Source organism: Panthera uncia, assembly GCF_023721935.1.
Source record: "Panthera uncia isolate 11264 chromosome B3 unlocalized genomic scaffold, Puncia_PCG_1.0 HiC_scaffold_1, whole genome shotgun sequence".
NCBI lineage: Eukaryota > Metazoa > Chordata > Mammalia > Carnivora > Felidae > Panthera > Panthera uncia.
In genome coordinates, this window is record NW_026057582.1 from 77,528,045 (window position 1) to 77,600,133 (window position 72,089).

Sequence of the window (72,089 nt, forward strand, 5' to 3'; positions counted from 1 at the left end):
TCTCCAGAAAAACAAGACCAATGGGACACACACACACACACACACACACACACACACAAGATTTATTATAAGATATTGGTTCACATGATTATGGAGGCTGAGAAGTTCTAAGATCCGGAGTCAGCAAACTGGAGATCCAGGAGGGTGGTATAGTTCCAGTCCAAGTCTGAGTCTTCAAATTCTCCCTTAGTCTACATGTTTGTTCTACTTGCCCCCAAAAGATTGGATGAGGTCCACCCACAATGGAAAGGACAATATGGTTTACTCAGTCTACTGATTCCAGTGTTAAGCTTATTTAGCAACACCCACACAGGCACACCTAGAGTCATTTTAAACCAAATCTCTTGGCACCCTTGGCCCAGTCAGGTTGACACATAAAATAGAATCTCATAGTGGGGTGCCTGAGTGGCTTAGTTGGTTAAACGTCCAGCTCCTGATTTCAGTTCAGGTCATGATCTCAACAATCGTGGGATTTAGCCCCACATCAGGCTCCGTGCTAGTCATGGAGCCTGCTTAAGATTCTCTCTCTCCCTCTGCCCCTCTCCCCAGCTTGCACTCTCCCTCTCTCTTAAAAAAAAAATATTTTTTTGAATCTCATAGAAAGATGAATTGGGTCCAGCTCCACCATTTACCAGCGAGGATTGAGCAATTTGCAAATAGGCTGAAATTTAAGTATTATCTCAACCATCATCTTTAAATCTTTAAATGCTCTCCAGCAATTTCATAAAAACAGTGTTTGTTTAGTCTATTTACCCCTAATTTGCTCCAGCTTGTAATGCCAATATCAGAAAACCTCTGCTATAGCCAGTGCCCTTGTTCATGCTCTGTTTGTTTATTCCTTTGTTCACCTCTCCCCATTCTCCATCAAATCCTACCTGCCCTCCAAGGCCAGTTTATATTTTACACTGTTCATGAAGCATGTACTAGCCATCCCAGCTCACTATTCCCTGTGTTTCTTTGGACTTCATAGCTTTTATTACTTTCCATATGGCTTTCTTGGCAGTTTATTACATACTACCTGATCCTTCTTGTATTGAGGCAGTAACTCAGAACAGCTGAAGCATAGACATTGAAGTCATATATCCCTAGGTTCAAATCTGACACTACCACTTACTGGCTAAATGATTCTGGGCAGGTATTAACTTCTCTGACTTTCAGGCTGTGCATTAATAAAAGAAGAATGGCCTACCTTGCAGAGTAGTAGTAAAAGTGAAATTAATGAAAATAATGATAGTATAACTTTATCTGACTTTCATCGTCCTGTCTCCGAGTGTGACGGTTGAAGAATACAGTCCAGTTAAAAAATATCTACCTCAAAATAACTCCGCTTTTTTTTCCTCACATTTTTTTAATATCTGGAAGGAATGTATATTTGTGGCCAAAAAACCCCCTTGACAATCCCCTTTCTTTTCCTATATACTTCCCTCACACCCCATAACTGTTCAGAACCTTTCTTTTCATGATATTCAATTCCTCTCCCAGTTTGAGACCACAGAACCTTGCTGTGGTCTCAACCTTTCCTGTCCCCACTCTAGTCCTGTGTCTATTTCCCCATTCTTGTAAACCTGCATAACAATACAGCCAGGTCTTCAAGGGCCTACTGTCCCACACACACTTGGAAGATGAGAACGAGGGAAAGGCCAACGAGCACAGAGAAAAGACATATTATTTCTGTTCTGCCACATGTGTGAAGGATTTAGCAGGGCCTGGCACCTAGTACATGCCCCCAAAAGGGCAGCTCCTTTTATTTTATTGCTATGACATATTGCAAAATGAAACAAGAATCATACTCCTTTTCCTTACAAATATGCAACTAGATTGCAAACTCTTTTAAGGAAAAACCTTATATTTTACTTTTTTATACCCTGCACCAGGGCTGCCCGTTAGAACTTTCTGCGTTAATGGAAATGGTCTACCATCTGTGGTGTCCAATATAATAGCCATTATCTCCATGTAAGTGTTGAGTACTTGAGATGTGGCTAGAGAAACAAAGGAAGTGATTTTTTTACTTTATGAATTTATATTACAAAGGCCAACATGTCTATTGGCTACCATATTGGGCAGAGCAGGCAATGTCTACCACAATATCTTGCACAAAGTAGACACTCAGTAATATTTATTGGCTGGCTGGATGAAAAGTGATTAAATAAAGCAAACTATAAATTACATATGTTACAGTGCTGATATTTTTACAAATAGATAATTTTACAACCTACTTACCTAGGTGGAAAGTAGCTATTTTCTTGTTGCGTTATATTCTGGAGCAGTTTTCTTGCCACGGGAAAAATAGCAAATGCTAAAACAAATAAGATGCTATATTTAGGTCTCGTTTCTTTGTTCAGTATAAATTCCTTCTGACTCTGAGGTCAGCCTCTTTTGTTTTTCAGAAATTAAAAAAAAGCTGTGATGTACACGTTTTATTTAATGGTGGGTTCTTGTTATGACATTTCCCTTCAGGAATGAAAGAGGAAGAGATAAGTTATTGTCAATGCAGCCACAAGCAAATTCAACCATCTTCCTCGGCACTGAAGAGAAACGTCAAAAGGGATTAATCATGCATTAAAGATGCACAGACATGTTATCTCTTCCATATATTGAAGGACTAGGATATGTTTAAATATGTGTAGACCATTATTAGATAGTCAGGGGCTTAGGAACCTTGAAATAATATTTATATCAGTAGCTCTTCAACTTTCAACACAAAGATAGAAAAAATATTTTATTGATATTTCATCTGTGTAATAATTGTGTTTAAGATTATTTAGCCTTACAAAAGAATGTCTTTATGTTGAATTTATTTCTTCATCTCTTCATGTTTTTAAAACATCACATTTGAACAAGGCCCAATATATCTAGGTCTCTTTTCCCCTCCTAGAATGACAGTTAGGAAACCAAGATAAAGTGAAGTCATAAAAAGATTCCCAAAACAAGAGGGGAGGGGAACCTTATATTCAATCTGAACAGAAGAAGTCTGGGATCTTAAGATTAACATTACACTAAGTGAAATAAACCAGACACAAAATACACCAGGCATGTAGTGTATTATTTCACTTACATGAAATACCTAGAAGAGGCAAATTCATAGAAATACAAAGTGGATTCAAGGTTACCAGGGCTTGGGGAGAGGGAGGAATGGGAAGTATTGCTTGGTTGGAGAGCTTCTGTTTTGGGGGATGAAAAAGTTTTGGAACTAGATAGTCGTGATGGTTGTACAACATTGTGAGCGTCATCAATGTCATTAAATCGTACCATTAAAAATTGTTAAAATGGTCACTTTGAGGTTACACATATTCTACCACTATAAGAAAAAGAAGAGTTTGGTATCCCCAAAATAGGTGTCACATAGAAGAAAAATAGCACCGTTTAGAAGAGGTCAACAGGCAAGTTTAACCAGGTATTTAGGTCAACAAAATTATATAGAAAACATCTGACTTCAGGACTTTAGTTTTGACAGGAAACATTCTGTAGGGAAAACAAAGTGTCCTTCAAACAACAGCAAAGAAATAACTAATGGCATTCAATAGGAGGCAAAGGAAGTGATGTTAACAGGGTTTGGGAAAGCCTGCTGGAAGGCATCCTTCACATTTAGGTGATATACTGGAGTACAGCCATATCCTCACACAACCATCTCTTGGGGCCACTGGGAGAAAAAGAATGATGGGCTGGAACCAGTGAACTGACTTAATGTGGCATTTCTTGAGTCTTATGTGGCTATGGTATGACATTAGGACTAGAAAGGACTCTTAGAGCCATTTATTCATCCCTTTGAAGGACTGCAAGTAAGCCATCTGAAACTGAGAACTTATACTTTTTCTGAAGACTTCCAAAATCATGCCTTGGATGTTTAACTCACATCTCCTAAAGAAAGCTTAAACTGCTCTTTTTTTTTTTTTGCTGTCTAATTAGAAGTAGAGAAAGAACCATCATCTTGCTGTTACCTTCAAGTTTCTCATCTGCATTTCGTAACACAGAGCCTGGAAATGGATAAAGTATTTCAGGAAGGATATAACCAAGTGAGCCTTTCCTGTATGTAGCAGTCAGAGTCCAGGCAGAAAAGCAGAGCCAAAATCATTACGGTAAGAATATGAATACTCTACATAATACAAAGGTCTACAAGAAAGAGTCAGAGGATCAAAGTGGATAAAGTATTTCAGGAAGGATATAATCAAGTGAGCCTTTCCTGTATGTAGCAGTCAGGGTCCAGGCAGAAAAGCAGAGCCAAAATCATTACAGTAAGAATATGAATACTCTAGGATGGGAAAGGTCTACAAGAAAGAGTCAGAGAATCAAAGAAAGAATCATCAGCCGGTCCAGTTGAAGTACTGACATGGATGGACATGTCAGACCTTCCAGGGAAATCTGAAAAGCCAAGCATGTCTGACTGCTAGAGTAGAGCCATGAAGGAGGAACTCCTGGAAAGATCCAAGTATGGCTGTGGTTCTGTTCAGCTATAGGCAGCCAAGCCCCTGGAAGACTCGATGCCTCTGTTGGTCTAGAGAGCCAGAGGTTGCAATGATGACCCAGTAACAGAGCAGAGGACAGCAAGGACCAGCTGGAACCCACCCGATACCTCTGTTTCTGTCCCTCACCATATATGACCACATAATTTTCATGATTGTCTGCCACTTTGCTTCCATCTTGCAAATCTCACACAAATTTCTTCCTTGACCAGCTCTCACCCTGAAACAGGTTACCACCATAACCAGGTTGATATAGCATAATCTAGCCTATTATATCACCTTTCTGTGTCTTGTAATTAATGTCTAGACTTAAGCTTAAATAAATGTATCAAAAACGTTTAAGTTGGAATAGCGAAAGTGCTGTCCATCCTGTTCTTGCCCTGTACAGGTGAATAAAAGATTGAAAGTTGATTTAAAAATAATCAAGATTATTTCCCTTCTTCCTTCCTGATTCTGTTTATTTACTTCATGGTAATCGATGGTAGAAAAACATAGTGCTTTATTACTCCCCATCACATCAACCTGAGACATGAGACTGTCATTCCACATTTTCAGTTTCAACTGTAAAGCATGCTCTATCAACAAATTGAGCAACGTCTACATTGGCTGTCTTTACTAATGCCTAACATCCAGAAGTAGAGTATCGTTTGCAGTGACAAACCCTTGGAAACAACCAAAATGTTCATCATGAGGAGAGTGGTTAAATAGAAGATGCAATGGAACAACAGGCAAGGGAATACTATGCAGCCTTTGAAAAAAAAAGACATGGTAGTGATATGGAGCCATCTCATTGTTACTTTTACTTTGTGAAATAAAAAGGCATCGTAGAAATAATGCATATGGTACTGTTAAACAAGGATGCATAAAGTCAGGCAGAGAAAGACAGATACCATATGTTTTCACTCATATGTGGATCCTGAGAAACTTTACAGAAGACCAAGGGGGGAGGAAAAAAATAAAGTTAGAGAGGGAAGGAGCCAAATCATAAGAGACTCTTAAATACTGAGAACAAACTGAGGATTGATGGGGGCTGAGGGAGAGGGGAAAGTGAGTGATGGGCATTGAGGAGGGCACCTGTTGGGATGAGCACTGGGTGTTGTACGGAAACCAATTTGACAATAAATTATATTTAACATAAAAAAACAAAGGATGAATATAATGTCTCTTTTCTCTGGGGAAAGTGACTGGGGATGGAGTGGGGAAAAGAATATATAATCTTTGAATTTTGTGCCATTTATCTGTATTGTTTATTAGATAATGATAGATGATTAAATAGATGATTGATAGATGACAGATAGATAGATAATTGATAGATAAATAGATGATTGATAGTTGATAGATAGATGATAGATAAATTTAGACATGAAAAGGTAGGTAGATAGACCCACATTTTAATAATTATGTGCTCTGGGATATAGTGTGATTTAGCATATTTTACCCCCAAATTCTCTCCTCTTGGAATCAAAGATGACCAGGAGAAAGAGATGATAGTTATCATAATTCATTTCATGATAACAAAACCAAACTCACAGGTTGGGTCAATGTACCAAAGTGTACACATGTGAGAAAAAGGTGGAAAAATGTCTTACTTCCTTTGCCTTGCCTCATTTCATTCCTCCATGAAACCAGTATTTTTGCATATTTTTACACATTTTGCCACAAGTTTAAAAGATAGGTGCAAAGTACTTGTTAGAAAAGGTTCTTCTTGGAGACACCACCCATTCCAAACTACAGAAAGAAGTTCCCTGATCTGATCATCAGAATCAGTTATTAAAGGGGGAGAATATTGTTACTAATCTAGGTCAGTTAAGAGGCTTATTCTGCCCACCCTCCCTTTTCCTGGACCACCTGCTACAGGAGGATTGGATTTGCTGTGCTCCTCCTTTGTAATTCATTTCCTCTGTCCAAATTACATTTCCCTCTTTCATTCTGCCCAGATGTTTGACAGGTGCTTAACTTCTGGAATCCCTCACCCAATAACCACACGTTCTTTCTTACATGTAGTTGTCCAAGGCTCAGAACAAGCCGCGTTTTGCATGAGACTACAGACTGTTCTGGTACTAAACGAATCATGGCTTCTGGAGAAGAGCGGGATATTAGTGTGGACTTTGGATTGGTGCTGACTTTCTGGGACCATGAAATTCTTCTCTCTGGCTCTTCCTTTCCATTTTCTCCTGGTCCTTGATTAGCTAATATCCTTGCTCAAAATACTTAGCTGTGACCATTGCAAAAAGGGCTGAGGGACACGGTTACATAACATGCTTTTTAGTTTCTGGTACTACATGCATCATCTCTTGATTAATATGCAGAATTAGGGGTGCCTGGGTGGCTCAGTCGGTTGAGCAACCAACTTGGCTCAGGTCATGATCTCATGGTTTGTGAGTTCGAGCCCCGCGTCGGGCTCTGTGCTGACAGCTAGGAGCCTGGAGCCTGCTTTGGATTCTGTGCCTCCCTCTCTCTCTTCCCCTTCCCCACTCATGCTCTGTTTCTCTCTGTCTCAGAAATAAATGAACGTTAAAAAAATTTTTTTTTAAATATGTGGAATTAAGGACACTGGAAAAAAAACTATTTTTTTTTTAAAAGAAGTGGTTATTAGGGGCGCCTGGGTGGCGCAGTCGGTTAAGCGTCCGACTTCAGCCAGGTCACGATCTCGCGGTCCGTGAGTTCGAGCCCCGCGTCAGGCTCTGGGCTGATGGCTCGGAGCCTGGAGCCTGTTTCCGATTCTGTGTCTCCCTCTCTCTCTGCCCCTCCCCCGTTCATGCTATGTCTCTCTCTGTCCCAAAAATAAATAAAAAACGTTGAAAAAAAAAATTTAAAAAAAAAAAAAAAAAAGAAGTGGTTATTAGTTTTCTTTATTACAAGAAATCCTGGACTTTCAATTTCTTTCTTCAGTGGGCCATCTGTATGCAAAAAACCATGCAGCTTTCATGGAACCCTTGGTTGTCCCACCAGCACTGTGCACTTATTTTTAGTTGCTTTAGTTGTTTGTGGAGGTGAGGATTTTCCTGACGTTTCCATGCAGGTAGGCCTTCGGTTTGCAAGCTGTGTATAATTTCTTGTTATTCTTACAGTGTGAGAAGTTGACTTATAACAGGCTGATTCCATTAGAAGTTGTTTATACAAATCAAAGTCACAATGAGATACCACCTCACACCTGTCAGAATGGCTAACATTAACAACTCAGGCAACAATAGATGTTGGCAAGGATGCAGAGAAAGAGGATCTCTTTTGTATGCTGGTGGGAATGCAGACTGGTGCAGCCACTCTGGAAAACAGTATGGAGGTTCCTCAAAAAATTAAAAATAGAACTAGCCTACGACCTAGCAATTGCACTATTAGGTATTTATCCAAGGGATACAGGTGTGCTGTTTCGAAGGGGCACATGCACCCCAGTGTTTATAGCAGCACTATCAACAATAGCCAAAGTATGGAAAGAGCCCAAATGTCTACTGACAGATGAATGGATAAAGAAGATGTGGTATATATATATATATACCACATATATATATATATATATATATATATATATATATATATACAATGGAGTACTACTCGACAATCAAAAAGAATGAAATCTTGCCATTTGCAACTACATGGATGGAACTGGAGGGTATTATGCTAAGCAAAATTAGTCAGAGAAAGACAAAAATCATATGACTTCACTCATATGAGGACTTTAAGATACAAAACAGATGAACATAAGGGAAGGGAAACAAAAATAATATAAAACAGGGAGGGGGACAAAACAGAAGAGACTCATAAGTATGGAGAACAAACTGAGGGTTACTGGAGGGGTTGTGGGAGGAGAGGTGGGTTAAATGGGTAAGGGGCACTAAGGAATCTACTCTTGAAATCATTGTTGCACCATATGCTAACTAACTTGGATGTAAATTTAAAAAGAAAAAGGGGGGTTATTTAGAGATCACTAAAGAATGGATGAGACTGGTGCTCTGGCCACCAGCGTTCATATTTACCACACCTCTTCTCTTCCTCGGGTAGAAAACTCCTAAAGATCCGGGTAAAGGTCATTGGTTTTCTCTGTCTCATGCACTTCCTTTCTCTCGCTTCACTCCAGTTGTGGGCCCCTCGGGCTCAGGGCTTTGGTGTCTGCTGTTCCTTCTACTTGGAATACTCTTCTCCCAGAGCCTCTGGACTCACTCCTCCACTTTCTTCGAGTGGAGTCTATGCTCAAATGCGCTTTCTTGTCAGCCACCCTGTTTGGAATTATAATGCCCCGCACTTCCTGTTCCATTTGCTTAATTTTTCTCCAGGGTGCTCCACCTTATATATTTCGGCTTTTGTTATTGTATCGCTGCATCCTCAGGTCCACGAGGGCAGGGATTTTTGACTGTTGCTGTTTCCCTTTTGCCTGGCATAGAGCAGGCACACTGGAACGAAGGAATGAAGGAATCATTGTAATTGTTTTCCTCCTCATCTTACTGGATAGGCTAAACTAAGACTTTGCCCAGAGGGCATGAAGATGAGTCAATTCAAATGAGTAGAAGCCAATACTGAACTATAAACTACTATGTTCTAAGTATTTTGTGTTTTGACTCATCATTCTCTCTGCCCAGCACCACCACCACCTCACCCTGATCGTGTTTTGGAGACTGCTCTCCCTGCCTTTGGGAACTTCTCACCAACTCCATTCATATGGCCACCACGGGAGCCTCCATGTTAACACAGTATGACCTCAGCTCGTGGCCTTCATTGTTGGGCACAGGGGTAGACCTCTGTCTTATTCAAGCTAGACAAGAGACGTGCTCCTGAAAACTTGGAATCCAGACCAAGAGATCCAAACTCAGCCGGTTATGTGATTGAAATGAGAAAAGGTAAACCTGGGAGCTGCTGTTGACCGCCAAATTTTCATTTGTGCAGGCTGGCAAATAAAGAAAATGGGTCTGAGGCCAAGGGAATGATAGAACGATCATGCAGAGAGACCCAGAGACATGAAACAAAGTATGGTCCCTGGAATCCCTGATTTCAATTCACTTTACGTATGTATGTATGTACATATTTATTTATTTATTTAAATCCAAGTTAGTTAACATCTAGTGTATTAATGGTTCCAGGAGTAGAATTTAGTGATTCGTCACTTACACACAACACCCAGGGCTCATCCTAACAAACGCCCACCTTAATGACCATCACTCATCTAGCCCATCCCCCAACTGCCTCCCCTCCAGCAACCCTCAGTTTGTTTTCTGTATTTAAGAGTCTGTTACGGTTTACTTCCCTCTTGGTTTTTACCGTATTTTACCTTCCCTTCCCCTATGTTCATCCCCTTCCCCACTCATGCTCTGTCTCTCTCTCTCAAGAATAAATAAACATTAAAAAAAAATTTTAAACACTTTATTATGGACACTTTACACATATAAAGTAAAATAGCATAATGATTTCCTATGTACTGATGATCAACCAACTTCCACCATTATCACATTCACCAGTCTTATTTCTTCTTTTGTTTATTTTTGAGAGACCGAGAAAGAGCACCAGCAGGGGAGGGGCAGATAGAGAGAGGAAGACACAGAATCCAAAACAGACCTCAGGCTCTGAGCTGTCAGCATACAGCCCGACGCAAGGCTCAAACTCACGAATTGTGAGATCATGACCTGAGTTGAAGTCGGACCCTTAACCAACTGAGCCACACAGATGCCCCAAACCAGTCTTATTTCTTGATGCCCTTTTAACCAGCAAACCCTGACAGAAAAGAGAACACTCAATAAGTCTTGTTGAGTCCTTGGAGTGGGATCTACAGTGTGGCTGTGCAGTGGTCCTCTGTGGAAAACTGCAGAAAAGGAAGAGACAGGCGCTCAGGAAGAGTGGCTGCTGGGATCCCAGGCATCTACTGTGCCATTGGAGGGAGGAGGATTGATTAGATCACCCAAGAGACAGAGAGGGCTTTTCCAGCACCAGAGGAAAGTACTAAATGTTGGAGGACCCAAAAGAGTTAAACAAAATTCAAAACGCAGCCCAGCCCCCTGCAAACATATTGCATGTTTGTGATAACCAGGTAAGATTAATGCTCACATGTTGCCATCTGAGATGCGATGTTGGGAGGCCTCAGCATCAGGGTTCATTTATTTTCATCTCTTTCTGGTTCCTCTCTCTGCTCCTGGCTAATGATTTACAAGTGACACCTTGGTAACAGCTAAGGGATCCTCTTTCCCTGTTCCCTTTAAGGGCAGGAAGTAATCCTGAACCTGGGGACAGTCCCATCAGCCATGATTAGAGCTGCACCAGGGACACTGTTGGAGCTGGCCGGAGCTTTGTTCAATGAGATGGCAGGTCCCCAGCCTGACACTCTGCTGACAGCTGCTGTTTCCCTTTTCTCTCTCTCTGTCTTTCTCTCTCCCTCCCTCCCTCATGCCAGAAGGACATTTATGCAAGCGCCACTGGCTGGGGACTGAGTAAACCAAGATAAAAAATGAAATGTCTGGACTCAGCACGGTATAGTACAGTGTGCTTTCCCACAGTGAAGAAACACAGCCCCAGAACTGCCAGAATGAGCTAGAGTCATTCTCAGGAGATTCTCGTCCCCAGGGTTTCTCCTCTCATTATGGCTTTTAGGTGCCCATGACGTTACTCCTGGGACAGAGGCAGCTGCCAGCCCTAATATCTATCTCGTAGGAGAGTTGTGAGGATCAAATGAAATTGTGAATGGGGAGGTATTTTGTTAACTGCATAATGCCAGGCAATCGTAAAGGACTGTCATTTTCACTACAGTTTTTTTACCTCATACCTGGGGACCTGTTGTCACGCCCCGTCAGGCCTTCTTTCAGCCTGAAACCCGGGTCTTTTTTCCCTAAAGAAGAAAGCTTTGTTCAATACCTATTTCTGAGTGACAGCCACTCCTGAAAAGAATCCACTAATATTTATGATTCACATGCGAAAATGTGTCAAACATATTTAGCAAGCTTCCTGTGAATTCCTTGTGCCTAGCAACGAAAACAGAAAAGGCAACATATGGATTTGTGGTTATTTGAGACCAGTTTGATCTGAATGAACAAATTTGCCTGTTTTTCCAAATGTGAACCTGTACAATGATCATTGTGTGTGTGTAGGACAAATAATGCTCTTCCTACTAGAGTTTTATTTCTATTTTTTCAGAATGAAATTTATATCCCTGGCAAGGAGTCATTGAGTCTAGTGTGTACAGCCTCTGACATTCTAACTCACTTCTCCATGCCCTGTCTTTTCCAATCCAAAACCCTTGAATTTCAAAGTTATTTCCTTCCTACCGGAAACATTGTATCAGGCATCACAGCAGTAACGATTTCTCTAGAAGAAAGCCAGTGGCCATAACTCCATCCCAGGCAGCAAACCCTGTGGGGGAATTTCAATGGGAAGAATCCAGAAGACAAAAACACCTTGTCTGTTGGGGTCTTGTCTGAAAGGTGCCTCAGTTTCTGGGAGGAGGTGTCGACGTCAACATGAGAGAGAACTTTTGAGCAGTCAGAGGTGCCAGAGATAGAGTGGATCCTCTTGAAGGGAACCAGCTTCTCATCAGCTGGATGTAGGCACCACGGGGAAAAGAAGCTTTAGGGAATTCAAACACCCAGTAAGAGGCTGGACTAACTGTACACAATGCCTCAAACAACCCCAGGAGCCTGTGAGTCTAAAACAGCTGCATGGTTCATAATAAGTACCAGGCCCCTCTCTGTATAGTTTGAACAAGAAGAACCTGCTTTAAAAAATCCCTTGCATTGACACCGGAAAGTCCACCTTTTGTCATTTCTTCTTTTGTGCCAAACATTTTAATTTTCTTAAAATTTTTTTTAAAGGGGTAGTAATGTTAAAAGTTCATCCTTGCGGGGGGAAATAACTGATAAACTACTTGTTCATCCCCTCAAGAGAAAAAATGGAAACCCAATAAAAGCATGAACAGGAAGAAGAAGGAAGGAAGGAACGAAGGAAGGAAGGAAGGAAGGAACGAACGAAGGAAGAAAGGAAGGAAAGGAAGACCTATGAGAAATTTGGGCCACACCACAGTTATTTGGGACCAAGTTTGACAAGGGCCCCCTTGGAATTTCTCAATTACTTGTGGGGTACATCTTAAAAATCTATCCTATCCCAAATCCCAATCACTTCCCATTGTTACCAATCTCAGTGGACAGTCTACCTTCACAGCTACCCACTGCCTCCCAATTCTACCCTCACTGTATCCAACTCCCACCACACAAAGTGTTAGGATTCTAGAATCATCAGTACAGAGGGTATATTCAACCAAGATTCTTTCTCTCTTTAATCCTCAGTGACTTGAGCTCTTACCTCTGCCCTTTCACCTCCTGCTGCTTTCTTATCTTGTGTCAATCAGAGCCCAGTCTGGAAACTAATGGTGTATCTAATCTGAGTGTTTAGGAAAACTTTCATGAATAAACAACTGACAAACGTTAAGTTCACAGAAGACCATTGTTAAACTCCAAAAGTTTCTCTACATGCAGTAAGTAAAAATTCTTATAAGATTACAAAATTAAATATATCACAATGATATCATATCTAAGTATTATAATATTGTATTTGTGGGAAATCCATAAGTTAAATTTAAAATCATCCAATTTCTTTACCATTTAGAGAGGGGTATATTCCTTGCAGCCTTTCCCACATGCAAATACATATAGTTAAAAATGAATTTATACCACACTTAGCACTCTGTAACCTCTTTGGGTCTCAGCTTCCTCCTCTCTAATATGTGCCTTTAGTGCTGTTGTGTTTATCAAATGCATTATTACACACAAAACCCTTAATAAGCACTCAATAAGTAAAATTATTTGTTTTTCATTCAACAATACACAAGTTCATTGAGGACATAACTATGTGCGAGACACTGTCCTTGAGAGCTTCACATCTATTAATTCAATAAATGAGTCCATTAGTAATGCCCAGGGAGTCCACAAATAAAATAAGATGGTGGTCAGTTCCTCTTGATCTTCATCAAGAGCCAAGATCAGGGTGATAGATAATAAATAACAGTAATATTTTCCAAATGTCTCTTTGATTTAGAATTTGTTATACCAGCTTTGCAATGTCTCCAAGAATTTTGTTTGTTTAAGCACGATCTTATCTAAGGTGAAAATAAGTTTCTCTCTGCCCAGAAAAGCCCTTTGAAGAGCAGATATTCACATAAACTGTAAAGGGGTCAGTATTAGGAGCGGCAGAACATTCTATTAACTAGAAGTTTGGGTTTAGATCAGGCTTTGGTTTCAACTCTGACTCTGAAACTGGTTGTTTGAAAAATAGGTATCTCTAAACCTCACTTTCTCATCTGTAAGATGGGGTTATTTTCTATTTGTCTTACAAAGGTTCTGAGAGAGGATCATTTGAAAATGTGGATGACACTTCTTAGACAATATGAAGGTCTACACAAGTGGAAGTAATTTATTTAGATCTCAACAGAGCCAAAGTCCAGGTAAATAAAAAAAGGATTTCTTTCCTAACCATTGTTCCTTCAGCAAGGAATCTGATGTCCTGGTGGTCCCATCCACCTTCTTTGGTGTCAAAGCTGGATTAGATCATGTGTTCCCTATATATACTGCTCCTTCCATTACTTCCATTACTGACTTCCCTGGGAGTCATTGTGATGGCCTGAGACAAACCAGGGAATGGGGAAACGCTGATGTCCCTACCCAGATCTGCCTTCCTATGTTCTTTTCTCCTTTTTCAGTTTTCTTGCAGAAAACATTGTGATGAACTCAATGTACCAATGGCCATATCCAATACTCGGAGTCTCATTAACAGTAATAATTATTATTATAATAAATGAATAATATTTGTTAAGCACTTAGTAGGTATCAGGCAATTGTGAAGAGTTCTTTTTACAGACATAACCAAATTTAAAACTTCCAACACAGTAAGATAGATGGTTTTATTATTCCCATTTCACAGATCTGGAAACTGAGGTTTAGTGATGTTACATAACTGCCCAGATCCCACAGCTACAAAATCAAAGAGTCAAGAAGCTAATGCAGAGTCTGACCCACATGGAGGCTTGGTAAACGCTTGCACAATGAATGCATCAAATGCATTAATCAGAGGTGATCATGGGACACTATATTATGGGTCACTCTTACTTTCCTAGGGCAATTTGACTGTAAAGCCTGTGATTGTAACTACTCACCAGCTATCTGTCATCCTCCTATTTTCCTCATTTAATTCTTTGACCCCAGAAAGCCCCCAAACACATGTTAGATGTGAAATCTATCCCCACAAAGTATTCAGACAAGTGACATTAGAGTTTGCCTTCCGGTTTTCTTAAAACATTACTTTTTCGGCCAACCACTTGCCTCCATTCTCCCTTCGTTCCTTAAAAAAGGAAATCATTATGTCATTGTACTTCCTCACCTAGGAAAGTCTTTTCAAGTACTAGCCACCCTCATTTCAACACCCGAGGACCCTGAGAGCGCCAGAGAAAGGTGTGGTAAGGAGAACAAATATATCAAAGTGAGGAATAAATGCCTGTCGAGCTCATTAGCACCCAGGCACAGAGAAGGAAACTGCTATTTTTATCAAATGTACCTTCATTTAAATAAATTTCAGAGTGACTTGGTAGAAACAAGGTTCCTTTGGAAATTTTTGATCCTTCTAATAAGGACTGGCTATCTTATGTGCCCTTTTAAGCCTGGTCTTCAACCCACAGGTGTGTAATGTGTACGTTTTTACAATTGTTCCCTTATAAAATTTCCATCTCTGCCACTTGTCTTTGGTTTCTAACTGGGCGTAGGCCCGATACCAGCATATAAAAGCTTTATCACTGAGGTGAAGCATCACCTCTGTGACCATCTCTTCCTTGTGAAGCACCAGCTGGGTTTGGATCACTCAGTGTGCTTCCAGCCATCTCATTTCTATAGCTAAGGCTGGTTCAGGACCCAGTGCATGAGCAGGACTTCAGAATTTAATTATATCCACTAGTTTTCTCGCTCAAAACTTTGCCATCATTTTATGGATACCCCAGGATGCTTCCTTGACCTGGCTGTGATCATGCTCATCCTTAGCCCTTGAACCAAGATTTGTTTTCTCAAACACACAGCCATGCAGTCTCTATGCTGAGAGCTTATATTTAGAAAGTTAGCTCCCATTACACACACACACACACACACACACACACACACACACAGTAAAATACAAAAATGAACCTCCAAATACTTTTCCCTCCACCCTTTCCCCCAAAAGCAAAGTTGAGAAGATTTACTGTGTGTTATTATCTTAGTAAGCTAGTTTTTCTAGAATCCCAGAAATTATCTTCTTCTTGAACATTCTTGTTAACTGCCAACAACAGCTAACCTTCTCAAATTGACTCTAGAAAATTTGGCAATGTAGCAATAAATCTTAGGGGTCTGCTCTGTAATCCAGCGGTCCTGTAGAAACAGTGTGGTAATGTACATTGATGCTTACTTCACTTTCATATATAACAGTGACAACTGGAAACAACCTAAATACCCCAAGCCAGGGAATCGTTCAAGTAAATTGTGGCACCATTGTATCATAGAATATTTATCCACTAATCAAAAACATGTCGTCAACTTATTTGTTGGTGTGGAAAATATTAACCATCTATATCTAAATGGAGAAAGGCTACAAAATAATACGGACACTGGGATGTTACCTCTAGAAAACCCACATCTGTGGTCCTATGTATTACCATCTATGGAGTAGGAGTCCCACACAGGTATACATCAAAGGACAAACATGGTTAACGGTGATTCTCTGAGCGGCAGAATTTTTTTCACTGTGCTTTTCTCTGAGTAGGTGTTACCTCTGTATTTGGGGGAAATAAACGCTAGCTTTTTAAAAAAAGGAAAAGTGCTTCTTTGTATTTCCTCATCTCTGAAAGCATGGAAAACAGCTAAGAGGAGGATCACATGGAAGTCTGGCTGCCCTTCCAGAATGTTCACTTAGCTTCTACTTGGTTTGTGGTCCAAGTGAAAGCACTCTGTTAACTGCACTGAACAAACCTCAGTTCCCGAGAGACCAGACCAACATCCTCCCCTAAAGATTGGCCTGCCACATTTCTTTGCGATCTCGTTAGAAGTATTGGAAACCACTTTTTGAGAATACATTCATTTCTCTCCTAATATTTGTAGGTTTCTTTCCTGACAATCTAGAGCATAACATGTGTTGAGTCAAGAAGCCACAGAGGCTGGAAAGTGCACCAGACTTTAAGTCAGAGAACTGGGTTCTGTCCCATCTGTGTTAAAACTAACCATGGTATTAGGGGCATCTGGGTGGCTCAGCTGGTTAAGCGCCTGACTTCAGCTCAGGTCATGATCTCATGGTTTGTAGCTTTGACTGCAGCATCAGGCTCTGTGCTGACAGCTCGGAGCCCGGAGCCTGCTTCAGATTCTGTGTCTCCCCGTCTCTCTCTCTCTCTCTCTGCCCCTCCCCCACTTGTGCTTTGTCTCTTTCTCTCAAAAATAAATAAAAACTTTTAAAAAACTGGGGCGCCTGGGTGGCGCAGTCGGTTAAGCGTCCGACTTCAGCCAGGTCACGATCTCGCGGTCCGTGAGTTCGAGCCCCGCGTCAGGCTCTGGGCTGATGGCTCGGAGCCTGGAGCCTGTTTCCGATTCTGTGTCTCCCTCTCTCTCTGCCCCTCCCCCGTTCATGCTCTGTCTCTCTCTGTCCCAAAAATAAATTAAAAACGTTGAAAAAAAAAATTAAAAAAAAAAAAATTAAAAAAAAAACTAACCATGGTTTTAGATGAATCACCAAACTGAGGCTCTGAGGCTCTGCTGTCCTAAGGAAAAAGAGGTGCCACTAATTTTGTACTGTACCCACCACAGACAGAGGTTACAAAGATTAAATAAGATAATACATAGGGAAGAGGTCAGAAAAAGCATCTATTCAAATGTTTACTATCACTGTCACGATTTTTGTTATGATCATGATTATTACTATTACCTGCTCTTGTAACTAAAGAAACTAGTGAATATTGTAATTTGACTTTAGTTTCTAAGGGAGAAAGAATATCCCTGATGTCCGGGTGACCAAGTTATGCTTGGCTGATAGCACCAATTGAGATTATGTTCTTATACATTTTCATAAAATAGAAGACTTGCTTTTATGATGTCAGGTGCATATAGCTTCTGCTTGCTTCTCTGGAGGAAGGCCCTAGGACTCTATTGCTTATGCTCTTTTCCATCTGTGATTGGCTGTCCCTCACCTCTGCCTCTTTTCTCTATAAAAATGATAAGCCCCAAGCTGCTTCCTTTGTTTTTCTCCTACATATCTTTTGTACCCTTAGTGCTTGGCTTAAATTCAGGATGTACAAATACTATGTTCAGTGTATATGTATTAACATAATAAATGATTTTTCTGAGTAGTGTTAGTCAGTGATGGGGAAAATGGAGGTGGGAGGGAATCTTGTAAACAGCAGTGGGAAACACTGACCAATGAGTATGCACAGGGCAACCATAGGCTCCTGGGGGAGAGAGAGAAAAGCCTGCAGAGAAGCTGCAGTCAAGATGGGTGAGAGTCAGAGGTCTTCTTCATGGTTTAGGAGAGTCTGAGCTCCATTTGGGACCCACCATACTCGCCAGGCATTCTGGAAGAAGAGTCAAAAACATGGTTTCTCAGGGTGGGGTTGTGTGGAGATGTCCAAGTTATTCCCAAAGATAGATACCCACACCCACATGTACACACACAACTTGAGGCCAAGGCCATAGGTTTGTGCTCTTGAGTTAATCCTCTAACCCAGACTAAGTCCAGGAATACGATGGCTTGGAACTGGATGGGCCACGTGCTTAACCAGTTCAAGATCTCCTTCTCTCCAACACTGTGCCAGCTCATGACTCTCATGACCCATGATTAGAAAGATCTGGACCAGGAGTGAGAGGACCTCTGACTTTGCCAACCACCACTAAGTAAACTTTGTTCAGCCTAGGCCATCCTTTCCTGACAATCTGAGAAGCTACTGTCTTAATTCCACCCTTCCTCAACTTTCATCTAATCTAGAGCTCTTCATTCAAGCTTACCTTCTGGATCTAAGTGGTATCTACCGAATGACGGAGTGAATGGGTTCAGCTCTCCCATACACCTTAAGGTCCTGTGATTCAATATTGCCATTTACTCATTCCATCAATAACGTTTGTGAAGCCTTGTTCTGTGCCAGGAACTGCAGATACAAAGATAACTCTGGCACGGCAATGCCTTAGAAAGCCTGACAGTCTCGTGCTGTACTGAGACACGCGTGAAAAGAAATTTTGGTAGGGAGGAGGGGGAGGAAGAAATGTTCCAGTGAAGAATGTACTGAGAGGGAACTAGCAGACCAATATGCCAGGTTTCTTGAAACCTCGTTTAGCAGAGCTTTCTTGGAAGTAGTGTCATGAAGTATTAAAACTTGGCTTCAACATCGCACTGCCTGGGATGGAAGCTAGACATATCATAGACTGCCTATACAACCTAGGCACGCTGATTTGCCATTGCCATTTGGTTCCCTTGTCTGAAAAATGGGTATAATCATACTTAGCACTCTCCTTCCAGGGCTGTTGTAAGGATTAAGGGGGGATATGTTTAACACATATTTGCTACTATGAGATCATGCATAGAAATCTTTAGACCATTCGGATTTCATTAAAAAAAAATTTAGTGGTTTTTTCCCCTTATTATCTTTGGGAAAATAAAAATATGGAGGGTAGGTAAAAGAAAATTAGGAAAAAGGAAAAAAAATTAAAGCCATCCATCATTTGCAAAAAAAAAAAAAACTTGACTGCTACCCGGAGACAGGTATAACAGATAAAAATGCCCCAGATCAAATGTCTCAGAGGTATGAAAATTTACCAAATCTATATTTAGGTGCCCATATGTTCCTTCTGGCCAGAGTTGCCCCAAAATGCAGACATTTCAGTGCGTACAGCAGCAATTTTCACAAAGGTTTCCCTTTTAGGAGAGGGAGATGCTATAAAGCCTAATCGGTTCTAAGTGATTCTGAAATATTGTATCACTTTACAGCAGAAAGGTCACCACTGGTGAATAAACATAAGGATTCTGTTCTGTGTCTGGGATTTAGCAGACTAACTCCCACTAATGTTAATGGGGCCATGCTGCCAAATCCCCAACCATCACCCTGGATATTTGTTCCAATCCCTTACTGTTGAGATTGAAATGTGTTTTCCAAATCAAAGCTGATCCTGAGATGGAATCACTGCATTGTCAGACAGGAACAGTGTGGCTGATACCCAGGGACCCACAGCACTTGAAGTGAGTTTGTTGAAAGGTGTGTCTTCACATTGTCTACCCAATTCACTGTGGCTTCCTTTGCCGGATGCACAATATAGTTTGCTCATTTTCCAAACCCACTTCCCACTACTCTGTGATGTCTGAGCAAATCAAAATCCCCCAGTCTTCCACATATGCCCCAGACTTCTCTGCCAGAGGAGAACATTTATATTGGCCCCTTCCTACTTCTCTTTTCTTCAAGGAGACCCATTTCAATGCCACCTTGTTGGTGAAATTTTTCTATACCTGCTCCACACCCTCCTACCCAAACACACACACACACACACATGCACACGCACACGCACATATGCACACATGCACACATACAGCCCAGATGTGATGGCTGCCTCTTTGGAACCCCAAATATTTTGAGCCTTGAGTGTGGCACAGTTCACATCCTGCCTTATGAAGTTGTCTCATTTTTCTCAGGTAGTCTGTAGGCACTGTGAGGGTAGAAAGTGCATCACACCTGTCTATATTTCCTTTAACATCCAGTCCAGGCCCTTGCACCCCATCAATGTTCAAGGAAGCACTGACTTGAATTGAATGACTTCCTTTTGCTTGTTGATTTTGGGGATTGGGACTTTCAAGGAAGAGGTTGGGAACTGGGGACTTGGGGTGTAATTATAGATGACAGATACTTTATTTATTAAGTTAAATAAACATGTTTGAGAAGGCATCCCTGGTCTTTGGAGCCGGGGAAAAGAACTGGTCCATTCCTCACAACTCCATTTGCCATAGCTGTCAGAGACTTAGAACACTGGCCTGGGTGAATAATGGATCTGATTCACAACAGAAACTCATGCATTGATACTTGGCACCAGTGTCCCTCAGAGATCCCTAGATTTATGCACTGATCTTGCCTACAGCCCTCAAGGCCCAAAGCTGAGTACATTGTAGCTGCAGCTACTCATCTGAGCTTGGTTCAATCAGGTTGGTTTCAGCTAAGGTACAATTCTATCTGGTGTATAATAATCTTCTAAATGAACGTAGGCTTTGGGTAGTCACAAAGCCAACTAGCCATGCCTGTCTGAATATCAGAGCCCTGGCTGAGACCAGACTAATGATTTACCCTTTGCCTGCTCTAATTTTAATTGCTTCCATGGAACCTGCAGGAGGTCTGGAGGTATCTCAGGCAAAGGATAGTTTGTGCTGTTTCTGCTTTCTCACATCCCACTCACCAAATCTAGTAGATGTTCTTGAGGCTTTTATCTAGCTGTTATTTAGCTTTTTTATAAATTGAACTATTAGCAGATCTTCTTCCTTCAGATTCTGCCTCCCTTAACTTTACGATATCACTTTTCAACTATCCTTTGCTAGCCAGCTCTTTTCAGCCTCCATCGTAGGCTCCTCCTCCTCTGTTGACTCCAGCTTTTAACCTTGGTCAGTCCCCCTCACTGCCATGGCCACTGCTTCCGCTCTAGAAGCCTTGAGAGTTGTTGTTAGTCTTCCATCCGTAACTCTTCATCACTAACTTTACCTACGATATAAACAAGGGGAGCTCTGTTGTGAGAACCTCATACTTCCCTTCTCCTCCCTTCCTAGTTTCTCCTCCAAATATCTGATTCTCATTATTTTATGCTAATGTCTCTGACTCCATTGATTTCAATCCTGACTACAGATTAGAATCCCCTAGGAATGGAAAATTAAAAAATACTGATGGCTAGGCTACCGCATCCGAGATTCTAATCTAGGTGGTCTGGAGTGAGTCAAGGGCACTGGAATTTTTTAAATACTATTTTCCCCTGATCGCTGACAAATTTCCATCTTTGTGTTGGAGATGTAGCTTTGACAGCACGCTTGCCAAAGGTCGAGACTTGGTATTATCATTATCTCCAGGGTTCCAGGCCTTGGAGCAGGAGCCCAGGTTCATTGTCTTACATAAGGTCTCCATGCATCTTGGTTTGCTCAGGACAGATCCAATTTACACCCATTGTTCTTGTGGCACAGTCAATTAGCAACCCTGCCCCTTTCATTCTATAAGGTATCTCTTTTTGTACAATAAATTTATACAGCCCCTCTAAGCATAAGAGTACCTGAAGGTTTGAAAACACTTAGTGTTATGAGCTGGATTGTGTTCCCGTAGGTTAGGATGTGACTATATTTAGAGACAGGGCCTTTAAAGAGGTGATTAAGTTAAAATGAGGCCATTGGGGGTGGGCCCTAATCTAATCTGACTAGTGTTCTCATAAGAAGAGAAAATTTAGACACATAGGGAGTCATCAGGGATACACACGTGTGCATCGAGGAAAGATTGTGTTGTGTGACACAACGAGACACAAGAAGGTGGCCAACTGCAAGCCAAGGAGAGAGGTCTCAGCAGAAACCAAACCTGTTCACACCCTGATCTTGGACTCCAGAAGTGTGAGGAAATAAGTTTTTGTTATTCAAGCCATCTAGTCTATGATATTTTGTTATGGTAGCAGTCGCAAAAAATGAACAAACAAAAAGTCTCACCAAAAGAACAAGCAAGCAAACACACTTGGTAGAATATAAAGAAAGTAAAACCAGTGTAAATACTGTTTCCTAAATATTCCAATCCTCCAAGACAAATGCTTATAGCATTTTCCCAGAAACCCACTGTCTTGAGTTTAGATTTTTGGGGTTCTTCAACCATATAATAAAGGCCTTGACTTGATGTCTTCATAGGATGCCATTAGTTTTCATACACCCTGGGTCTATAAGACTGTTTCCATGTGGAAGACTGAGGTACCCATCTCTGGGGTAGTAACTGAGATGGTGACAACACATGTTATATAATGTTACCGTGAGTAAGGCATAGTTCCTACTCTCAAGGAGCTGATCTAGAAACAACTCATCTCCATGCAACAAGTAGCAGACAGAGTGACTTTCGTGAAGGCTCAGTGCAAGGTCACTGAGCCAACCAGGAGAAGAGTTTAGTACAGGTTCTTGTGTGAGTGGACACCCAAACTGATTTTTTTTAAATGTTTACTTATTTATTTTGAGAGAGAGAGCACTCATGCAGGGCCGGGGTGGGGGGGGTGGGGTGGGCGGGGAGGGAGTGTGGTGGCAGAGAGAAGAGACAGAGAATCCCAAGCAGGCCCCGTGCTGTCAGTGTAGAGCCCAACACAGGACTCCATCCCATGAACTGTGAGATCATGACCTGAGCTAAAATCAAGTCAGAAGCTTAACTGACTGAGCCACCCGGGCACCCCTGCACCCTCAATTTTAAATGCATTCCTTTGCCTCTTTCCTCAGAGGTTAGAGAGCACAGCTGTTATCCTTCATTTTTTTTAACCCTTTAAATATTTGAGGACTTAAAAAGTACAAATTTTCTTTCCACAGACTACGTAACTTCAGCCTGTCCAGGGTTCATACACTGGTGCCCACTTTTTAAACTTTTATTTTTTATTATTTTTTTTAACGTTTATTTATTTTTGAGACAGGGAGAGACACAGCATGAACGGGGGAGGGTCAGAGAGAGAGGGAGACACAGAATCTGAAACAGGCTCCAGACTCTGAGCTGTCAGCACAGAGCCTGACGCGGGGCTTGAACTCACGGACCGCGAGATCATGACCTAAGCCGAAGCCGGATGCCTAACTGACTGAGCCACCCAGGCGCCCCACTTTTTAAACTTTTAAACCCAATTTGTACATTGGCGCCCACTACCCCTCCCAATGCACATGTGTGCACACACACGTACACAAACACTCACACGTAGGCCAAAAGGGTCTTCAGTCACCAAGACTCTTAAATCTAAAAGAATATATTGGTGTTGTCCTCTCACAAAGTACAGATTAAGGTCACATCCGTCACATAGCTACGTGAAACATCAAATCATTGGTATATTTTTTTCATTAAGTAGAAAGCAACAGAATCAGACTGACACACATCAGTCATTCCGAGGGATGACTCTACATGCCCAGAGGAAGGTATGTTCCCGCCTCCATTTCTGACAAGTGAATTAATCATTTTTCCATTTGCGGGTATTTGGAAACATCAAGGACCTGAAATAGATCAGCCCCACTGGTAGGGGATGCACTTCCGCCAGGAAACACTACCGTTCTTCTAATCTTACATCATGGCATAAATACAACAGCCCTTGTTTTCCACACAGATTCCTACTTCTTTCACACCCAAGCATATGCTAAGAGCTCTCAAACAACACTCTTCCTCCATCTCTGGGAGGTGTTTTAAAACATTTTTAGCTCACCAAACAGAAAATAGAGGAGGATCTGTTTCTTTAATCAAGGATAATAATTTTCAATTGCCTATTTATACTACAGATGGAAACCTATAGACGGAAATAAACATATTTTCATTCTAAAATTGGCATCTGCTCTGCTATAGTTAAAGGGTGGCACAATTGTATTTGAAAAACAATCATCCAGGAAATGCCACATTGCCTCACAATGCTCAGACCAAGTCTTCTGGAATCAGGTGAATAGCAATAAAGAACTGAAGGAAGAATATTAGCCTACTGAGCGAATAGGACCACATGTAGACAGAAAATGCCAAAAATAATAGTGAAATGTGTGATGAAAAAGTAAGACCTTATGAACTATAAGCAAAGGATCAGTCTCCTTTGAAAGACCCCAATAGGCAACGACTGATTGACAGTGTACAACTGTGCTGTATAATACAGTAGCAACTAAGCATACATGGCTATTTAAATTAAGATTAAACAAAGCTAGAAATTCAGTTCATCAGTTGCACTACCCACATTTTTTTTTTTTTAATTTTTTTTTTCAACGTTTTTTATTTATTTTTGGGACAGAGAGAGACAGAGCATGAACGGGGGAGGGGCAGAGAGAGAGGGAGACACAGAATCGGAAACAGGCTCCAGGCTCCGAGCCATCAGCCCAGAGCCTGACGCGGGGCTCGAACTCAGCCCAGAGCCTGACGCGGGGCTCGAACTCACGGACCGCGAGATCGTGACCTGGCTGAAGTCGGACGCTCAACCGACTGCGCCACCCAGGTGCCCCACTACCCACATTTTAAGAGCTCAATGGCCACATGTAGCCAGTTGTTCCCATACCGAGCAACATAGATAGTAGAAATTTCCATCATTACACAAAGTTGTATTGGATAGTGGTGCTCTGGAGGGTTCTGTTTGACTATTGGGTTAGCATCATTTTATTTTTATTTCTCTTATTTTTTCATTGTATTATTTCTTAAGTGGGCTCCATACCTAGCATGGAGCCCAGTGTGGGGCTTTAACTTACAACTCTGAGATCAAGACCTGAGCTAAGATCAAGAGTCTGACACTTAACCGACTGAGCGACCCAGGTAACTTGGGTTAGCATCATTTTATACATCAGGCCTTAAAGAGATGATGGGGAGCACAGCACACCTGCTAGATGTGACGGTCCATGGCAGAAAAGTATGGTGGAAAGGAAAAATATTTAACTCGTGGAATTGACCCAATATGATATAGTGTTGGCATTTTATTACAAGAAATATCCTTAGACAAGCAGAGAAATCTTGGGCTAAAATGGAAAGTAGTTAGTAAATCCTACTATTTGAATACTTCATCACAGTCTTCTCAGCATTCCAAAATGTACCAGCCTCTTCTCATCCGTTAGCGGCTGATTGGACTTTATTGGTCATCCATTTTTCAGTTCCTGCCCCTAATGTTGTGCTCTTTCGAACATGAAACAAAACACTTTCGAACATACATATAAATAAATAGAACCCCAATCAAAATAGAAAAATAAAGATTCTTCCCCAATTTACGAAAAAAAAAGGCAAGAACTTTATTTTAAACAAATCCTCAGTTGTGTGTTACACCATGTCCATACCTAAATCAAAAATCATAAATGATAATGCAAAGGAAATTGGGGGCTTCATAAAAGCAATTATTCAAATATTATTCTCAGCCAGTGCTTTAACTAAATACACAGTGGATGTAAAAGGTATAATATGGCACTTAAATAAGAGCAAAGAGAAGGAAACATATTCACAGTCCAAAGAAACAGGTTTTTGAACCTTTGGTATATGTCTCAAATACACATCCGTAAACACATGTTAGCCAATAGTGTTTCCAGGTTTCTTAAGCTAGTGATTAAGTGTGTGTTTCAAAAATAACTGATAAAATAATAAATTGGGATTGACATGGGCTGATTAAGGTCTCTGGTGTGAGCACACAGGTAAATTCAAACCATGGCAAAATGAAGTATAAGAAAATGAATGGAATACACCAGTTAGAAATTCTGTGGCTCAAGTAGACACCCTTGATATCAACAACAACAACAAAATATTTTTAATGCTAGCCAAAGTCCACAAGCTGGAAGGCAGAAATATCCCAAAGCTCATAGCCACATGCCTAACAGTGCAACGACCATCTCACAGAAGTGTTATACTTGCATATTGCAATTCCCTCCCTCCCACCCAAACCCTGCCCCTAATAAACAGCACCAGTGCAGTTTGAGTTAGAAAATTGGAAATACTGAGACATTCCTAAGGTTTTCATAATGACTAAGGGCTTGTCAGATGGGGCTTGAATGCGAACCTCTGCCATGGCCAATCTCCAAAAAGCACCCCATGTAATTCCCTCTAGCTTGCAGATAAACCATATTAGGTCTACTGTAAGGCTAGATTCAGAAAAAAGCTGGCATGCTATCCTGGGTTGAAGGAGAGGAACATGCTGATGGGGGAGGTACACGAAAGATGCCTCAAGGATGTTTGTCCTGCAGCCCAGGATGAAGGGACGTGTTGAGATAGGTCACAAATTTTGGACCGATGAAGTATTTGTTAATGCCATTCACCAGGATATTGAGCTCAGTGGAGCTAAGTCCTACTTGGTAGCTGTGCAAGCACACTGTTGGCAGGATCAGACTGGGACATCAACGAAAAGGCCCAAAGAAGTCCGACTCATCCATCTCATCACTCTGCGCAGTGGTCTCTGTAGGAACCAATGGTGTGACCTGTGGTAATGGCTCTACTTTCTCTCCTCTCCCATTGATGCAGGGTCTTCTCTTAACTAGTCTTGTCCTATAGCTCAATGGCAAGTGAGGGCAGATACAGCCACTCTCTCTGAGTAGTCATCTGCCTTGGGGCAGATTTCATTCCCCAGGCCCTATGTGTGAAGCTGCCCCTTCACACATAGGCAGAGTCACTGGACTGAGTCCTGCCAAAATTGGGAACACTGACCCGGGGCAGGTCCTTGTTGCGGATCTCATAGACTGACTTCCTCTTGGCCTGGGCCCCTCGCACGGCCAACTTGATCTTGCGCCATCCCAGGTGGTTGAGTTCAGCCAGGTTGAGCACAACACAGATGCCACTCACGGCAAACATGAACACTAAAAAGACAGTCTTCTCAGTAGGCCGGGACACATAACATTCCACCTCCTTGATGCAGGGGTAGCGGTCACACTCATACAACCCTGGGACACTGAAGCCATAGAGAAAGTATTGGCCTACCAGAAACCCAATCTCCAGGGCATTTCTGAACACCACTTGGATAATGTAGAAGCGGGAGATGCCTTCCTGCCTTCGGAGCTTGGATCGTGCAGCAGTGCGCAGCCCTGATGGGTGTGGGGTCAGCTCCTTAACCTCTAAACAATCTGGCTCTGTCTCCTTGCTGGTGTTCTCTGTGTTCTGCAGCACCCCATTGACAATGGCATTTTGCAACTTCTTATCATCTCGTTTGCCACCACCACTGCCTCCACCCCCAGTTCCTCCAGGACCCCCCATGGACTCAGGGGGCTCCCTGTCCAGGGTTAGGAAGACAGTAGAGTAGCGGCGTTCTCGCTGTTTGGCAGACTGGTGCACAGAGTAGGTGATGAAGCAGAGACTCGGGGTACACACCATTATGATCTGGAAGACCCAGTAACGAATGTGGGAGATGGGGAAGGCGCGGTCATAGCAGGCCTGGTTACAGCCGGGCTGCAGGGTGTTGCACACAAACATGGTCTGCTCATCATCGTACACCGTCTCCCCCACAATGGCCACAATGAGGATCCGGAAGATCACCACCACAGTCAACAGGATCCTGAGCAGGGGAAGAGGGAGGGAGAGAGGTTCTCAAGGGTTGAGTCACTGACTTAGGAAACCCCTGCTCCTCCTTTCCCTGCTCTGGTTGGTGTTTGCCAGTCCTTTGACTTAAGAGCTGTCCATCCCTGGTGGTTCTGACCTGGGAAACTAGGAAATCTTTTTTGGCTCTTCCCTTTCTGCTGGTTGCTGGTAGACTGGAAACACTTCATATTACAAGGATCTCAAATATATATATATATATATATATATATATATATATATATATATATCCATCCATGTATTGGGCACGGTGTATTTGCAACAAATAGATTTCATCTGCTACATGGAATGCACAGAGGCAAAAAACACACCTTCACTCTGGATATGGCAACTGCACATGGAATATCTGAACAGAGAGTACCTGTTTCAAAGTCTACACACAGAGTGTGCATGTAATTATTTCAAGTGGATATTTAATTTACCCTCAGTATAAATACTGAACTTAATGTCTTATATAAACAGACAGCTATGAATGTATATCCACATATATACACGGCTTTTTATAGTGTATATACATATGAGTATATATATACATATGATGACACAAAATATCAATTGGGAGTGTGGGTGTCTGATACTGTAAGTTTTAACAGCCAAATCAGTTTAGGTTGATAAGTATTTCTTGGGAAAAGATACATCTGTTCCAAAGAGCAGATCCATCTCCCCATTTGCCCTTCTCTGTCCAAACACAATCCTGCCTTCCTTGTAGATTCTATTTAGGGAACCGGATGGAGATTGGCTCTGACTCCAGAGAGTGGTGGGGGTACCACGACTGAGCCAACAACTCTTTTTCTAATGGGAGAAGAGTCAACCCCCCAGTGGTGCTTCAGGGGGAAGGGATGGAGAGCTGATCAGGAGCGGCTGGGGGAAGGGGACATCACCGGGCATCAGCATCGGGTGCACAATTACCAGGGGCACAGGCACACGGGCCGAGGACGATGGGAAGGGGCAGTGGATGGGCTGGGGGCTGTTGGGGCTCGGTCTGGACGTGAGAAGGGACTCCCGGGGGTCGCCCGACGGGGCCCGCTGACAGTCGGCTCGGCGCCCTTACCTCCCGATCATAGTGGAGTGCTGCTGCACCGCGGCTTCCAGCAGCCTCTCCAAGATGGTCCATTCCCCCATCGCTGTGCATCCGGAGGCAGCAGACAAAGACTGGGCAGCACCGGGCACGTTCCCGCTCCTGGCCCCTCCCTGGGCCGCACCTCCCGACTGGGAGCGCTTGCCCCCCAATTAAGGAAGCAAACAAATTAAAAAAAAAAAAATCCAGGAATCCCCTCTCCCTTTTATTGCACTTAAAAGAGGGAAATGAGGAAAGAAATCGTAGCGCACCCCGACTGATGGGGCAGCTGGCGCGGTTGGGAGAGCGGGCACTAACCTCCCGCGCCGTCCGGGGATCAGGTCTGGAGCCCACGGATGCCCGGGAGAGGGGCGGGGCGGGGGTGGCAGCGTGCAGGTCCGTGAGCTCTTGGCGGCCCGAGAGAGGTCTCACCCCCTGGGTTGGGGGCCAGGGAAAGGTCCGGGCAGCACCCCCCGCGCCAGGCACTTCTGCAGGCACCGGGCGCCCCTGTGCTGCCTCCTGCGAGGCCTGGGCGCAGCGCGCGGAGCTGGCTGACGGGCTCGGGAATCCGCGGCCGCCGCCTCTAATCCGCCCTTAAGTAGTCTCTGCCTGCGTCACGCCAGGTCGGCGGAGGGGAGCCGAGCGCGGCGTGTGGCTGTCGCTGCGCGCCGGAGCCCGAGGGGCAGGGGACGCGCGCACCGGGAGAGGGGGCAAGAGTCCTGGGGCCCCCGCGGGGAGTGGGGTGACTTCGGGAGGAAGGATCGCAGTGCCCCTCGGGGCTTCTCTAGGCGCACAGGTATCCTCACCTGACCGCCAGTCCCCGGCGAGAGGAGGGGGAGCCGGGAGCAGACGCGTGGGTGAGTGGCAACGGACGCGAGTCGGTCCTGTGGCTTCTCTACGTGCGTCCCTCACCTTTTTGCTCTTTGTCTTTGGGGCGATAACGGAAATTCCTTCCCTAAATGGAGATGCTAGTTGGGGGGAGGGGAGTGAGAACGACAGTAGGACACTTTTAAATCTCCCTTGGAGAGGATTGAGTGGCTGAGAGGGAGCCTGCCATTCGGTGCCTCCGTGGGTCAGATGCTGGGGTGAGGAAGGCTTGATGAGAGGCCGTTTAGGCTGAAGCTTAAAGGCAGATGTGAAGCTGCTTCTGAGGAAGGGGTCTGGGCACAAGTCTATACCTAGGAAGTGCCTCCCGAGAGCAGGTGGGTGGCCATGACTTATAGTCTCGCTTCTCCCAGCACAAACACTAATGCTCCGCTATTTTTAAAAATTATCTATTTGCTTGTTTGCTTATGTGTATATATATTTATGTGCCTGTTTATTTATTTATTTGCTAATGGGGTACCTTGGTCTGAATCTGAATTTAAGGAGGCCCAGTATTCTACTACCGGAAACAAAACCCGTTCACAATCTCACCCCATCTTCACTTATCTGGCCTTGGCTTTCTCCTCTCAACCAACAGACCCTGGTTTCTGTCTTTAAATTTACATTTTGTTGTCAGTTCTGTCCAGAGCAACTGCCTAATTGGTTGCTACAAAATAGAAACCATCACACCAGGCTGCTAATTAGCTCAGGGGTCAGTATTAGGAGACACAGTAGTTGGGAGTGATTCACACAAATGTACCCAAAGCACAATGGGTAAGTAGTTGTCACCCTTTTGAAAATACAGCTGTAAAAAGGTTGCTAACTCATCCTAGGTATACACTGCAGCCTTAATTATCCGTAAAGATCGAAGCACATATGTATTACTTAAATCACCGTGATAAGCTTTCAGCTCTAAAGCAACCAGGGTGGTTGGGTAGTTGGTGGCCCTGGCCCTGGGAGGAAGGGTAACAGGCATGGGCTTAAGTCTACTCACACTGCACTTTTGTATAAGATGACTTTTAAGGCACAACTCATTATTTGGTGTAGGAGGGATCAGTGATATTTCTCCTAGACCTGATACCTTTACCCCAAGGAAGCAGTTTTTCACTGCAAAGAAGTAATAGAGTCTACTAAAAATGAGAAAAGGCTCTGGCTCCCTATATTCTCTCCTTTGGTAGACACTTTTGCAGTAAAGTATCTTAGACAAGGGGTGAATGAGTGAGATGGTCCCCTGGTAAATCTGCTTAACATCTTCAAATGTCCTAAAAAACTCAAAATCATTATATTCTCTACATGTGGCTTTACCAAACCCTTAAAGATGATGGTCCTAAGGCCAGAGAGTGCCAGAAATACATTTTAAATGTTCATACAATGCAATTTTCAAGCACTAAGTTATGACTACAGTGTCAATCATTAGTTTATTACTTTGAAATACAGTTTAGTCTGTCATATAGATTCAACATGTGAGCACATGTTGAATATATGTAACATGCATATAAACACAAAAACGTCTATACATAGGACCTATATTTTAAGACTCCTATGTTAGATTTGGTAGCCTGTTTGTAGATAAAAACCTTCTCATCCCCACACCTTGAAAACAATGAACTGGGTTTTTTAAAAAAAAATTTTAAGTTTATTTATTTATTGAGGGAGAGAGCTTGTGAGTGCGAGTGGAGGAGGAGCAGACAGAGAAGGAGAGAGGGAATCTGCACTGTCAGCACAGAGCCCGATGCAGGGCTTGATTCCATGAACCGTGAGATCATGAACTGAGCTGAGATCAACAGCTGGATGTTTAACAGACTGAGCCACCCGGGTGCCCCAAATATGGAAAGTTTCTATGTAGAGCTGCATGCTTCTGAATTTCCTCAGAGCACTATCTCATCCAGCTAGATTTTTGCTGTCTCAATTCCCCTCTAATTGAAGATCACCATTTAAGTCAACTGGGAAGTTCATTCCTTTTGTACTTTTTTTTTAATGTTTGTTTATTTTTTTAGAGAGAGAGAGAGAGTGCAAGAAGGGGAGGGGTAGAGGGAGAGAGAGACAGAGCATCTGAAGCAGGCTCTGTGCTGACAGCAGAAAGCCCCAGTGAGGGGCTCAAACTCACAAACCCATGAGATCATGACCTGAGCTGAAGTCTGACACTTAACCAACTGAGCCACCTAGGTGCCCCTGTTTTATGCTTATTTAAACGTCATTTTACTCTGTGATAGTAATGGTTTTGGATGAAAAACAATGGAGCTCATAGAATAACCTTTTGTTGTACATTAGACCATTTGCTGGGGTCCCACCCCAAATCTGCTAAATTAAAATCTATGGAAGCAAAGTTTAAGTACTTGAATTTTCATTTAATTCTCACCAGTGGCCCTGATAACAATAAAAAGTTGAAAACTTTTGTTTCTGTGAGTATTAGGGCAGAGAGGGGTCCTAAAATCAGAAAACCCCATCTCCTTGTTTCACAGATGTTAAAATTGACCCCCAAATTGGGTGAATTGCCTACAGTTATACTAGTAAGGAAAAAGCTATGAAGAACGTGCTATTTAAGAATCCCAGAGAAGAAGACCAAATAATTTTAAAGGACGAAAGATAAGAACTTTGAAGAAGGAAAAGAGAATTAAGGTGGTTTGGATCATGGGGACATAGCTACCTATACGCATCTAAAGGAAAGTAATACCTGGATCATTGGCTTTGCAAAGCCATGTCTTACTAAACAGTAATTTTCATTAATGGAACAGGAAAATAGTCTCCACATTTAGTGATGAAAACTATAAAGGCACATAGCAAAGGGCGTGTATATACTAATACAAGGAGAGAATAGAGAGTTACTAACACTGATCCAATTTACTACATGGGTTACCTGGATACACTCTTACCCTTATATGTGCTTAGAACTTCACTTTCTTCTCAGCCACAGATTCCCAGGTGAACTTATTAGCTTTGCAGCTTCAAACATTTGGTAAACGAAAACCTGCTAGGAACTTTGTGTAACATGTAAGGATGAAAGTGAATCTATTGACCCCTCCTCTACTGGACTGTGAATTCTTGGGGAGCAGAAGGCATGATACTTATAGGTCATGATACTTTCCATAGTGTCTTTAGCATTGTGGAGACTTAAGTTCATTGAAGGAGCAGGGTGGCTCTCTGGCTCTCTATTCCCCTCAACCTGGGAAAGCTGCACATTCCCCAAGTAGAAGTGGGTCTCGGCTCCCCTGGGACCATAGGTTACATTCAAAGTGAGAGGGGGTCCCTTTTGCCAAGTGAAAGTCCCTACACACTTGGGACAGCCTGAGCCCCTCAACAGAAAGCATTTTTTGTTAACCTCCAGCCCCCTGCTCTCACTTGGTGCTGCTCTCACTCACGGTGGCCCCAACCCCCTGCTCAGCTTTGCCAGCCTTATGCTGCAGCATCAGAGAGGCAGGGAGCCCAGGGAGCTGGGCCTGGATACATAGATTCCGATGTGCCAGCATCTGTAGCCTCTGGGATTTGTGTGGCTCGGGAGGGACTACCTTCTGTTTGGGATTGGTCTCTGTGTTAAAGTCCTCCACATTTCATTCACAAACAGTTAGGATTAACTGAGTTATATCTCCCCCAGTGGCCTACATACATCTATTTCCTAATGAAACCATCAAGCTGTCTTCTGAGGGGGCAAACCCAACCTGTCTTGTGCGACTTAAAAGAACATAAGTGGCATGTGAAGTCTACTCCTCTTTGCTGCAAAGTGATTTTTCTCTTTCTTTCTTCTGTGCTCCCTTACCTATATTTAAGCCCCAGCCCAACTGTTTATGGAAACACTTGTTTTTGCTGTTCAAAGTTTACAGAGTAATATTTCCTACAGAAGTAAAGCTATCCAGGGACACCGGGTGGCTCAGCTGGTAAAGCATCCAATTTCAGCTCAGGTCATGACCTTACAGTTTGTGGGTTTGAGCCCCGGGTCAGTCTCTATGCTGATAGCTCAGAGCCTGGAACCTGCTTCAGATTCTGTGCCTCCCTCTCTCTCTCTCTCTGCCCCTTCCTCACTTGTGCACTCTCTCTCTCTTTCTCAAAAACAAATAAATAAACAAACATTAAATAAAAAAGAAGTAAAGCTTTCCAACCCACAATTATAAGTAGCCCTGAATATGGTGACTTCTGTGTGGCTTAGGACTTCCCAGAGCCTATTACCTTCAAAACTATTCCTCAATCTAGTGGTTCCAAATACCAAGTCATGTCCTCACCCCAGGAGACCATGTATCCAAATAGTGAGAAAATCCAAAATCTTCTGCTTGCTAGTCCTTTGAATATATATATATATATATATATATATATACACATATATATACCTTGAATATATATATATATCTTGAATATATATATATCTTGAATATATATATATATATATCCCTTTTTTAAAGTTTATTAATTTTGAGAAAGAGAGAGAGAGAGCACAGGAGGGGCAGAGAGAGAGAACGAGAGACAGAATCCCAAGCAGGTTCCATTCTGTCAGTGCAGAGCCTGACACCCTGACACGGGACTCAATCCCTCTAACTGTGAGATCATGACCTGAGCCAAGATCAAGAGTCAGATGCTTAACCAACTGAGCGACCCAGGCAGCCCAGGTATACATATCCCTTTTAAAAAATCATATGCACAAATTCCCCATTCCTCAGCCACCGTGTATATAGAGGATACACCTATGTGTGGTGATATCTCAGGGATTAACGTAATATGACATTGTGGCCAAAGCAGATGCATGAAATCACAGCAAATAAATTAACACTCCATTAAGAATCAAATCAGTCCTGCTGACACATAATCTTTCACATCTATGTCAAGTCGTGATTCCCATTCACATCAGGAGCATCCCAGCGGGGGCTTATTAAACCCACAGGAAGAGATTTCTTTTAAGTCAACCCTATTCAGAAGTCATTCAGCAACAGTGCAGAAGAGCCTGCCTGGAGTCTGGGCACCCCCCCCCCCCCTCCCGCCTTCACACTCTCATTGTCGCTGTCCAGCCAGAGTCCCGGCCATGCAGGACATAGCTGGGCTTCCAGCTGAGCGAATTTCCAGGCTGTATAAAAGAGATGAGGAAATTTCAGGGGAAATGCACATGGGTTGGACCTGCCTCTGGCAGGTTTGTTAAACTGGGAGAATAGATGTTAGTTCCCACGTGTGCTCTTCCTTCAGGTCTTCCACATCAGAGTATACTGCTGAAAGTTGGATTCATCTGGTTGCTTCATATCTACAGCCAAGATAATTGTGTGGAATTGATATTCATTCCGAAAGGAACCTTCTTTAAGATCTGGAGCTTATTTTCAAGGTTGTTTCTTGCTTTCATAACCATACATGGATTCTCCTGGTTGCCTGGTGTCTTGACCTTCAAAAATCAGCCAGTTTCTCTTTTTGCCAAGACTCTGGGGGCTCAGGCATTACTCAGCCCAGAGGCTTTTGTGATTTTCTAGCTCTTGTCTACCTAGCTGCCCTCTGATCACTTTTGGGCACCAAATCCAAGTCTGGTATGGAGAACTCTTGTTTCTGGAGCTGGGGTGAGACTGGAAAGAAGCTGTCACTCACTTATTGACCATGTGTTCAGCTCTCTCACTGCAGTATTTTGGTAAGTCAGCCAAGGGTTTGTCAAGACCATGGACTCCGACTTGCGCATTTGATCCCTTTCACAGTCTTCTCTGATCCACAAAATCCCACACCAAATTTTTCTTTTTGTTATCATATCATCATTCCACCTTGACTATAGACTGCCTTTGGTCATACCTCCCATCCCTGGAACTCATCTTGAATCCACACTTAGTGACCCTTGAGCCTCCTACAGTTGTACTTCACCACTCCCCACCCCTTACGCCACCACCATAAAGGAAAGTAATCCGATAAATGAGCATACCGGGGTGTTAATAACTGATAACCACTTAATGTATTATCCTTCTCAGAGGCATTATCCTCATTTAACTTGGAAAGCCTTCATTCAAAGACATGAATTTTTCTAGGTAGTTTTCCAAACACCACACAGAAGAAGAGAATAGCTCTTTGGGGATAGGGGATGTTCTGAGCTTCCTCAAATCACACCACACAGGTATTTGCCTCTTTTATTGTCTATAAAGTGGTCCTACTTGTGGAAATACAGAATTACATGAGCACTGTGGTTCTTAAACTTTACTGTACATTAGAATCACCTGGAGAGCTTTGGAAAATCCCATTGCCTAGCCTGTATCCCAGACTAATTAAAGCAACATTTCTGGAGGTGAGCCCAATGCGTTGATATATATTTTTAAAAAACTCTCCAGGTGATTCCAACATGCAGTCAGATTTGTGCACTAGTGCAATAATACCCACTACCAACTACTTAGGCAAAATAGCTCTGTGAGAGCCCAGTAAAATAGGCTTTCTCCTAGTGCTGGGAATGGTGCTTCTGGACACAAAGCCAGAATTTCATTCTGAAAATGTGTTCCTGTGGTTCTGTAAGTACTTAGTATAATCCGTACAGGCTAAGTAGTTAGTTGCTAAACTGCAAACACCCATCTCATTTCATCTCAGTCCACTCCTGGCCATCTGGTCCTCTGTATTTCCATTACAGGGCCATGTGTGTATTAATGAAATGATTGCATCCGATTACATCTTTTATTCAGAACACAAGAAGAACAGTCTATGTATTTTATTCTCCAGCGTGACTGTTTCTCTCATGAAGTCAATAATTAAGTTATTCTATTTCATGCAGAGGTGGGATGGTCTTCTATTAAGGTAAGAGTGTATATCAAATATGTTATTGCTTACAATATAATTTCAGTTTTGCTGTCTGTTATCTATAATGTAGACATTTCACTCAAAAGCATAGACTTCCCCAGATCAGATACTTGTTAGTAGTCTCCATTTTATTTATTATTATTATTATCTTTTTAATATCTATTTTGAGAGAGGGAGAGACAGGGTGTGAGCAGGGGAGGGGCAGAGAGAGAGGAAGACAGAATCCACAGCAGGCTCCAGGCTCTGAGCTGTCAGCACAGAGCCAAATGAGGGGCTCGAGCCCAGGAACCACAAGATCCTGACCTGAGCCGAAGTCTGACGCTTAACCGACTGAGCCACCCAGGCGCCCCTCATTTGCAGTAGTCTCCATTTTAAAATATCTGTCATATGGGGGACACCTGGGTGGCTCAGTCCATTAAGCATCCCATTCTTGATTTTGGCTTGGGTCATGACCTCGCAGTTTGCGGGATCAAGCCCCATGCCGGGCTCAGGGCTGACACTGCAGAGCCTGCTTGGGATTCTCTCTCTCCCTCTCTCTCTCTGCCCCTCCCCCCATAAATAAATAAACATTTAAAAAATAAAATAAAACAAAATAAAATGTCTGTCACATAATTCAGGTTAATAACCAAGTGGTGACAATTAGTATACAAGAGAGATCACCTAAGAGCACCAAAAGGCTGAGTTGTCACTTTTTTCTCTAGTTTCTCTGCAACAGGTCAGATGGTCAGAAAGCCATATACCTAGACTGTATTTTTATGCCATTGCTTGGTGGAGTATGAAGGGTCAGGGGGAAGGGGACCCACTTCTTAGCCTAAATATTTACCACAGTCTTTTGTGTTGTTGTTGCAACCAAGACTGTTCGTCTCAGGAAATTTTATAGTGACAATTGTTCAAATAAAAAGGAAGTTTTTCTATCCTGTGACATCTGAATGAACAAAAATAAATGAAGAATGGATGAACCAATAAATAGCATGGTGCTCACTTTTTATTAACTAGCTACATTCTCTCCTACCCTTTTACTTTACTAGAGTAAATGTTAAAAAATTGACAAATGTATATACATATAAATATAAATATATGTACATTGCTACAACCAAGTTATATCAACCCAATAGTATTTTATTTTTGCACACATAGATTATTGGCCCTTGCATTAATTTGCTTACTCAATGAAGATTTAGCCATTGTTAGGGTGCCTGAATGGCTCAGTTGGTTGAGCGTCCAACCCTTGATTTCAATTCAGGTCATGATCCCAGGGTGGTGGGCATCAGGCTTCCCTGGTGAGCACGGAGCCAACTTGAGATTCTCTCTCCCTCTCTCTCTGCCCCTCCCCCACTCATTCTCTCTCTCAAAATAAATAAATAGGCATTAAAAAATTTACTCATTGTCTAGTGTGTGCCAGGGGGATACAGTAATGAGTAAAACAATATTATCCCTGACCTCATGGGGTTTAAAATCTAGTAGGAGAGATATATATAAATTACTCCATAGTAATGTGTCCTTTTAAAATTGTGATAAGTGCTACCATTGGATGGCTCTGAACTATGCATCTGTGAGTATATAATAGGCCAGTAATATTAATAGCAAAGCAGGTGAAAGGGGTGGAAAGGGAGCATTCTGAGCTCAGGGAACAGCACTAAACAGACCCTGGAGTAGGAGAGAACACATTCCAAGAATTGTGAAGTCTCCAGTGTTGGTTCATGGGGGTAGGGGTAAGGGAGTTGGGTTGCAACATGGCTGGAGAGGCAGCCAAGGGTATCATCAGGCAGAACTCTATAGGGTAGGGTAAAGACATTGGTATTTTCCTAAGAGTAATGTGCTGCTTTTGAGGGCTTCTAAAGAGGCAAGTGACATGATTAGTTTTGTTTTTTAGAGCTCAATCCATTTACATTATGGAGAGACTAGACTGGAGGGGGTGGGCAAGAGCAGATGCAGGTAAATTAGGGATGACAAGCCACTGGTGAAAGGTTATACTCAAGTCACACCCATTCCCATTACCTTCCTTCCCTCAGGGACTATGTGGCTATCCCAAGGAAACACCTCCAGTATTTAACCCTGTCTGCTCTCAGGTTAATGAGCTAGATGGTTTCTCAGAAACCATCCCAAACTCATAATCTGCCTTAATTATGTAAGAAACAAATAGGCCCTGATTGTAATGGTCAACATAAATACCTCTGTGATTAGTTGAATCTAAAGAGCATTACTAATTATGATGCCTCTTTCAAACATGTTTATCTCTGAATACAGTAAACAAATTGTGGAAGGCAGCCCCTTAGCACCAAGCAATTTCAAAGAAATGGTAAGAGCGGGCCCCCAATTAAAGAGCCAGGGCTCCTGTGAACCTATTTTGCCCTGGAAACCCATGTTTTGCCTCAGTTATTCAGTTCAGCAGGGGCCAGGGAAAGGTTCAGGTAGAGGGTAGCGTTCTTTGATGGAGGAAGAGGACACTAATATTTTAGAATTTCCTGAGATTTTGACTAATTTTTTTGAATAACATTGTTTAAAGATGGCCCAACTATCAAATGAAACTGAAGAGATCAACACTGCTGTTAATAAATAGATCCTGGGGAGTAGCACACAGATGAAAGTTGTTTTCCTAGGAGAATATAAATATACTCCAAATTTGGTGCCATAGCTCAAACTATTTCTGAGAATCCTCTTTTAGAATTGTCTCCAGAACCCCTTGTTAGCATGTAAGAAGATCCTCATTACTTGAAAAAATCACACCTCGTGTTTTACTATAAGTTGTGTGAGCCAGCCTGATTGCCCAATTTATTTTCATTAGTGGCTTCTGAAAATACATATTTTAATGAGTCTGAATTTAAAAGAGGGGGAAAAATGTTTTGCACCTGCCTCATATAGGGTTTCTTGGCAACTGTGAGCTGGGATTCGGGTCCCTTCTGCTTCTCCAGGATACAAGTTGGAAAGTTTCCTTCTGTTGTCCATGAATATCCAGTAACTTTTGGTTTTTCACAATATCAAATTCCCCTTCAGAGAATGGGTTTGCTATCACTGAAGATATTCATAAACCTACTTTCCAGGCCCAGAATAAATACAACAAGCAGTGAGTTCCCAAAATATTCTGCACACTGACAGGGCGCTATGATGTGCACATGGGTGACCTTGCTCCTCTGCCTTCTCTTGACTTCCATTTGTTCCTCCAGACTCAGTCCAGCTATGCCCACTAGGAAGATCCCTTCCTGCACAGTCGTATTAGGTGCTCCCAGCATATAATTTTCCATGCTGTATAATAATCATCCTCACCAATAGACCATAAACTTATCCAGAGCAGGAACCGTTTTATTTTTGTTTTGTTGTGCTTTTACCTTTACACCCTTCAGTACCTAGCATGATCCATGGGATGTAATAGTCACTCAAATATTTACTAAGTAAAGCTTCGTAAATAGAGCAGCAATAGGACACTGGTCCAGGAGAGAGAGATTTAGTGTCCGGGTTTTTCCATGGTCAGAGTCCATCAATTTTGATCTCCAGCACCACCTTCTCAGGAATTCTTTCTGATCTCAACATTTCTCTTATCTAGGCTTGGTGCCCCTTAGGGGGCATATGTTTCCAAAGAGAGAATGACATGAGAGCATGAGAGATTTGGGCCTAAATTCTGATCTGTAGCTAGTTTCTAGCTAGCTACAGGTTCAATTATTTAGCCTTTCTGAGTATTGATTTCCTTCACTGTAAAATTGCGGAAAGTATCACTGGGTTGCTGGGAACATTACATGACATATAACCTGGCACATAGTAAGTGCTTAATATAATGTCAGTCTGCATTTGCCCTTTGTGCTTCCTTAGCATTCTTTACCAATCCCATCAGTTTCCTTGTCTGCCTCCCTTGTTGGACTTCAAGTCAAGGACTGTATCTTTTTTTTTTTTTTTTTTTTTTTTTTTTAACCTTTTTTTTTTTTTTTTTTTTTTAATTTATTTTTGGGACAGAGAGAGACAGAGCATGAACGGGGGAGGGGCAGAGAGAGAGGGAGACACAGAATCGGAAACAGGCTCCAGGCTCCGAGCCATCAGCCCAGAGCCTGACGCGGGGCTCGAACTCGCGGACCACGAGATCGTGACCTGGCTGAAGTCGGACGCTCAACCGACTGCGCCACCCAGGCGCCCCATCAAGGACTGTATCTTTTATCTCCCTACTCTAGGACATGGAAATTGCTCAATAGTTGCTTGTTCATCGAATAAAATCTCCCATTTTAAAAGCGTAGAGACATTAAAATGACCTGCTCAACTCATACAGCTAAGAGATGGCTAAGCTAAGAACCACAACACAAATTGAATGCTTAAGCCAATACTTATTTGGTCCAACTGCACAAAACCATGAGATCAATGTATACATGTATCTATGAAATAGGATCTGTGCATATCTACACAGGCATATCTTCACAAAGACTGATCAAGTATTAGGCACAATCTAACTTCCCTTCATGGAAGAAGAGGATTCAGTATTTACGTCCATCACTACCAACTCAACGCAGCACATATTTCACTCTTCTTATTCCACCATCTTCCTGAAATAACTGTATCATACTTTTGTTGAATGGGTAGTCAGAGTGTATATTGTGTTATGTGAGTCCTATTCCCAGCTTAGTTTTGTAGAATTCCATAATTTCTCTTTTGTGTAAAATTTTATTCTCCCTGATCTGAGCATTTTTGTTGGTTGTTTTGATTTTCTAAAGTCTTATCATTTCTTCAACCCCAAATTCTCTGTCCCAGTTATCCCTCAAAATATTTGAATATGCCATGTTCTGTCCATTACGTTTTCTTAGAGAAACTTCTTCCACAACATTCTGACTTCTCCAATCTGGACTAATTAGAGAAGCGAGCAACTGATATACTGGGATGTACCATCACCATCATCCTGGGAGTTCCCTTTCCCTCTCTTCTGTGTGCAATGGTTTGCCCCAGGTTTTTTCTTTTGTGGGGTCCTCCCTTGTTTTGATAAAGTACCTCCTCTACTAATTTTCTGACAAATAGCCCATGGGAGGAAAATGTTAGAGGCCTCTCACATCAGCAATTGACTTCCGTCTCCTGTTGCGTCACCATTTCCTTCTGAATGTATAGTCCTTCTCCATTGTCTTATAGCTTCCAGTATTTCCCCTGAGTACAAAGATGTTCACATTGTTGCAAAAGTGTGCAACTTTTTCTATAGAAGATTTTTCAGATATTCTCTTTGACCCTTGTATTCTCATATTTCACAATAGTTTGCCTTAATGTAGATCTTTTCTTCATCTACTGTGCTAGATACTCAGGAGGCCCTTTCAGGCTACAAACTCATACATCTCAGTTGTGGGACAGCTTCCTAGATTATTTCGTTGATGATTTCCTTCAGACCTTCACCTCTATTTGCTCTGTTCTCTCCTATTAGAATTGATCACTTGGATATTCATCCTTCTGGACCTGTTGTCTAATTTTTATCTTCCTCTTTAATTCTTTAATTCTTTATTTCTTTGTTCTGCTTTCCAGGAGATTTCCTAAACTTTTTCTTGCATTCCTTTTATTTCATTTTTTAAAATTTCTATAATCATAATTTTAATTTGCAATAGTTCTTTTGCACTGTCTTGTCTCTCTCTCAGAATAATAATATAATTTTTGAGGTTTTCTTCTCCCTGCATGGTCTGTGTTTACTCTTCATTTTTAAAGTGTGTTTCTGTCTTGGGGCACCTGGGTGGCTGAGTTGGTTAAGCATCTGACTTCAGCTCAGGTCACGATCTCATGGCTCATGGGTTTGAGCCCTGCATCTGGCTCTGTGCTGACAGCTCAGAGCCTGGAGCCTGCTTTGGATTCTGTGTCTCCCTCTCTCTCTGCCTCTCCACCTCTGATGCTCAGTCTCTCTTTCTCTCAAAAAATAAACATTGAAAAAAATTTTAAAAAATTGTTTCTAGCCAAAGCATAAGAGACTCTTAAAAACTGAGAACAAACTGAGGGTTGATGGGGGTGGGAGGGTGGGGAGGGTGGGTGATGGGTATTGAGGAGGGCACCTTTTGGGATGAGCACTGGGTGTTGTATGGAAACAAATTTGACAATAAATTTCATATATTGAAAAAAAATTGTTTCTCTCTCCATATTTCACGTTGCAGGCTTTCCTTCTCAGATATCTTCTGACTTTTGGTTGTCAGCTCATATATTTGTTTTTTAAAAATATTTTTTTATTTTTAGGAGGGGAGAGGGGCAGAGAGAGAGGGAGACAGAGAATCCAAAGCAGGCTCATGCTGTCAGCGCAGAGCCTGATATGGGGCTCGAGCCCTCCAACTGTGAGATCATGACCTGGGCGGAAGTAGGATGTTTACCCCACTACGCCTCCCAGGCTCCCTGGTTGTCAGCTCATGCTTAAGAATGAATGGAATACTATGAAACTGATTGGAAACTCCAAGTGGGTGGGTGGGGCCTTTTGACTACTGGCTTCAGGGTAGAGCAGTGCTACTGGCATCTGGTAGATGGATCCTAGGAGCGCTGCTACACATCCCACAAGCACGAGACAACCCACACATATAAAAGAGTTATCCTGCCCAAAACGTCAGTAGTTTTGGTTGAAAAATCCTGAGTTATGTCTCTGGGCCATTTATTTAAAAACCTCTGATTTGGTTTTTTTTGTTTGTTTGTTTGTTTGTTTTTTTTTTTTTTTATCTTTCTCTTGGGCTGGTCAGATTCTGCTAAAAAGAATCCACCAGTGTCCTGCCTGGGGAATTCAGATCTGACTCCCAACATTCTGGGAGTCAGGGGGCAGTAGTGAACTGGTGGTTTTAACAGAGTGCAGAGGTCACTTAATCACTCCGTTGGTCATATTGTCTCCCCATCATCAACTGTGGCCCCATCTGGACGCTCAACTGACTGACCCACCCAGGTGCCCCCAAAATGTAGACATTCTGCTGGCTTTTTCTAGTTTGCAAGTGCATGTTAACAAATGAGTTTTGGTGTCAGGAGTGGTTTGGCTGGGTTTTTTTCTTTTAAAGAAATCTATGGCTACAAATATGAGGAGCTGATTTGGAGCCCACATAATCTGCAGGATGCAGTATGATAGGAGCCAGAAAAAAAAAAATTTAAACCTAAACCCAAAAGAAAACAAGAATCTAAACATAATCTGCTAAAAATAAAATAGCAGTGTGGACAAATTGACTAACTGAAATTCTGTGTGAACAAAATTCAGATTTCTCCAGCTGACCAGGTCCCTCAAGCAGCTGGAAAAATGATGTTAACTCAGTGTCACTGGCTGTGGTCTCTCCCTAGAAATCTAATTTTCACTGTTGTGAAATTCTCTGAAATCCAGTGACTCCGGAGGGGACCTGGATTGTGCTCTGGCTCTCCATCCCATGCACAGATGCTGCTCTCAAGGCCATTAAAAAAAATCTGCTTTGGAAGCAGAGCGGGGATATAGTCATGCTTCCCAGGTACAATGGGTGCCCGAGATGATTCTCTCACACTTCAGCCCTAAGACTATTGTCTGCATGAAGGCAGACATTCCATTCCATGACTGAGGAGAATTTCTAATATCAAGTAGAAAGCAGGAGTAAAGGCACATTTGCATTAAAGTTGTGCAAATAAATGCAGCCCAAAGTAACTGAAACCTGAGCCTAGAGTGACGTGACTCTTCCATTTTAATATCTAAGGGAACTACTTGTATAATGCCATGGCAACAGCATCACCTTCAACGGTTCTCCTGAAGAAAATCTTGCAGAAACACGATCCCAATACGTGAAGATTTGGCATGGATTTGATGAGCCAGTGGTCAAAGTATTTCATGTCTTACTGTGTTTCGTTGTGTACTTTCTGACTTTTGAGAAATTGCACAAATAACATTCAGCTTAGAAAAATTAGAATATATAAGCAGCTAAAGAAAACTATTCCATTCAGATAGAAGCACTGCCTTGCAGTGATTTTTCTATGCCTATATACCCAACTATATTAGAGAGGGAGAGCAAAATATTTTTTTGAGACCCAGAATTAAAGGGTTTCCTCGTCATAGGCCTTCACTGAAAGAATAATGAAGAAATGTCAATCAAGAAAAAAAATTAAGCCCAGAGTGGAATGTCAGGGGGAAAATATTATGAAAAAAAAAAGGTAGTCTTGTTCATAAAGGTAAGTATCAACTGTAAATACTTAATGTGGGCAAAGTGGGGATAAAAACAAATTTAAAAACAGCAACGTAACATGAGGGCCATAGAAAATAACTTTAGGTTGTGTTAAGTTAAATGTGTATTAAAGACTTAAGAGCAAACACAAATAAATGGAAATGGGATGTAAACTTTCCAGACTAGTAGAAAAAACATCAGTTCACTAGAGGTCAGTGTCTTAGTCTGCTCCAGCTGCCATCACAAAATACCAGACTGGATGGCTTAAACAACAGAAATTTATTTTCTCCTAGTTCTTGGAAATCCAAGATCAAGCTGCCAGCCTATTCAGTTCCTGGCAAGGGCTCTCTTGCTGGACTGCAAATGGTCACCTTTCTGCTAACTCCTCAGACAGAGAAGAAAGAGAGAAAGCAAGCTCCCTGGTGTTTCTTCTTATAAAGGCACGAATCCCATCATGAGGGCCCCATCCTCATGACCTCATCGAAATCTAATTACTCCTAAAGGCCCCCACCCCCAAATACCATCACACTGAGGATTAGGGCTTCAACATACAAATTTTTGGAGGACACAAACATTTAGTCTATAATTGTCAGCAAAGGAAGACAAGGACACTAAATAAATAAACCAAAATCACAGTAAATTAAAAAACAAAACACATAATTCAGTGATAGAAGTATCAAAATGTGACTTATTTATTTTACGGTGTAGTATCTAGTAGCAAAAAATGAAAGAACTTGTTCTACATCCATATCCACAGATATCAATAAAAATAGATCTCATAAACAACAAAAAAAGGAAGGTGCTGGTTGATAAGTAGAAGATGGCTTCATTTGTATAAATGTTAAATACAGGAAACCACAGCCTATGTTTTCTACAGGGATATTTAGGAGATATATGAATATTTGGGAACTGTACAAAAAAACACAGAGTCATGGATTAGAAGAACAGTTACCAATTTCAGAAGACTGAAAACAAAACAAAACAGAAACTAAAACCGGAGAAGGGGTTGAGGAGGAGTACAAAAGAACTTTTGGTTTACCTGAAAAAAATTTTAAACACCTGTATGGCAGGCCTAATGTTAAGCATTGAAAATAATACAATGACCAGGAACAGGTTTCCTGTTCTCCCAGACCTCTTCTCTTCAGACCTAATGGTCTGAAGGGAAGGCAGATGTTAATTAAAGAATTACAAAAAGATAAATTATAACTATGGTAAGTTTAAGGAGGGCAGTGGGGGAGTGCAGGAGTAGCGAGGAAGGTAGCACTCTAAATGGAGAAGCCACCATGTGCAAAACCCTGGCAGTGGGAGTAGACATATATAAGGCAGTAGGGCTGAGGCTGGGGAAGGGGTAGGGGTTTGTGAGGTGGGGCCAGACCATTTAGGTCTTGCAGGCTGCTTTAGGGCTTGGACCTTATCTGTAAAGTAGCAGAAAGCCATTGACAGGTTTCATTTGGTAGGGGATATTAATCAGACTTGCAGTATTAAAAGATTGCAGTTGGGGCCCCTGGGTGGCTCAGCTGGTTAAGCAATTAGACTCTTGATTTTGGCTCATGTCATGATCTTGCAGTTGTGAGATCAAGCCCCAAGTTGGGGTTCCACGTTGGATGTGAAACCTGCTTAAGATTCTCTCTCTTCCTCTCTCTCCCCACCCCCCACTCGTGCACACACTCTCTTTCTCTCTCTCTCAAAAAAGTGTTTTTTTAAAAAAGATTGCTCTTGATCTCAATTGGAGGGGCAAGAAGAGATGTGTGGGAGTTATTGTAGCATCGGGTGAGACTGGGAGTGTGAGGAAAAGGAGGCAGAGGAGGTGAAATTCATTTCATCAGAGTCAGAAGATTTTTAGAAGAACATTGGAAAGGACAGTCTGATAGATTGGCCATGATTAGTGAGGCAGAAAGAGGTGAAAAGATGAGTCCCTGGCATCACTGTATGGACTCTTGCCACTTCAAAGAGGTGAGAATAAGACCAGGCTTGGAGGTGAAGATTTTGAGTTTGCTTTTGGACCAACTGAATTTAAAGTGCCTTTGAGACCCAGGTAGCGATTCAAGGAGGTAGTTGAATATAAATGTTTGAAATATAAAGGTGGGAATCAATCCTTGGGGACATGGGTAAATTCACTTATGGAGACACTGTGGCATGGGAAGATGGCCTAAGTCATTGTCCTGACAAGTTCTGTTACAGCTGGCAGGTGGAGATGAACCTGCAAAGAATATGGAAAAGCTACACGTTGGAGGCAAACCAAGAGTATAGCCAGGAAAGAAGATATTTCACCAAGAGGCAGTTGTCAGCTGTGATAAGGGTTGGAAAAATGGCTCTTTGGATTAGGCACCATGGAGGTCATCAGAAATATTCACAAGAGCTGTGTTGGTGGAGTGAAGTGACAAACTGGAGTGGGCTGAGAAGTGAGCAGTTAGGAAAAGGAGGCAGTCCCTTTGAGGGGTTTGACTCTGAAAAAGAGAAAGAGAACAGTGACTGCAGTGGAATGTTGGGTTGAGGCAGAGTGATTTCTAATGCAAAGACCTGAATTTGTGTGTTTGCTATTAGGAAGTTGTGGGAGTTTCAGTTTCTGGCTTGAGGTTGGCAGGGGCAAGTCATGAAATACAAAGAAGAGAAGGGGAGAGCAGAAGTAATTGTTTGAAAGCTTAGGGAAGAAGGTTTAAAGTGGCTACCAGTTACTAAATATGGGCTAGATAGGCACTACACTAGTCTTTAGCTTTATACGTGTTATCTCCTTACAGAGGGGCACAACTGATCTCTCCTACGTTGTAAGGTCTTTGTTTAATTTAGCTTATTTTTTTTTTCTTTTTCTGTAGGAGTTTCTGTAGGAGTTCCTAGTTCAAATTCCACACTGCACACAGAGCTTGAGCTTATGGAGGGATGGCCAAGTCCTGGATGTAACTTCTGAAACCACCTAAAGCATTCTTGGGAACATGTTGGGCTGTGTGGTCTGGGGAGCAAGTAAAGTCCTGAGTGTGCAGAAGTGCATGGGACAATCTTGATAATGCACCAGGGCCACTTCTGTCTGATTGAGGTGGCTTTGAAGAAAGGGACAGGCCCACGATGCAAGTTGGTGACTCCCCCGTCCTGGTCCATCCCTCCCTCCACACACACCCCATCCAAACCCTGACTTACTTGGTCCAATCTTAAGAAGGAAAGTACTGAGAGGGAAGGAAGAGACTTCATGTTTTTTCCTGATTCACTAATGATGTTGTCAAAGGCTCTGGGTGAGATACTTAATTTCTCTGTCTCCTGGTTTGCTGTCTGTGAAAGGGTGACCCTAATGCCAGGTTCCTGTGGGGACTGTGACAGACCGCATTACAAGAGAGGCTCTCTCGGATATTTCAGTCCCCACCCTTAGAGTTCAGTTTCTTCATCTGTAAAACAAAGCATTGGACTAGAAGTTCTCAGGTTCCGCCCAGCTCTCTCCTTCTGTATTCTCTCAGGGGGAGGAGGTAAAAAGGGAATGGGGGAAGAGAACTTTGAACTAAACCGGATGAGAGGACTGTCTCTTCCAGAAAAGGAACAGTGCTGCACAAGCAGCATCTGTGAGGTATGCCTCAGTTCTCCTTCCAAACTTGTTTTTCCCAGGGGTTTCCTGAGGCCTCTCAAGAAGGCTCTCGAAACGGACCTGAAATATTCACAACTTGAACCATCAGGAAGGATTACTTTGATTCTGTCTGAAATCTTCCCTGCATTTGGTAAGACAGAGCAAAGAAAGAAAAATAAATTACTGAAGGAAATGAATAGGATAGTATTATCTATAAAAGACAATTTGGAAACTAGATGAAGATACAAGGTGTCTGTTTTACTACTGTCACTGCCTTTATGGATATTTGAAAAGTCTCCTAATAAAATGGTTTCTTGAAAGAATATCTGAAAATCGGTAGTTGTAAACCAGTAATTTTCAAATGCTCTTTTTCACCATGATACACACACACACACACACACACACACACACACACATTTATGTTGCAACCCAGTACATAAACATATAGACTAAAACCAAGTTCCACAAAACATTATTCACCCTCACCATGCACCACACCATACACAACATACTCTGATGTTTTCTATTTTCTGCCCTGCTTCTTTAAAAAAATGTTGGTTGGAACCTACTCAACTCATTTCAAGAATCATTTAATGGCTCGTGACCTACAGTTTGAAAAACACAGTTCCAAACAGTATCAACTCATTCTGGTGGGCAATTGAATACTTGCCTGCTGGCCTGGGCCAGCAGGAGAGTAATGACTATTTGGAGAGGGATTGAAACAGAATGAGCAATTATGGATATTTGCCCAGCCTTCTTGGAAAAGCCTGACCCTGGTCTGGTGATGGGGGCATCATCAGGGCTTAGCAAAATGAGAGCGTTTCATAAGCTACCATTTCTGTGTACATGGCCCACTTGCCCAACTTTTCTTACACGGGCTTATTTGCTTCTAGAATCTGTCCTGCCAACCAGCAGCCATGGTCTGCTGCTTCTTCCCCACTCGCCTCCCATTTCTGCCTTCTCAGAGGCACAAACCAGTCCTCAGGCATTTCTCCAATTTGCTGGGGATTATGAATTTATATCCTGTCCTCTCTTCCCTCTTCTCTTCCCCCCAAATGGTGACTGTCCCCCCAAGCCCAGGGTCATTAACAAAAGCAACATCTTCAAAGAGAAGGGATGAGGACATGACTGAGATTCACTCAGTACTTAAATCCCATTGAAGTACCAAGGTCAGGCCTGGCAAGCAGGGGACAGACAGCCTGCATCTGGAAAAGAGAAGGTTTAGGGCACATTTGACTTCAATATTTAAAAACCAAGTGCCCAGCTGTTCAGTTCTTCAACAAATAGCACTCAAATACCTCCTGCAGAGGAAGGAAAGAATTTTAGGACAGAATCATTAATTCAAAGGACATCAAGAAAATACAGAGTAGACATCATCCTGATCTACTATTTAAAAAAATAACTTTAGGGATGCAATTTTACAATGCTTTATTAACAGGTCCACCAATCCAGGAGTGTTATATATGTGAAATGTTTACTAACCGGAAACAAATGTTTACATTGGATAAACTACCTCCTAAAAAGTCCATTTCCTCTGTTCATGCAAATGTTGCTATTTGTGCGGAGTGGAAGGGCATTTCCACTTCTCCTACCACAAAAGCTGTATTTCTTTCAATATTAAGGTTAATGAGGGCTGGGGCCCTGTAATCTACATGAGTAGGTTAATTCTCATGTGTCCTAGATAGTTGAGAGAGAAAGAGATTTAGAACTTTGGCTGAAGGGAGATGCACACACTGCCTTCAGTGAATGCATGCAAAGAAGCAAAGAACACTCTGTAGAAGGATCTCTATACCTCAGCTCCTCCATCTACAAGGCAGAGATGCTGAATGTGACCCCATTCTCCCTTGTGCATGAATGAGAAGTTCCAGTTCAAAGGTATGTGACTCAAGGTTTGATTATATCATAGTAACAATGTTTTGTCAGAGTTGCCATGACATTGCTGGTAAGACACCAATCTTGAGTGTATTTTCAGAAATGGAGATGTAGTTTGAGTTGATCTCATATCCTGTTGTCAAGGTCATGGATGGATTTGCAAGATGCCCTTAAGAAATGTCTTCAGAGCCAAAGCATAAGAGACTCTTAAAAACTGAGAACAAACTGAGGGTTGATGGGGGGTGGGAGGGAGGGGAGGGTGGGTGACGGGTACTGAGGAGGGCACCTTTTGGGAAGAGCGCTGGGTGTTGTATGGAAACCAATTTGACAATACATTTCATATTTAAAAAAAAAATTAAATAAACAAAAAGAAATGTCTTCACTGACAAAGTTGAAAGCTCAAAGTTGAAAGTTACAAAACATTATAAATGAATAAGACCATTCCTACCCTTTCATTAAAAACGATAATACATTTTGCCTAAAGGCAAAAGAATGTGACTCCTACCCAGCTTTCTCCCCTACCTGGCTACTTTTGACATTGTTGTGATGAAAAAGGGCAGGGCGAGAAAGCAAAAGAGATGAACAAGAGACTCCTATTTGTTAGACCTCACAATAAAGTCCTCACTGTTACTGTCAAATGTTTAGATGCTTCATTTTTTAAAAATTAAACTTGATAAATAGAATGATTTGGGATTCATCCGTTCTGACACTGTCTAGCTCTGTGCTAGACATGCTGTACTAGGAAATGATGGTTTAAAAAAAGGTCTAGTAGTAGAGACAGCAAAGAGGTGAGCTAACAATTTAAGTTATGATTAGTATGAAATTCAAGAACGGATAAAACTAATCTGTAATAATAGAAAGGGTTGCCTTGGATTGAGTTGGAGAGGACTGAATTTGGAGGAACAGGAGGGAATTTGGGGCGTGATGGAATGTGTGCCATATTTTGATTGGGGTAGTTGTCACTGGTTATACACATTTGTCGATGAATTGCTTGCTTAAAGCGGGCATGTTTTATTGTACATACACTACACTTCAATAAAGTGAAAACAAAAAATAATATAATATGTGATATGAAAGAAATGAACCAAGGGTGGAGGCAAAGGAGGAGTCTAACTGCAATGAGAGTCTCAAGAAGGCTTCTCTGTGCTGTCAAGGTTCTTGGCCATGAGTGAGAAAGAGGCCCATGTGGAAGGAATCCCATGAACAAAGGCCCTGACTGTTTTCCTTATTTTTCTTGTAATCGAGGACTTATATGAAGACAAGGTCATAATTTTACTCTTGACTGGGGAGTCCTTCTACATGTGGGTACACAGGAACAAGAGCTAAATGGTATGAAGTTTCTTTTCAAGGTGATGAAAATGTTCTAAAATTGACTGTGGTAATGGTTACACTTGTCTGTGAATATACTAAAAAACAATTAAGCTGTGCACTTTAAATGACTGAATTGTATGGTATATGAATTATAACCTAAAATTGTAAAAAAAAAAAAAAAAAAATAAAAAAAAGATAATTCTATGATGAGGCAGATTTGGGTTCAAACTTTGGACACAGACTAAAGCAAAAGTAACCTGGATGAAACCCTTCATTTCTACTTCCTTAGCATTCTGCTCACATGTTGAACCAACAAGATGGAACTTCAGATAGATCTTCTACTTCATTTGTAGGCCAAATAAAACCCATCCCTACCCCGGCCCCCCTGCAAACACAAAAAAATTATCCCAAACTAGATAAACTAGACATCCATTTCAGATAGTGTGGCACTTTGGACACCCTGAACAATCATCCCACCTGAAATAACAAAAATCCTGTATTACATTTATTATTGTAAATGTATTATTCAGCTGGCATAAAATTGCCTCAGAGCCCTAAGGCAAAGTGAAATCCTGGGGAGTTCCGTGTCCAGAGCTGGTGAGAACAGCCAGAACAGGATGGGTTTTGCAGAGGTAACAAACAGGCTCAGGTTAACATAATAGTTTCTCATTTATGCTTTGTGTCTGCAGGAGGCACTGCTCATTCTAATCCTGTGGGGACCCAAGCTGATGGAGGCTTCAATTCGTCATGTGACTATTGTAATAGATTTTCAATTCCTTGTATCATGCTTCTTTCTCTTAAGAGTTTGAATATATATTTTATATTTTATGTCCTCCCTATTAAGATTTATATTTGGAGTAAACACTCATCAAGTTCTTCCTGCTGAAACGCTCATCCCTACCAACCTACGGTTTTCTTTTTAAAAACTGGAATCCTCATACTCTATTTCAGTGATGGAGCTCCCTTTTATGTATTAACATCAAACCAGTTATTATAACACAATGGAATTGACACTAGAGTAGTGGGTATAAAGGAGACTATGGCTACCCTTTACTGTAAGACTTAAACACATTTAAAATAAGTTGCTTTAACTTGAGAGGAGGCTCAATGTGGTATGAAAAGTGCTTCCTACACTGAGAATTCAGGAGGCCAGTTTAGATTTTATGAAAAGGCCCAGTAATGTAAGGCCATGGTGATTATTAATTGAGCTCTTTGAACCCTATATCCCGAAGTCATGACATTATTTAGGTCCCTCTCTCCTTTGGCATGTGAAGCTTTACATTCTCAGCCTTTGGAGTATGTGCTGCCTAAATTGTCTAGTTGCTCTTGGACTATTGAGTTATTCAGTAAGGATCTCTGCTCACTACGCCATTCTGGATCCAAATGCCAGAATTCACCTTCTTTAAATATCATTCAGTGGATCACTTCACCTCTCAGAAAACACACCAGCAGAAAACACACATGCTGTCATATCAAATCCAAATTCCCACACTTGTCTTTCAATTCTTATGCACATACATACAAACACGTGTGTGTGTATAATGTGTAATATATATCACATACACTGTATATAAATAAATATATGTAAATGTAAAAATATTAATGATAATGATTATAGAGCATTAACTAAGGTCCTACTATGTGTCAAGGTCTGAGCATGGTATCAACTTTATTCCATTTAATCTTCACAGCAACTTTGAAGGGTGGTTCTAGCGTCAGCTGTGTTTTATAGGCAAGGACACTGCTCTCCTGTGTCTCCAAAACCCATGCCCTAGCCCTCATCCTACTGGGTCCCAATCAAGCGGATTGTTGCCTCCCCACCACACACTCTCTGAGTCAGGTCTCCCCACCACTTTCATGTCCCTCAAACCACTCTCCGCTCATTCAGTCTCCCTCCCATTCTCCCAAACCCTTACCACTTTTCAAGACTCAGGGCAAATCCCATCTTTGGGTAATGCCCTCTCTCCCATGTAGGACTGGAGCTGTGTTTAAATTACCTTGAAATTTTAATTTCCTTGAAAACACCTAGCCCAGCCAAGCCATCAGTCTGGGTAGCCTCAATGGCCACTCCCTCTTCTTGCCTGCCTCATCCAGCCCACCGCACACCCTGTCATTGCTTGAAACCCATCTTGACCCTATCTACACTTCTCCCCATCTTCACAGATTCCTCCAGATCCAAGACCTAGCATCTCCTGCCTGCATCAGTGTAAGAGCTCCTAGTGATTTATATGTCTTCACTCTTGTTTCTCCAGTCCAGTCCCCACAAGGTACCTAGAATAAGGTTTTAAAATATGTTTTATATTTGTAAGCTTAAAACCCTTTAACATCATTCTGTTACCTTTAGAATAGAATCCAAACTTTATCATGGTCCAGAGGCCCTGCATAATGGGTGTTATGACCACCTCTCCAGTGGCACTTAATCTACCAACCCCTTCATCCCTCATCACTTTCATCCACTAGGCTCCTCTCACTTCTTTCAACACAGTAAACTCTTCCACATCTGGGTCTTTACAGATGTTATTTCTACTGCTGACTTTTCCCATTCTTCAGAACTCAGATTTAATGTTGCCTTTACAAAGAGGCTTTCCCTGACAGTCTTATCTAACTGGAATCTTCCTCTCTACTAGAATCTCCATTCACTGCACTCTGCTATTTCCTCCTTGGGCTGAGATCAACTTCTATCTATGTATATGTAGATTTGGACATTTGTTCTTCCCCCAGTGCCACCCCAACACATAAACACACTGGACCACTGAAATGTAAGCCACATGAGTATTCTGGCCATGTCTGCTTTGTCCCCAGCACTCAGTACAAAGATCCCAATAAGCATATGTTGGCTTAATCAATCAATCAAACAAACAATCAATTCTTCCAACTAGATTTAAACTATTTGACAGGATAATTTTCTTTTTCTCCTTAAAGCTCCTTTCTGAACACTGAGAATATGACAGGAACTCAACTTCTTACTAGTGGGTTGAATACGTGCTGAGAGCATGTCCTCTGCTTTCCAGCTAGCCTCAGAGATGAGATCGACGGGCTGCTGACTAGGATGGGCAGCAGCCTCAAGAATCCCGACTCTGGGCTCTGCCATTTATTAACAGTATGATGTAAGGCAAATAGCCACTTAAGGTCTCAATTTTCAAAAATAAAATGGGTATAGTAGCCAATGGGCTGGATGCCTAAGATGTTAATGATTAGGATATTAAGAATATTATTTAACAATGATTGAGTGCATCCTCTGTGCCCACACTGCACTAAACCCTTCAAATATATTATCTAATCTAACAAAACAATGAAGTAGGGTCTACAATTATCCCTTACTTTCTGTTTTCAGGTTCTGAGAGTTCCTCTATATGTTTTTAATAAACTCTCTTCCTAACCTGAAATAGTTTGAGGAAGGTTCTGTCCTTAAGGCTAGAAGAGCACTGACCAGAAACTGGGGCGAGGAACATAGAACTCAAGACCCCGAGAAGATGAGAGAAGTCCAGTGAGGCAGGTGTATGGCATGGAACCAGGAAGCTGAGTGGCAGTGGGGCAGGAATAATCTGTCTCCCAAAGTGGCTCTCCCACAAGGGCCCAGTTGGTAAGGAAGGGGTTAGCTGGGAGACTTGATTTGTGGAACCAAATTCTCTCCTGTCAACGTTACTTGAAACAATTGAACATCTGTTTGCCCATCTATGCTAATTTCATGGATGTAAAGTGAAAAGAGGGGAAACCAAGGCTCTTGAATGGGGGCCAGAAGAAGGGAAGGGAGGATGGTGGGAGTCAAAGAGCACAGAAGAACAGAAAGGAAATCCTCTCCACATGGCCAACAGCTCTACTCTCTGTTGATTGCTCTCACCTGTGTTCTGTGTGGGAGTACAAACACACATGCACACACATGCGCTCATGATGTAGCCTCCTTACCACAACTTCCTTTAATTTGTCTTCTAGGTCTCCAAGCAAGAGCCTTAGTTTCCTCTTTGCCTTTTTTTCTTTCTCTCAAGCTTTCTATTCCTTCATTTGTCCTATTCTGATTCTTTGGCTCAAGAAAAATTCAAGATCTATGGAGAACCCATTGCAATGTGATTTGAAGGGAACTTTACAACTCATTTCCTCCTCTATCCACCCCTCAAGACTGAATCTTCATAATCCATGCTAGAAAGAAAGAAAAAAAGCAGTTGGGGAAGGGAAGTCAACTGGGTTGAAGTTCACTTGAAGCACAGGTGTCCTTGTACTGAGCACTGTGCTTGGTGTCTTAGTACATGATATCACTACAGCTTCATGGCAACTCTGGGAGCATGATTTTAGTGAGCCCCTCTGTTCTGACGTTCAGAGAGGCTAAGTTATTTACTTAAAGGCAGAACCAGGATTTGAACTTCAATCTTTTTGACTGAAAGCCCTCTGCAACATCATTCCTTCAGATTAGTATAATAAAAATAATAAACAATGTCATACAGAAAACTATCGTCAAATTATAAGTGTGTTCTCTAGTGGGAAAATATGTTCTCTAACTTTCCCCCAGGCATATAGATTAGGTAACTGACATGCTAGCTAACGTGGTCTGTTCTCTAGGGAAATGCAAGTGAAGAAAAGGGAAGTTCATCAAGATGTGAGTGGTAGGTCTGTCTCTCTTTCAAAAATAAATAAATATTTTTTAAAAAAAAGGGGGGGTGCGCCTAAGTGGCTCGGTCAGTTAAGCATCTGACTTCAGCTCGGGTCATGATTTTGTGGTAAGTTCGAGCACCACATCGGACTCTGTGTTGACAGCTCAGAGCCTGGAGCCTGCTTCAGATTCTGTGTCTCCCTCTCTCTCTATCCTTCCCCTGCTCACACTCTGTCTCTCTCAAAAAAAAAAAAAAAAAAAAATGTGAGTGGTAGGGAGAATGTCCTGGGTAGCCAGCATTGGGTAGAAGACACTGGAAAAGAAGTTCAAAGTGTAGATCCTAAAGTTAAAGATGTCTTGGTAAATTTCGTTATTTTTTAAAATTGCTTTTAAAACTCCTACATGGTACCTGCACTCTCATCTCCTACCCTACATGATGCATACCCTGTCACTATCCAGTAGTATTTCCAAAGCTCTTCAAGCGAACCTGCTAACCCAAGTCCTTGCTGACACTTGCCTGCAGAGTCCATTGCTCATCTACTACTAATGCCATATTTTAATTCAGCTTTACTGAAACCTTCCCTTGGGTCTGTTTCTTTCTGCTTCCCCTCCCCAACCCTGATTCCCATGGAAGCTGCAGTAAAACAATGCAGGACAATAAGCAAACAACATTGCTAAGACCAGGCCACCCTGCTTGCTTCTCACCTGACTCAGCTCTCCTTTGCCAAGCAGGGAAGAGAGCCCAGAACCCCAACAACTGAAGAGAGCCAGTCTTGAACTCTTTATCTGCCTGGTCAGTGTTGCTTGCATCGATTGCACATCAACTGAACTTCTTCTACCATCAGGCTCACTGGTGGCCAAAAGTATACTTCTACAATCTCTCCAATGCTTTTATCCTGTAGCTTCCAAATGAGAGTTTGGTTGCCATGGCAACAGCCAAGTTCCGCCAGAAGGAGAAATTCCTTGTATAATGAGCCCAGACCTTGTGAAAATAAAGGAAATCTCATCTAAAATGGAGAGGGGAAGCCCTGAAGGGGGAGCTCTCGTGCATGTACCACTCTTTGAAGCCAGTGTAACCAGCGGGAAGGAGGATCAGAATTATTCTGGCAAAGGAGGACATTTTTCACATAGGAATTTTGTCTCCTGCATTTAAGAAAAGGAAAGAAGATCCCTCCCTGCCCCAGCAACATTGCAGTAACCCCCACTTGTAGCCAATAAGAAACCACAACCTTGAATTCTTGTTCTTCTCCCATAAACTTTTGTTCTAAGCCACGCTCCTACAATATCCTCCTAAAACCCAATAAAAGCTGACCTTCCCTTTGTCCCTTTGGATTTGCTAATGGATCACCATGGCCTGCTTGTCCCAAATTGTAATTCTTCGGGTTTTCTTTGCTTAAATAAAATTACTCTTTGCTCTGTTTCAAGTTAACAATCTTAAGTCGACTATCAACAACTCTTGCCAGTTTTGGCCTAAAAGACTCAAAATTTCTTCACTACCTATCAGTTACTAGGAGATATTTATAGCATTTGTGTCTTGTTAATCACAAAGTGAATCTGACTTATTTCTTTTTAAAACACCTGGCAAATCTGGTCATAGAGAGATCACTGGGTTCCTGGGTCCTGGGCTATACTGGAGTCTGGAAAAAGTCTGGTCAATCACACATACCACCATCCAAAGTTTCTCAGTCTTACCCCCCAGTTTTGTTTAAGTGAAGTCATTGCTCTTCTGAAGCCCTTCTCAGGACCTGTTATATCATATAAAACTCCCAAACTGGAAGTTGGAGCCCTTGCCCACAAACTACCATTTTTCCCTTCTGCTATAGCTCATCCAGTATTGTGTGAATGCCATTTTGTTGCCTTCTGTTGGAGAATTACCCCTCCCTTACTTAATATTGGCCAGTCCGTATGATGAAGATTGTATGACTCAGTCTTTAAGCCTGACCAGACTGAGACTTCCCTGGAAGTTTTGTCAGAAACAGGTAGGAAGACACTGTTGTTTCAGAGGCCTATAAGTTGGTAAACCATGAGTCTTGGGCCATCAGGTCAAACATGTGGGAAAATCTTGTATTAGTCTGCTCAGGCTACTCTAACATAATAGCACTCACTGGGAGGCTTAAACAATAGAAATTAGTTTTCTCACAGTTCTGAAGTCTGGAAGTTCAAGATCTAGGTGCCAGCAGGTTGGTTTCTGGTGAGACGTCTTTACCTGGCTTGCAGACGGCTGCCTCCTTGCTATGACCTCACCTGCCCTTTCATCTGTACATGCACACTCCTTGTACTTTCTCTTCTTATAAGAACACATGTCCTATTGTATTAGGGTTCTACCCTTATCACCTCATTTAATTTTAATTACCTCCTTAAAGGCTCTATCTCCAAACACAGTCCCATTAGGGGTTGGGGTTTCAACATACGAATTTGGGGGGAAATAATTCAGTCCAAAACAGATTCCATAGAAGAAATGGAGAGAAAAGTGACATCGTTATAGTCAACTGATGTTGCTTCTCTATTCCATTTTTTTCAGTAATTTTCCTTTTCTCTGTAACTCTATTCTTTTGATTATTTTAAAAAATTCTTTTTCTTAGTTTATTTTTGAGAGAGAGAGAGAGAGAGAAGGGGAGGGTCAAAGTGAGAGGGAGAGAGAATCCCAAACAGGCTCTGCACTGCCAGGGCAGAGCCCGATGCAGCACTCAAACTCACAAACCGAGAGAGCACGACCTGATCTGAAATCAAGAATCAGACGCTTAACCACTTAACCGATTGAGCCACCCAAGTGCTCCATATTCTTTTGATTATTTAATCTCATTTACATAATGACCATTGCTAAGAGATGACCATTGTTAAGAAAAATGAAGAAATGGTGTTGGGGATGTTAGAAATTAACAAAATAGTCTTTTCATTATAAATTGAGAATAAATATCAGGATCTCTATAGGTTATTTACATTGCATCTTAACCAAAGACACATTTGCTATAGACCTCTCAAATATTCTACACATGTGACGATAGCCTTAAAAAAACAAACTTGGGGCACCTGGGTGGCTCAATCGTTTAAGCGTTTGGCCCTAGCTCAGGGCATGATCTCACGGTTCATGAGTTCGAACCTTGCATCGGGCTCTGTGCTGACAGCTTAGAGCCTGGAGCCTGTCTTCAGATTCTGTGTCTCCCTCTCTCTTTGCCCTTCCCCTGCTCGCTCGCTCTCTCTTTCTCTCAAAAATAAATAAAACATTAAAAAAAACTTTGTTGCCTCACTGTCTTCCTGCAGCACAATTTTGAGAATATTTAGCTGTTCTAGTATCTTATACATATCACCAAGCAAAGATGAGAAAACCTCAGAATTCAACAAGATCCATGTGCTTATCACTTATGCATATATCAGATGTTGATTCCAAAAACTTCTACTTTTAAGGAGAAAAAACAATATCTATTCCCTTTCCATTCATACATGGAAAGAACCTAGGCAATAGCCCAGCCAGTTGCCTAAAGTTGAAGTATTCATTCTATAGTCTGAGGATAAAATTCATAATACTTATGTATTCAATTTAGGAAATGAAAAAAAAAAGGACACAGAGACTGGTTAAGTCATCTCCTCATATATGCCCCAATTCCATCTTCTTGGTTAATACCTAGCTTTTAAGCCAATCTATCTATGCTATGGGACACAGCTGGGGGTGGGGGGTTTGAAAGGGTACCATTTTACTTATTATTTAATGCTTAATGCAAAGAAGGACTTCCATTCCTCTATGCTAAACATGGAGCTCTAAACTCTGACTCCTTAAGCACAGAAAATGTGCTTTGATTCACCTTTGTGTCCCCTGAAACTACTACTGCCCAGAGTCAGGAATCAAGAGATACTTTGGGAGTGAATATTATAAAGACACAATTATGACCTTGAATAATGACATTGGCAACTTTACTAAAGATATCTGATGGGGGGAGGAGGAGCCAAGATGGCGGAACAGTGTGGAAGTTTTTTGTGTGTCTCACATCCATGAGATACAGCCAGACCAACACTAAACCGTCCTGCACACCTAGAAAACTGATTTGAGGATTAACGCAACAATCTGCACAACCTGAACCACAGAATTCAGCAGGTATGCGGCGCAGAGAGGTGAACCGGGGGAGAAGCTGCGGAGGTCAGGAGGTATTTTTGTGTGTGGAGAGAGGACGGTGGTGGGGGAGGGGGAGGGGATACGGGAAAAACAACATCCCCAAAAAAGCAGCTGGAGAGAAAGTGGAAAAGTGGAAACAGCCATAGGGACTGAACGAGAAAGGAGAAAGGAGAGGGTTTAAATTCCATTAAGACTATAAACAGGGGGAGCATAGAGTCTTAACTCCACAGCTCAATACCTGGCAGTGCTCTGGTGAGAAAGGCGAATCCCCAGGAGCAGAGTGGAGTCCAGGGTTCTTCAGGCCACACGGGAGAGGCGGTTGCCCTGCTGGGAGGACACCTGGTAGAGGCTGTGTGGTCCCCCAAAGATAAGGCCCCAGTGGACCCGGGAGAACAACCACATTCGCTGGTGCTGGAACAAGGTCATTAAGGGTGAAGCCTGGTGCCAGATGTGTGTTGTGATTTTCCATAATCCCTGAAATTCTGATGCTACACCATCTTGCAAACTTTTTCTGGGGCGGACTGGCACCCGGCCGCAGTCTCTGGGCATCGGCAGCAGCCCGGTCCAGCAAATGTTCCTGGGTGCGGCCAGCACCTGGCCATTGCTTGGTGAGACCCTCCTGCAGAGCGGCCTAACGGGTCAAAGCCGCAGTCCCTCAGAAGTAAGGGTCGGGGAAAAACAGCCGCAGCTGAGACGAAACTCAGGAGGGAGGTGTCGCCTGGGGCTTGGTCACAGACTGTGTAAAAGCAGGGAGTGGATGGAAGCTGAAGACAAAGGACAGGTGCGCGATTGCTGATGGGGAGATCAGATCTGATACAAGACAGTGGGTAACGGGGTGATGCCACGGGCAATGCTTCCGCGCATGCGCATACGCACCTACAAGCGCCTCAAGAATCCACCCCAGTAAGCTAAGCAGCGCCATCTAGTGGAGAACGGAGCCGTTACACTAAACCCTGCCCAACTGGGCCAACCTCGCTCTTCAGGAACACCAGTCTCTCCGCCTGCTTAGTTTATGGACTATAAAGCACTTTATAGTTTGACTCCTAGGGGAAAACGAAGTAATTTCGGTCTGTTCGCTGGTCCATTTATTCAATTTTCTTTCCTTCTTTCTCTCTTTCTTCTTTTTTCTTTTTTTGTTCCTTTTCTTGAATACAGAAAGAGAAAAAATTCATTTTTATTTTAAATTTCTTTAAAAATATTTTTCTTTAATTTTTCTCTACTATATTTTTTACTTTTGTGTAAATTTTTTCAAATTCTATTTTCCTTACATCATTTAATTTTAGTCTACTTCAGTGTATTCATTTTTTCAAATTTTCAAACGATTTCCTTTTTATTCTTTCCCATTTTTTCTCTAATCTTTCAAGCCCCTTTCAGCACCCAGACCAAAACACACCTAGGATCTAGCATCATTTATTTGATTTTTTGTGTGTGTTTTTAATTTTTTAATTTTAATACTTTTTTAATTTTAATTTTTTTACCTCATTAATTCCTTTTCTCCCTTCAATATGATGAAATGAAGGACTTCACCCCAAAAGAAAGAGCAGGAGGAAATGACAGCCAGGGACTTAACCAAAACAGATACAAGCAAGAAGTCTGAACCAGAATTTATAATCATGGTAATAAGAATACGAGCTGAAGTCAAAAATAGAATTGCTTTCTGTGGATATAAAAGAAGTGAAAGGTAGTCAGGATGAAATAAAAAATGCTATAACTGAGCTGCAATCTCGAATGGATGCTGCAGTGGCAAGGATGGATGAGGCAGAACAGAGAATCAGTGATATAGAGGACGAACTTACAGAGACTAATGAAGCAGAAAAAAAGAGGGAGATGAAGGCAAAAGAGCACGATTTAAGAATTAGAGAAATCAGTGACTCATTAAAAAGGAACAACATCAGAATCATAGGGGTCCCAGAAGAGGAAGAGAGAGAAATAAGGATTTTGTGAGCAAATCATAGTGGAGAACTTTTCTAACCTGGGGAAAGACACAGACATCAACAAAAACCGACCATCAACAAGGCATATCATAGTCAAATTCACAAAATACTCAGGCAAGGAGAGAATCATGAAAGCAGCAAGGGGAAAAAAGTCCTTAACCTACAAGGGAAGACAGATCAGGTTTGCATCAGATCTATCCACAGAAACTTGGCAGGCCAGAAAGAGTGGCAGGATATATTCAATGTGTGGAATCAGAAAAATATACAGCCAAGAATTCTTTATCCAGCAAGGCTGTCATTCAAAATAGAAGAAAAGATAAAAAGTTTCCCAGACAAACAAAAATTAAAGGAGTTTGTGACCATTAAACCAGGCCTGCAAGAAATTTTAATGGAGACTCTCTGAGGGGAGAAAAGATGGAAAAAACAAAAACAAAAACAAATAAATAAAGACCAAAAGCAACAAAGACTAGAAAGGACCAGAGAACACCACCAGAAACTCCAACTCTATAAGCAACATAAATTCAGCAATAAATTCATATCTTTCAGTACTCACTCTAAATGTCAATAGACTCAATGCTCCAATCAAAAGACATAGGGTAACAGATTGGATAAGAAAACAAGATCCATCTATATGCTATTTACAAGAGACCCACTTTAGACCTAAAGACATCTTCATATTGAAAGTAAGGGGATAGAGAACCATCTATCATGCTAATGGTCAACAAAAGAAAGCCAGAATACTGGCTTAATTCAGACAATCTAGACTTTAAAATAAAGACTGTATCAAGAAACGAAGAAGGGCATTATATCATAATTAAGGGGTCTATCCACCAAGAAGATGTAACAACTGTAAACATTAATGTGCCAAATGTGGAAGCACCCAAATATAAAAATCAATTAATCATAAACATAAAGAAACTCATTGATAGTAGTACGAAATTGTAGGGGACTTCAACACCTCACTCACAGCAACAGACAGATCATCTAATCAAAAAATCAACAAGGAAACAATGGCTTTGAATGACACACTGGACCAGATGGACTTAACAGATATATTCAGAACATTTCATCCTAAAGCAGCAGAATATACATTCTTCTCCAATGCACATGGAACATTCTCCAGAATAGACCACATACTGGACACAAATCAGCCCTAAGTAAGTATGAAAAGATGGAGATCATACTGTGCACATTTTCAGACCACAACCCCATGGAACTCGAAATCAACCACAAGAAAAAATTTGGAAAGATAACAAATACTTGGAGACTAAAGAACATCCTACTAAAGAATGAATGGGTTAACCAAGAAGTTAAAGAGGAAATTAAAAAGTTCATGGAAGTCAATGAAAATGATAACACCACAACCCAAAACCTCTGGGATGCAGGAAAGGTGGTCATAAGAGGAAAGTATATAGCAATCCAGGCCTTCCTAAAGAAGGAAGAAAGATCTCAGATATACAACCTAACCTTATGCCTTAAAGAACTGGAAAAAGAATAGCAAATAAAACCCAAAACCATCAGAAGACAGAAAATAATAAAGATTAGAGCAGAAATTAATGCTATCAAAACCAAACAACAACAACAACAACAACAAAAAACAGTAGAAAGATCAATGAAACCAGAAGCTGGTTCTTTGAAGGAATTAACAAAATTGATAAACCACTAGCCAGTTCGATCAAAAAGAAAAAGGAAAGGACCCACATAAATAAAATCAAGAATGAAAGAGGAGAGATCACAACCAACACAGCAGAAATAAAAACAATAATAAGAGAATATTATGAGCAATTATATGCCAATAAAATGGGCAATCTGGAAGAAATGAACAAATTCCTAGAAACATATACACTACCAAAACTGAAAGAGGAAGAAACAGAAAATTTGAACAGACCCATAACCAGTAAGGAAATCGAATTAGTAATCAAAAATCTCCCAAAAACAAGAGTCCAGGGCCAGATGGCTTTCCAGGGAAATTCTACCAAACATTTAAGGAAGAGTTAACACCAATTCTCTTGAAGCTGTTCCAAAAAATAGAAATGGAAGGAAAACTTCCAAACTCTTTCTATGAAGCCAGCATTACCTTGATTCCAAAACCAGACAGAGACTCCACTAAAAAAGGAGAACTATAGACCAATTTCCCTGGTGAACATGGATGCAAAAATCCTCAACAAGATATTAGCCAACCAGATCCAACAATACGTTAAAAAAATTATTCACCACGACCAAGTGGGATTTATACCTGGGATGCAGGTCTGGTTCAATATCCACAAAACAATCAATGTGATTAATCACATCAATAAAAGAAAGGACAAGAACCATATGATCCTCTCAATAGATAGAAAGCATTTGACAAAATACAGCATCTTTCTTGATAAAAACCTTCAAGAAAGTAGGGATAGAAGGATCATACCTCGAGATCATAAAAGCCATATATGAAAGACCCAACACTAATATCATCCTCAATGGGGAAAAACTGAGAGCTTTCCCCCTAAGGTCAGGAACGCGACAGAAGTGTCCATTCTCACCACTGTTATTCAACATAGTATTGGAAGTCTTAGCCTCTGCCATCAGACAACACAAAGAAATAAAAGTCATCCAAATCTGCCAGGAGATCAAACTTTCACTCTTCGCAGATGACATGATACTCTATATGGAAAACCCAAAAGATTCCACCAAAAAACTGCTAGAACTGATTCAAGAATTCAGCAAAGTGGCAGGAGATAAAATCAATGCACAGAAATTGGTTGCATTCCTATACACCAACAATGAAGCAACAGAAAGAGAAATCAAGAAATTGATCCCATTTACAATTGCACCAAAACCCATAAAACACCTAGGAATAAATCTAACCAAAGAGGTGAAAAATCTATACACTGAAAACTGTAGAAAGCTTATGAAATAAATTGAAGAACACACAAAAAAATGGAAAAAGATTCCATGCTCCTGGATAGAAAGAACAAATATTGTTAAAATGTCGATACTACCCAAAGCAATCTATCTACATATTCAGTGCAATCCCTATCAAAATAACACCAGGATTTTTCACAGAGCTAGAACAAATAATCCTAAAATTTGTATGGAACAGGAAAGACCCTGAATAGCCAAAGCAAACTTGAAAAAGAAAACCAAAGCAGGAGGCATCACAACCCCAGACTTCAAGCAATACTACAAACCTGTAATCATCAAGACAGTATGGTACTGGCACAAAAACAGACACTCAGATCGGTGGAACAGAATAGAGAACCAAGAAATGGACCCACAAACATATGGCCAACTTATCTTTGACAAAGCAGGAAAGAATATCCAATGGAATCAAGACAGTCTCTTCAGCAAGTGGTGCTGGGAAACTGGGCAGTGACATGCAGAAGAATGAACCTGGACCATTTTCTTACACCAACCACAAAAATAAACTCAAAATGGATGAAAGACCTCAATGTAAGACAGGAAGCCATCACAATCCTTGGGGAGAAAGCAGGCAAAAACCTCTTTGATCTTGGCCACAGCAACTTCCTACTCAACACGTCTCCAGAGGCAAGGGAAACAAAAGCAAAAATGAACTACTGGGACCTTACCAAAATAAAAAGCTTCTGCGTAGCGAAGGGAACAATCAGCAAAACTAAAAGACAACTGACAGAGTGGGAGAAGATATTTGCAAATGACATATCAGATAAAGGGTTAACATCCAAAATCTATCAAGAACTTATCAAACTCAACACCCAAAAAATAAATAATCCAGTGAAGAAATGGGCGAAAAACATGAATAGACACTTGTCCAAGGAAGACATCCAGATGGCCAACTGACACATGAAAAAATGCTCAACATCACTCATCATCAGGGAAATACAAATCAAACCACAATGAGATATACCACCTGACATCTGTCAGAATGGCTAACATTAGCAACTCAGGCAACAACAGATGTTGGCGAGGATGTGGAGAAAGAGGATCTCTTTTGCATTGCTGGTGGGAATGCAAGCTGGTTCAGCCATTCTGGAAAACGGTATGGAGGTTCCTCAAAAAATTAAAAATAGAACTACCCTATGACCCAGCAACTGCACTACTAGGTATTTATCCAAGGGCTACAGGTATGTTGTTTCAAAGGGGCACATGCACCCCAATGTTTATAGCAGCACTATCAATAATAGCCAAAGTATGGAAAGAGCCCAAATGTCCATCGAGGGATGAATGGATAAAGAAGAAGTGGTATATATAAACAATGGAGTATTACTCAGAAACCAAAAAGAATGAAATTTTGCCATTTGCAACAACCTGGATGGAACTAAAGGGGATTAAGCAAAACGAAATTAGTCAGAGAAAGACAAATATCATATGACTTCACTCATATGAGGACTTTAAGAGACAAAACAGATGAACACAAGGGAAGGGAAACAAAAATAATATAAAAACAGGGAGGGGACAAAACATAAGAGACACTTAAATATGGAGAACAAACAGAGGGTTACTGGAAGGGTTGTGGGAGGGGGGGTGGGCTAAATGGATAAGGGGCATTAAGGAATCTACTCCGGAAATCATTGTTGCACTATATGCTAACTAATTTGGGTGTAAATTAAAAAAAAAAATTAAAAAAATAAGAAGATGTCTGATGAGCCCCAAACATGCAAAATTTTGAATCCAGACTCCCAAAAGGCTAGGTGATAGAATTAATGCATGACTGAAGGTTTATGTATGTTTATAACATTATGAGTATAGTTTAAAACTAAAGATTTATGACTAAAGATGCTTTGAGGAACACCATTAGATAAGATGTCAGAAAATCTGGCTTCCTAGCTTGGGTATTCCACAAACTGTGTTAATACTGTACTAGCTGCTTAATCTTTCTGTCTTGATTCCCTCATCAATATTTAAGTTTAAATACATCCATTCAAATGCTCCAACAGTTCATGAACAATTAACTTGAAAATGAAAAATTTTAGAGCTTTTGCAATTAGGTGGAAATCTACCTTTCCAAAGTGATTTCCTAAGTCATCAGCTCCCACCAGCCTGCCCTGTGCCTTGTTTGCTGGCTTCTGTCCCCTTATTTATGTTTTTGAGAGAGAGATGACTGGGAGAGGGGCAGAGAGAGATGAAGAGAGAGAGAGAAGCCCAAGCAGGCTCCATGCTGTCAGTGTGGAGCCCATGTGGGGTTTGAACTCATGAGCTGTGAGATCATGACCTGAGCCGAAGTCAGATGCTTAACCGAGTTACCCAGGCACCCCTCACCTCTGTACTTCTTAACCATTCTTCAAGACTCAGACCCATGTCCATCTCCTTGAAGTCTCCCAGACCACACACATTGGGAGTTTACACATAGTGTAGGTGAGCTCCTCAAGGACAAAGCATGACTGATTGCTTTGGATGCTGCTCCCAGCAGCCCCCACAGCATATGTTGCAGAGTCCAGCATGAAATAAAAGGAATATTGTGGCTTTCCACTCCCCTTGATCCTTCAGACTTCCTGGCCTTCACTACACTCAACCCAAAATTCCAAGATTTCAAAGACATGAAGAGACTGACGACTTATGTCCCACAAATTAGTTACTGATGAGGCAAAAGGATCTGGTACCTGTTTCCTCACGTTTAGTTTGAATACGCACAATGATCTTGATTTGTTTAGGGAATGTTTAGAACTGGATGTGGCTGGGCTTAACCGTGAGCCAGCCTCAGTGTTTCACCATTAACATGCATAGCCCTTGGAAGGACAACTGAGGAATCCAGCACTGAGAATTTAAGCTAACTTACTTAAAACTTCCTCATTACCAATGTGTATGTGGTTTCTACAAAGTTACGAAAACAACTGGAGCCTATATGAAAACAACTTTCACTGTCATCCATAGTAACTAATCTTAAAGTATTGTGAAATCCGATTTCATTTCTCGCTTATGTGGAGCTGAAGTTAATCTACTTTTCACATGTGAAATATATTCATGATTCTGTCCCAAAGTGGAAAATTGATATTTAGTATTGTTAAGCCCCCGCTAAATGTCACACTAATTCATCGGCTCAACTTTGTGCTACTGTAATATTACAGTGCTCATGGGGTCAAAGCCACCAATATATGAATTCACAGACTGAAGTGAGCAGACACTGGCTCCTCCCCATGCCTACCAGAAAAAGAAAGATGAGAGACTTTCGTATGTTGCAAGTCCGGGTCTGGTTTATTTATAAAGCAATAAATATTAGAAGCACAAATAAATTGCACATGTGTAAACAAACTGTACAATGATTGATGAGAGATAAGGGAGGGTGGTTCGGAAGATTCCAAGAAGCATAATACTGTCATCCTGAATGTAAGGTAGACTAAGAGAGAAGGCACCTTAGAAGCATTTGCGGTGGACGATGGACGGGCCTGCCTCATCATACTCTTGCTTGCTAATCCACATCTGCTGGAAGGTGGACAGGGAAGCCAGGATGGAGCCCCCGATCCAGACAGAGTACTTACGCTCAGGGGGAGCAATAATCTGCAGGAAGGAAAGAAAAACTTCCAGTGAACTCTCACATTCCAGGCAACAGATCAAGCAACATGCCAGAGAGAGAGATTCTCCAAAAAAAATATTAGATGTTAATTCATTGTAACGTGAGATGCTTCATACCAGAAACTAATATGACTGAATCGAGTTTTACACACTGTCCTCTATTTCATTATTTCCATTATCAAAGGCTCTACAAAATAGAATTGCCCCACTTCCCTGAACTAGAGTATAATGTGGCAACAAGCTATATGCATGATAGAGGACAGCCCAAAAGTTGGGGACTTTTAAAACATGTCCGAAGATTTAGATTTTTTTTTTCCTTCCAAGATTTATTATTATCTGCTGCTTGAAAATGTTTTTAAAGTCTCCTATCTCAGGAAAAGTGCTAGAAAAGCTAGTAAAGTTTATAGTAGGTGGGAAGCAAAATGTGAGTTCTACTTGGAATACTAAGTCCTGCCTTGGCTCTCACACCACAGGAGTTCTTTACCTTAATCTTCATGGTGCTGGGAGCCAGGGCAGTGATTTCCTTCTGCATGCGATCAGCAATACCAGGGTACATGGTGGTACCTCCAGATAAGACATTGTTGGCATACAGGTCCTTGCGGATATCAATGTCACACTTCATGATACTGTTATAAGTTGTTTCATGGATGCCAGCAGATTCCATACCTAGAAATATGTTTAAAAAAAAAATCAAAGTGCACTCAGGCCAGGAGCCCAGGTGGAGGGAAGAAAAGAGGACTCCTTTGTGTTGATAAACACATTTGTCTCCCATTTGTCTCTGAAACATATGTCCCTCTATAAGATGTTCCACACTGCAAGGCATTTGTGGAACAGGTGTGTCTAAAAGTGCTGACAGTTAATCCACAACAGATTCTGCCAAGACACAAACAACTGTGTTTAGCACCTGTTTGGAGCGAACACGTGCTGTATCCATCAGATGTATGGAGATATATTTGGAAAGGGTGAGACATACATTAAAATTAATGCAGTTTTTATTTATGGACCAAGATAAGATCCCGACAAGCTTCCTCTTAGAAATCATTCCCGAGGAAAGACATGTGGTGAAATACAAGGGTCCAGTTATTACAACGAGTATGATCATTGTTGGATTTCATGATAAGTAACTTCAGAGGGAAGTCCAGCTACATGGTAATAGAACTTACCGGAATAAGTCAGCACTTCTGAGTAACCATTCCTTTCCTGCCGATTCGGATTATTCAACTACTATTCTGTCAGAGCCTCTATTCGGACATGAAGTCAATGTGTCATCCTTTATCATATCACTGCCACATTACAGTATGGCCATCCTTGTAATGGGCCGTTGGGATCTGAGGCTGAGCTGTGTGGGACTCTAAGCTATGACTTCTTTTAACTCAAGAGCCTCTTAATCCTTCTTGATTATAATAGACTTTACTCTGGGACACCCCCAGATTTCTAGAGAAGAGCTGTGCATGTGCACCAGACGCTACAACTCACCAATGAAGGAGGGCTGGAATAGTGTCTCAGGGCAGCGGAAGCGCTCGTTGCCAATAGTGATGACTTGGCCATCGGGCAGCTCATAACTCTTCTCCAGGGAGGAGGAAGAGGCAGCCGTGGCCATTTCATTCTCAAAATCCAGGGCAACATAGCACAGCTTCTCTTTAATGTCACGGACAATTTCCCGTTCAGCTGCAGAAATAAAGGTTATCACAGTCAAGTTCTGAAGAATGAAGTAGGTAGATTCTCTGGTGGAGGAAAAAAGCAGACACGATGCTGTGGCAGAGGAGACACATACACACACACACTCACCAGTGGTGACAAAGGAGTAGCCACGCTCAGTGAGGATCTTCATGAGGTAGTCAGTGAGATCCCGACCAGCCAGATCCAGACGCATGATGGCATGGGGCAAAGCGTAGCCCTCATAGATGGGAACGTTGTGAGTTACACCATCCCCAGAGTCCAGAACAATGCCTGTCAGGAGAAATAGACAAGAACAAAGTAAATCTCCAAGGACACCACTGCTCTAGCTGTGTCAAAGCCTACTTCCAATCTTGGCTAAAAGATACTAGCACTGGGCATGGGTCCAGATAAAATTAGATCCCTTACACACAAAGAATAAAAATGAGCATAACGAGTGCTAAATCTGAAGCCAGCAACAGCTCACCCTTTTAAATATTGTAGTAGAAAAATTTCCCCAGGACACTTTCAAATGACCATCCCTTCTACCAGCCATTAGCACATTATGTAAGTATCCAGGCATGGATACTTTCCTCCCATCCAACAAACACGTGTTCTCTCTTTTTTGACTCAGACCCTGTAGGAAACGTTGGTTCTCCTTGGGGATGTTTGCCCAGGGACTGTGATGGTATGGAGCACATTGTGAGGAGCCTTAATACATTATATCACATGCTTTAGGAAAGGTAAGGATCTAACTCCATGTGCTTTCCATCGTTAGAAATGCATGTGATCTGAAACTGTTGTTACCTCTCTCTCTTATCTCGGACACCTTCCCAGGGAGTGTGAGGGCAGGGATCATTCCTTTTGCAACTGGGGAAGCGATTCATAGCAAGGTCAGTGCCTTAGGAATGTGCTTAATCAGTGACTGTCTCCACAGCCCAAACATACCTGTGGTACGGCCAGAAGCATACAGGGACAGCACCGCCTGGATGGCTACGTACATGGCAGGGACATTGAAGGTCTCAAACATGATCTGAGTCATCTTCTCACGGTTGGCCTTAGGGTTCAGTGGGGCCTCAGTCAGCAGCGTGGGGTGCTCCTCAGGGGCCACGCGGAGCTCGTTGTAGAAGGTATGGTGCCAGATCTTCTCCATGTCATCCCAGTTGGTGATGATGCCATGCTCAATGGGGTACTTGAGAGTTAGGATACCTCGCTTGCTCTGGGCCTCATCACCCACGTAGGAGTCCTTCTGACCCATACCCACCATGACTCCCTAGAAGAAGAAAAAGATGGGAAAGTCAAGCTTCCACTATTTCAGGAATATAACAGATGCCTCATAAATTTACATCTAACTGGCCAAGTCAAGGAACATCTTATAAATACCAAAAATAACAAAAAATAGAATTTTACCTCAATTTAGAAATATCATTTAAAATCAATCTAGTACCTTCCCCCTATCTACCCCCCCCCCCAATCCCCAGGTATAATTCTATTCTTTAAAATATAACTAGGGAAAGAGGAATGAAGCTACTTCACCAAAGAAGTACAGCCTCACCTCATTTTAAAAATACCATAATGCCTTCATTAAATTATTAAGTCCATCGCCCATGTCAACTAGAATATAAATGACTGAATTAATGACACATCGCATTTCTCCTAAGAAAAGATTTTGACATTTATCAAGTGAACATAAAAAGATGGGCTGATATGCCATTATCACTCCACAAGCAAAATCCAGCCTGCCCAGAGCTGGCCTGCAGTACCCATCAGTCACCACCACTGAGGCATACAGCTCTAGCCCTGGCAACCTGTCTGGCCAGGCATGTGGCAAAGCCAGAGAGCGTGGCATTTCTTTTAATAAGCAAGGTGGTATGTCACTATCCCCATGGCACTTGCTGCCTCTGTCACGCCTGGCTTCTAAAAATGCAGCAGCCAGGAAGCAGACAGATTACATCCTCTGAGAGCCCAGAAAGCTGGCTGTGAACGGAGGGAGGAATGTGGGCTGGGTCCCGGTTGGTGGAGAGAAGTTGTATCATTGCAAGTTTTGAGCAGGACCGAAAAGGGAGGCCGAGGGAAAGACTGGAGTGTGGAAGGGGCAGAGAAAAGGCGGAGTACTGAACATGAAGGTGCGGAGTGGAGGGGCGAAGCCGCTGACTTTTCACACAAGGAGTGGGCCCCTTGGAGAGCTCTGTCCCTGAAAGGTGGAAGGGG

General features: G+C 41.9%; 2 protein-coding genes across 2 annotated transcripts in view; both read right to left on the minus strand.

Moving 5' to 3' along the window:
- Window positions 1-26,728: 26,728 nt before the first annotated feature.
- Window positions 26,729-28,788, minus strand: GJD2 (gap junction protein delta 2). The gene is made up of 2 exons (XM_049611957.1): window positions 28,718-28,788; window positions 26,729-27,625 (listed from the first exon to the last, which is right to left on the minus strand). Exons 1-2 carry the CDS (start codon window positions 28,786-28,788, stop codon window positions 26,731-26,733), a joined length of 966 nt encoding a protein of 321 aa, XP_049467914.1. The 3' UTR covers window positions 26,729-26,730.
- A 39,096-nt stretch (window positions 28,789-67,884) lies between these two features.
- Window positions 67,885-72,089, minus strand: part of ACTC1 (actin alpha cardiac muscle 1) — a 4,565-nt gene continuing 360 nt past the window's right edge. Inside the window, exons 2-6 of the mRNA XM_049613286.1 lie at window positions 70,827-71,151; window positions 70,011-70,172; window positions 69,699-69,890; window positions 68,707-68,888; window positions 67,885-68,207 (exon numbers count right to left, since the gene is read on the minus strand). Coding sequence (XP_049469243.1) covers window positions 68,064-68,207; window positions 68,707-68,888; window positions 69,699-69,890; window positions 70,011-70,172; window positions 70,827-71,151 — 1,005 coding nt within the window. The 3' untranslated portion in view covers window positions 67,885-68,063. The remainder of the gene's footprint in view (window positions 68,208-68,706; window positions 68,889-69,698; window positions 69,891-70,010; window positions 70,173-70,826; window positions 71,152-72,089) is intronic.

Coding starts and splice junctions, on each gene's coding strand:
- GJD2 (XM_049611957.1), bottom strand. CDS start 28,788: ATGGGGGAATGGACCATCTTGGAGAGGCTGCTGGAAGCCGCGGTGCAG. Junction 27,626..28,717: donor CACTCCACTATGATCGGGAG/GTAAGGGCGCCG, acceptor TCCCCTGCTCAG/GATCCTGTTGACTGTGGTGG.